The 72,089-nt window shown below is 35.8% G+C and overlaps 1 protein-coding gene and 1 long non-coding RNA gene across 2 annotated transcripts in view; both read right to left on the bottom strand.

Moving 5' to 3' along the window:
• Positions 1-12,201: 12,201 nt before the first annotated feature.
• On the bottom strand, positions 12,202-67,696 carry GABRA2 (gamma-aminobutyric acid type A receptor subunit alpha2). The gene is made up of 9 exons (XM_032444111.1): positions 67,507-67,696; positions 64,867-64,982; positions 43,731-43,798; positions 37,468-37,688; positions 35,142-35,224; positions 31,988-32,131; positions 31,047-31,199; positions 21,698-21,900; positions 12,202-19,340 (listed from the first exon to the last, which is right to left on the bottom strand). The coding sequence occupies exons 1-9, from the start codon at positions 67,575-67,577 to the stop codon at positions 19,032-19,034; spliced, it is 1,368 nt and encodes a 455-aa protein (XP_032300002.1). The 5' UTR covers positions 67,578-67,696; the 3' UTR covers positions 12,202-19,031.
• Positions 67,697-71,735: 4,039 nt separating this feature from the next.
• LOC107313802 overlaps positions 71,736-72,089 on the bottom strand; it is a 4,343-nt gene continuing 3,989 nt past the window's right edge. Inside the window, exon 3 of the long non-coding RNA XR_001555199.2 lies at positions 71,736-71,811. This is a non-coding gene — a long non-coding RNA (uncharacterized LOC107313802). The remainder of the gene's footprint in view (positions 71,812-72,089) is intronic.

Raw genomic sequence — 72,089 nt, 5'->3', positions numbered from 1 at the left:
GAAATCTTTCAGCCCCCTAAATACATAAATCCCCAAAGGTCCTTTCTAGGCAATCAATGTATTTTTACCTCCCTGATGTGTCTGATTCTCTCAGTTCACACAATTTCTTAAATAATCTCTCATCCTAACATAATTCAATAATTTTTGAGCAGAATGTCTTCAGGAAATCTCCCTCTAAGGGAGTAACACAGTAGCTTGTGATTAAATATAACAAATTATTAATGTGTTTCCTTGTTTCTTTTCCTATTATGAATTGCCTAAGTATAATTATTTTATTTTTTGCCCTTTATCTGCATTGTAGGCATTCTTTCCCCTTCAAAATAACTGTGTTAGTCATAAAGCATAAAAGAGTTATAATAGCTGACTTTAAGTGGTGTCCTAAAATCCCTTAGGGACCATCCAACATTCAGCAGATTAAAGTAGCAGTTCTTAAAGACTGAAATGACATCTAAGTGTGGAAACACATTTTAGGGGGAAAAAAGCAAAACTGTCGGATACAATAGTAGACAAACAAGCATTTAAAAGACAGATCTTGCTGAGCAGAGTAGCTATCCAGATATTAATATATGTCTCACATCATTTTTCATACACTCTGAATGGAAGTACCTGGGATAAGAGAAGGTCGGGTGTGCTCCCTCAACATTTAGATGACATAGAGTTGAATATGGCTATTACATAGTCATCTCTCCACTGTACCTGTTGCTGTGTTGGAGCTGTGCTATTGGAAAACAATCAGATCCCACTTAGAATTCACAGCAAATTCACAATATGAGCTTTAAATACAGCATCCTGAAGATACCATGGTACCTGGATATCAATATCAACTCTAACATCTTGATGTACCTGTATTTGTTTACAGGCAACAGAGTTATTAATTCTAGAGAAGAAAATGCCAGGACCATTTCACTTTCTAGCCAAGCAAAAGGAAAGTACAGTTGAGTGTCCTGTGCATGCAAAATGAGGGAGTAGAATTTTTGTGAAGTAGCTTAAAGGACAAGCAAAATATAATTATTTTTCATGTAAATCAGGCTAACTCAACTGGGAATAGAAGAGCTGAAGGAAAGGAAACTGTGAAAGCCCAAGCGGCATTTTACCAAAAGCTACAATGTAATCTGCTTTAAGAGAATTCTTTGGAGATTGGTCCAAAGCACTCAAGTGCACTAATGAATATACTCTCACTCTGCATATCAGAAATAATTTGAGGCACCAGGCAAGTTGGAGGAGATAGAAAATACCTTAAATAAACTTAAGTTAAATATCCCTTGTCAGAATATCGTGAGTTTTGTGAGCCAAGAAGCTCCTTTAGTGCAGTTTAATACTTGTTACAATTGCTAATTTTCTTCAGCATTTTTCCAACACTTAAACCATCCCAGTTGTTCATAAATGGAAAATATTATTAATAACAAGCTGGTTTGCCAAAATACATCAAGTAAAATGATTTCTAACATCTGATACATGGTAGAGGGAATTTTATTCTCAAAGGCACTTCTGGGTGCACCTAGTATCTTTCTATCAGAACAAATGTTCTCAATTATTTTTATTTTAGTGAACTAGTATGGGACTTGCTGGGAATTAATATTGGCTTGAATCATTTCTAGGCAAGCTTTCCCTTCTGGGCAAACTTTGTTTCTATAGAAAACCACTTAATGATATGAATCCTCTACTTGCCTAAGTGTATGTTCTTTTTTTTTCATCTTGGTAGGTTATCCCATGCTCTCCAGGATCTTCACTTCTCTCCTGCAGAAGGATGGGACACTCATGTGCATCCCATCTTGCATAGCCTGATCTCAGTTTGCTCATTTACATGGGTGAAGCAGAAAGGGGATACCTCAAACAAATTTACTATTCACAAACCCTAAGGAAAGGGGGAAAAAAATGTTACCCACTTGCTTGGGGCTGCTGGCACCAATTCTCTTTTTCTTGGCTTACATGGCTGTTGGGAGCTGCCTACCACTTCCATCGGGCTCTGTGCATAAGTGGCAGCAGTTACTCCCTGACCCAGGCGCCATACAGGATCTGGGTATCACCCTGCTTTGTGCACCTGCCTGCAGCTCTAGCTCTGTCTCATCCCCACACCACTGTAGGGCAACAGGGAGAATTTGTCAGGTTACTCAGGAAAGGTTTTCCATACACTAAAATCCCTTAAATCCTCATATTTTCAAATTACAAAGGATGTTATGCAGCTGAGGTTTGCCTGATATTGACTTCTCTGCCATGAATTCAGAAATTTCTGAAAATAAAACAATTTTTTCCTTAGAATTCTGTGCCCAAGAAGAGGTGCATAACATTTGATTTCCTGTGGGTTTTAGGAGAAATGAGGATCTCAGAAATGGCCTTGTATGCTCTCACCATTTTAGAAAAGGAAATGAGATGTTAAGCACTGATGCTAAGGAAAAAAAATCACAACAGCTAATAAAAAATTTACCAGAATGCAACATGTATGGAAAGCAATCAAAATCCAAACTAAAATGAATCCCTAAACAAATAAAATTTAAGCAAGTTAATTTTAGAAAAGCTTGAAGCCGGAAATATTGGAAAAGATCTAGAAAAGATGGATGATAAGGAAGAATTTTTTTCACTAAGATAAGGGAAAATATCATAAGGATGAAATATGCTAAGAATAGAAAAATTATCCCTCACAGAACTGGAATTTAAACAAACCAATTTTGGAGAAAGCTGTTCCCCTTCAATTGCTCTACAAGTTTTCTTTGAGAAAGTCTAAGTTCAATAGTATTCTTTTTTTTTTCTGACCTTCTGCTGTAAAAAAAAAAAAAAAAAAAAAAAAAAAAAAAAAAAAAAANAAAAAAAAAAAGAAAGGAAAAGCAGGAAAAAGAAATGTTTTTTCTTTTGATAAAAATCCTCCTTGCCTTCTGCATATATTACAAAGAGCTGAAACACAATAACAACTGCCTTTATCCTGCACAAGTCACCTTGAGAGGTGCAGTCTAACCCTGAATTTATTTATGGTGACTATCAAATATAACTATGAAAGGGAGATAGTACTGAGGAATGAATATGAAATACATTTTACTTGAAGCAGTACAATATTACATAACCTCCCCTTTGTTATATAGCCTCTTATAACTGGATCGAAGGCCATAAGAACAAAAAGGGAGACACTGTGCAAAGGAAGGTTTACTAGAAGTTGAGTGCAATGTGAGCTTACTGTTAAGTACAATGTCCCTTTCAATCCATCCCTTTCTTCTTAAACACCTATGTCATGGCTTCTAAATTAAAGACACATCTAAGTACTAATATTTTTAGAAGAAAAATATATAGGAGAAGAAAGAATATTTAACAAAATCAGTACTTGTTCATTACTGTGTGAATTAAAAAATAAAAATTAAAAAAAAAGAGTATTTCTTTTTTCTCACGTGTGCCTGTATTGCTAGAGCAAGACTTATGTGGCTGAGGTGTGGTTTAAGAGGTTAATCATTCTTATCAGCTGCATCTATACAAGTTGTCATTGTTCTCCCATCTCTAACAAAGCACATATAGAACCTATTGTGAGCACCACAAGGCATAAGCTTTGTCATAGCTGCCACAAGAGATGGTAAGGAAAGTTAGAAGCTTCACCTTGAACACAATCTGATTCTTTCCTCCATGGCAGCTTAAGGTCTAGGCCATGCACTTTCAGATAGCAGGAAGATCTGTTCAGGATACTACCTACGCCCAGCCTCCAGCTATCCCTTTACTGAATGCAAGCACCATTGCTCTCCTGGGGAAGAGAAGGAATCAAAGATCCAACTACTCAGTAAATGGGATTCAAGTCCATCACAGCAGTTAGCAAGACAACATTCCAAACACTTGGATATCTATCTTAAATTATTTATAATGATGTAGATACTGACATCCACATTCTGCTGTACTGTGTGTGAGATATCTTTGAGACACTCCCTAATTATCAAACTAATGACAATTGCATAGAATGTGTCTGTGATTCAGAATGAGGGAAATATACCATGAAATGAAAAAACGATTTTCATCCAATGTTAAATTTACTGAATTCAGGAGCCTGTTAAATACTTTTATGCTTTAAAGAGTTTTATACAATTGTAGGTGCTGGGAGGATGCAAAACTTAGGGTCTCTCATTTTTGTAAATATCAGTGACTATTACTTTTAAAATAATCCTTAAAGCATCAGTGATCTTTGTTATAGAAGACTTTTCTCACTTAGATGCATCCCACAAATGACAAACATTACTTTTACATTTACAAATAGGATGTGGTAGGATGTGTTTTCTGCAAACCCCATTTTTAACCCTAATTTGTGATGTGCTGAAATAATCATATTTCTGGGTTAGGAAGAAAATGCCTGTTGTGCTTTTTACTGACTTACTTGTTAAAACCACTGCATCAATATACCACGTTACTTCATCTAGTCAGCTTTTGTGTAGTGCAAAAGAACATTAAAAAGACTGAGTTACTTGTAGAAACATCAGCCTGGGAGACAGGGTGAGAAATAACATCTTCTAAAAATTTTAGTTTAAAATCCATTCCAAATAAACATCTGAATAACATATTGCATTTCTAAGCAATTTGTAACTTGATATGAAAGAAGTGAGTCATATTCTGAAGTATTCTTCTTGGATAATTCTCCCCCTTGATTTATTTTCCTCTAGAAGTGATTATTTTCTTAGTTTTTTCACATATTTTTCCTTTTCAGTTCCCTAAAGTGCTGTACAATAAATGTGAATTTAATGGTTTTCCAATTTCATCTAAATTATCTTGGGTTTTTTTGTTTTGTTTTGTTTTCATAGACACTTAACTGAAATACCAAATGGGATTCATCAAGATTATTTTATACCTTCAACACTGCATTTTATTTTAAAAGCATTTATGTAAAATTACTAAATGTGAACAATAATGGCTCCTGAAGGATAAGGCTTTCAGGTTCCACTGTTAGCATCGTTCCTTGATTAGGTAGATAGAACACAAATTTTGGTAAAATTCCTATGAAAAAAAAAAAAAATCATTGTCTTTCCTGCAACAAGGCAGTATGCACCACTGCAGAGGGAGGAGAGGAGCATCAACCTCACTGTACATCATATGCACAGTGAAGTGCTTCTTAATGTTTAGATGGAACTGTTTGCTTTCCAGTTTGGTTCTATTGCTTCTTTTTTCTATCCTTGGGCACCACTGCAAGGAGTCTGGTTCTATCCTCTTTGCACCTTCTCTTCAAGTATTTTCACACAGTTATGAGATCTCTCTGATCCTCCTCTTCAGGCTGAGCAGGCGCAGTTCTCAGTCTTCCTCGCAGGAGAGGTGCTCCAGTCACTTCTTGTCTGTCTTTGGGGCCCTATTTATTTCTTCAACGCTGATAAAAATGAATTCTGATGCAGAAGGCATTAATTCTGAACAGCAGTGTTCATTGTTATGTTGCAACACATACCAAGATGTGAAAAAAATGTATATACTGTTACCGGAAAGTGTAATTGAATGCAAGTTTATAATACACAATTTGTACTCAAGCAGGTGTTAGGGATTCAAGTATAATTACTACCACGAGAAATCAAATGCCAACGTCCATAAAAAATAAATGTCAGAAACAATTCTCACATGTGGAAAGGGAACAGTTTTACACATCTTCAAAAATAAAATAAAATTACTGTTAATAAAAACAGGTGAAAACTGAACAACAGAAAGATCAAGAAAGATCTGCAGTAGGAGACAGGTGAAATCAATAGTTTTGATACTTTCTGTCACAACCTAGATACACTGCTGAAAATAACAGAATACCACAGCTTATTTTCATTAGATTATGATTTTTTTTTCTCTAGCAGTGATGATTGCTATCTCATCCATACTTTAATAATTAAAATAATACTGATTATATATATATATATATATATATATATATATATATGTAACAGTATACTGTTATACTCATTCAACTTGAACATTGAGGTGCTATCATTAGCATAACTTGGCAACAAAGCAAGCACTGTTCAGGCATAAATACTTAAGGCATAGTATCCTCTGTAATGTGTGAGCAGTGAAAAAGGGAATCATTTCAAGCAGTCAGTTATGACATTGTGAAGAGCTCACAATAAATGGAAATTGTCTGATCTGATCATTAATGGTCTGCAACACACACACAAAAATAATTTACAAACTTTTATTGTGAATTTGGAGAATGAAGAACAGGAGATCATGACTTGGGGACAGCTGCAAGACTGTAAGATAAAAAGACTATTCCAAGCTACAAGTGGAGTAAGAGATCTAGTCACGAAAAGAAAAAGAAACTGCTGACAACCTGAACCATGTCGTGAAAAGCTTCCTCACATGCTGGCTTTTCTATGTTGGACAAAAGAATGCTCTATATCACTACAAAAACACAGTGGAGATGCAGTTTTAGTCAGCATCCCACCATGGGAAATGGTCCTTATTAGTGTGTTTTTATTGTTGGTAAGATCTATTGCTTTTGTAGTAACTTTTAAATAAGTTCTTCCTTACCTTATAATATGTGCTTGTTAGTTGTTTAATTTGTTATGCTGATGCAATGCATGATTTCTTTTATTTTTCTTCTTTTATAACTTCCTCCTTTCCATTTCCTAAGCACCACAGAGAGTGAAAAGCATGAATTTGTAGCTTAGCAGAGAAAACAAGCCTCTTCCTTACCCAAATTACTTAAATTATCCTAATTGGAGTATCAATTAAATAATTAACTGATTAGTCCACAGCACACTAAAATGATACTTCTCAGAAGTGATCCATTGAATCAGACTGTCTGCAGATACAGTGGCTGTTGTCAATTTTGATGTGGTACTTGCAGCTCAGAGACTTTCTTTAGAAGTATTAGGAATTCCAACTACTGTTCTAAGGAAAATTTGAACATTAGCATATTAGGTAAGAGAAAATGGGCAATGGCAGTGGGTCACCTAATGCATTGACTGTCAGATGAATGCTAGTCATCCATGTGATGTTTCCTAAATTCCTTTCATGGATGAGAAATGTTCTACAGAATTAGTAAAAGAAAAAAATCCTAGAGACACCAGTAATATTGTTCTGCTGCATACTCCTAATGCTGGAAAAGTTCAGTCCTTGATGCAGCTCCTGAGTGATTAACGACCCACCCATATTGTCCCAGAAACTGGGCAAATTTTGAAGAGAGAATTTCCTAATCTCTGTATGGTTTATAGTCATAGAGAGCAGACTGTTTCTCTGGCTACCTACCCACCCAGGCTCCAGAAGCATAATGGTGAATACAAAAAGAACTTGGGTCAATAAAGAAGCTGCTGACAGACTGGAGAGAAGCCTCTTCTAAAAACTATCATATAACGTATTTGTCAAAAGGCTAAACTACAGACAAAAACACACTATTAATATGGAGGGGGCGAGGAGAAAAGATCTGCAAAGCTGGAAATCATTCATCTCATGGACTTGTACTACTCAGATTTAACACAGAATTTGGAGTTGGCAAATTCCAAGCCAGAAAGCTAGGAAAGAAACTCACAGAAGAGGAAATAAGGTTGAACCTAGAGCTTGTTTAATTTTATGGCATAAGATACAAAGCGTTTTATTTGCTCTTTCAAAAGATAAATTAGTCTTATGAATCCAGCCTTCTTTCCAGCATTATCTTTGACAGCTTTTGCACAGACTGAAGTTGAACAGATCTTCTGGAATTGACCCATATCAACTCCCCTTCTCCATGCAGGGAGAGCCAGCACAGGCAGCCCACAGTCATGCAGTCAATCTCCCAGTGATTCTGAGGAGACAGATATCCATAACCACTCTGGGCAACCTGTGCCAGTCAGTGCTTAGTCACTCATACAGTAAAACAGGGATTTTCTGTTTATAAGCAAGATATTCTTTGTTTAATATTTTTCCACTAGCCCTTTCACTGGATATCACTGAGGACAATCTGTCTTGATCTACTTTACTTCCTCCCATCTGATGCTTATCTACCTTGATAAGGTGCCCCCTGCACTTTTTGCATGCTTATCTGTTCCAGTTCTGTTGACCTCTCAGATCTCAAAATTCCTAGATGTCCAACTGTTGAGATTCCCCTTAAACAGCAACACAGCCCTCAGGTGTATCAGCCACTCTGTCTGGTTCTGTATTGTCTGAGAATTAATTGAAGGCCCTTCAAACAAGCCTTTGGTAAATGGCAACATGACCGGGTGTGTCTGATCTTTGATATTCCCAGCACCACATGGCCACTGGCTCAGTGCTGGGCCCTTGTTTTAGTGTATTAGTTCACTCAGAACTTGTTTTTAAAAAACAGAAACATTGACCTGTAATGCAGTATGAAGCATGATTATACTTTAAACTCTTGTTTAAAATCACTGTCACTACTGCAAACGATAGACTGGTGTGAGGTGGCTGTAGTAGAAAAGGAGAAGAGACAGAGATCTAGAAGGAAAGTGTGCTTCATTGAAAAGGTTGAACAGAAACAAGCAAGGACAAAACTGAGGAGAATTTTCATTGCCAGTTTTGACTGTCTTGAAATATTAACAGTGAATATCGGAGAGCAGCACTTAAACAAGTTTCTCAGCACAAACTCGTTATCTTCAAACTCAGCCATATCTTTACATCTGCCACAGAGGTACCATAACAAACAAACAAATAAATAAATAAATAAAATAAAAATTATGCTAGTCACTGCAAAGTGGAAAAGACATCAAATTCCTTCCTCTTTAATAATTTATACAGTCTCAAAAGACCTGTAAAGAAATTTAAAAGCAGAGTTGCTTTCAGTATTTAAAATGCTACGGATATTCATCTGTCACTTTCACTATTGCTCCTATCCAGTAGAAATGAAAAGGATAACTCTTCAAAATGTTTTAAACACTGTATCTAGTTAAACACTACTCTTATATGATTTTCAAAGTCTGCAAACATTCCTTGGGTCCCCTGTTTATTTTCAATCTGTACGTAAGCCATACTGTTAAAAATAATAATAATAATAATAATAAAATCCTTACTCATTAGAATCTGATTTCTGGTATAAAAATTTTCTGAAAAATCAGTAATTTGTGTAATAGAAAGCTTTCTTCATGGCAAATTATCTCCCAGCATTTAATAAGAACATTAAAATACTCTTATTTCTATAAAATGTTCAGGGAATAAAAAAATCTAACTAAAGAAAACACTTTCCAATGGAACAACAGCTATTTTGGGTAGCTGCTAATAAGAAAGTAATACAAGTATATTTTGCCCTCCAAGCTTATTTTGTCTGCATACATTTTTCCAACCACAAAGAAGGAAATGTATGAATAGACAAGCAGAACCTAACATATCTTCACCAATAACTTCATCCTTATTTTTATCTTGGCATTAGGATGTTGCCTTGCTTTATGTTATGGTATTGTCTCTGCAGGGGAAGAAATGAAAAGGAAGTCAAATTCATCCTGTGGCTCCAGGAGGTGTTATCTGCAGTGTCCTAATAAATCAGTAAATCTCTTAATAAGAAAATGCTATGAATAGATACATAAGAAATGCAATAGTCATGCAACTGAGATTGGTCCCTGTCCGTGCAGACTCAAAGGGCTTTACAGATCTATGAAAAAGCAGGAAGAAGAGCAGAAATGGCAGAGATACCCATCTACCAGCGTGTTTTACCAGCCTTTTGTTGGCTTCACCTTAGTATGAATCTGATGTTTCCTGGGGTCAGCAAAACTCTCAGCACCTCTCCAATTTTGGACAACTGGGAGAAATGCCAGCCTAAGAAGTGATCAAGTATGAGCCTCACACATTGCCCTGTACATTGCCCAATACACACTATGTGTGTCCTGCTTGCAGACTTTTCCTTGACATTTGTTTTTAGCAGTGTTGCACAAGGACTGAAGCTCACTGAGAATGTAAAGGCAATTCTCAGGAAGTTTAGGAAACCAAATAATCCAGACACCAGTACACATGGATGGAAGGAAGCAAGGAATAAGAATAACAAACTCAGTTTATCAGCAAAATTGAATCAGTGTAAGAATACTGTGAACCAACATGCAGTTTAGGAGTGAAAACATAGTCACTAGCTGACCCAGCAGAGAAATACCTGCCCTACCACAAGCAGTTTGTGATTTTGTTGGCCACGGCCCATGACTGAGTGCTGCTCTGCTTGCAGAAGTAACCCCTATTGATGGCTGTTACATGGCTGAGAAAGGATGGAGAACTGCATATTTTCTCACCACAATCTTTTACTTCTGCTTCAGTCACTAAAAACTTCTTTGGAACTCATACAAATTATACTATTAAAGCAAACCAACCAACATGTCAAAAGGAACCCGCTCCAGAAACAAACAAGAAAAAGCCACTTCTGAGCAATCCCAAAGCAGTCTAGCAGAGAGCTAGTCCATTAACAGGAAGGCAGTGACCTCACTCAGCATGCACCTATCAGCAGATGGAGTGTACATCCCAATGCAAAATATAGTTAGAGACATACTTCAAATAATATTTTGATCTGAAAGACCAGTTACATGCACTGACATTTGTTTACTCTTCACATTTTGATTTTCCTTTCAAATCTAGCAGAGAAGACAGAAGCAGACTATATTCTCTGGCAGACACATACAATAGCATGTGTTTGTTGTTGGTAACGTTCCCACTCACCAGCTACAGTGTGGTGGTATCTTTCCATCTTCCACAAGCTGTATTAGGAATGCAGCTTTCCATAGTCAAGTATCTACATACATTTGAAATTTTAAAAAAAAGTAGTTATAACCTTTACCTCTACCTCTTGAATGGAAATCAGCACATAAAAGGGAGATTTTTCCTCACCAGATATAATGAGTATTTCTTAGCACCTCAGTACATGAATAGCGACTGTCATAAAGCAAGTGCAAAATCACCTACTGTGATTATCCAGGGATATGTGGTAGGAAGTCTCTTTCACTAAATTACATTGATTGACCAGCCATCTGACACACACAGAGGGTATTGTACTAAGTCATAATGTAATGTAATGGCTATTACTTGGACTATATACATATAGACACTTAGGAGTCCAAAGTGACAGAGTGAGTGGCACTCATACAAATTGTAACCTGGGAAATTCCAATAAAAACAGAAAGAATAAAAGTGGGTTTCGTTAATATAAGGGTGGTGACAGAGGAATATAGACTCAGAGATGTTGTGGGATCTCCATCCTGAGAGATAATCAGCACATGAATGAATGAGGTCTCATAAAATTTGATACGAAGTAGCTGCGCTTCCAGCAGGAAATTTTAGAGGGTGACCTGCAGAGATTCTTTCCAGTGTAAGGTACTAAAACTCTACTATGTTTACGTATTTTCATTGTAGATTGCTCACACACTTATCTGGCATTCCCAGGTATTCCACAAGAGCACCGTGTAACTCCAGCCCTGATTCAAGGAGTCCCACATCCCTGCTTATCAGCTAAGTCACCTCCATTTTCCACGAAGAGCATTTATGTGCCTGTTGTCTGATACTGCAGCTGTTCAGGAAAAGTATTCAGGCTATTGTGAAATACTTACAACTCATTCTACTTAAAGACTTGGAATGCAGAAGATACATTTAAAAGAACGGCAAAACACCCTACTGCACTTGAGGCTGTCCCACCAGGTCTTACAGTATGCAACCAGATAGCTGCATGAAGCACATATTTTGTTATATTTCTTAATTTTCTACAAACATACTATTTATATTCTTGATCATATGTATATAGTCTATATTGAGCTATCTGTACAATGCATGTTAAAAAAGAATAAAAAGGAAAGTACAGATTTTGAGTGAAACATATGTAGCAATATCACATTAGAGTAGAACAATAGGCTACTAACAGTCTGTGGTAGCTGACAAACTGAGCTGTTTCTAGGTAAGTTTGATTTACCCCCTATCTAGTCTGACTGATGAACTAAGCTCTGTGTAAGGAGATTTCTTCTATTCCTCATCAGCTGATATTTAGTGTACCATGCAGCATTGTTTTATAATCTTTTGAAATCATGAAACATAGTTACAAGTAATGTGAATACATGAGGACATTCTCACTATATAAATAGAAAAGCCTGTTAAACGCTAACAAAGCCAAGGAGCATTTTATTTCCAAACTACTGTTTTCTTCCACTGGGAAATTTTATCTGTAATAAAAAAAGCACATCTGAGGAGGCTGTAATGGGCTGCTTAAAAACAAGCAAACCAAACAAATAAACCAGAAAACCCACACACAAATCCTGAGAGAAAAGCCATGAGAATAATTAGATATTTGTGCCATGAAAGCATTAAAAACAAAAATACAAAGTGTGCTATATTTAAATTAACTTTAATAAGAAGTACAAAAAGATAATGTTAAGCAATATTTTGCATGTGATTAATAAATATTCTTCAATAGCAAGCAAAGTGACACATTCAAACATAAATCAAGTTATTTCTTTTACATTTTAGAAAAGTAACAACTTTTTCCAGTTAAAACAAGGTCACAAATTACAGAATATTATCATCCTCTTTAATTATTTGTAACTATGAAACCTATTAAATAAAGTGAACTTTCACCCAGAAGATTTTATATGACATTGATGTTCAAGGTTAAGAATACTTACATTTATCATGCAGTTTCTTACTGTGTATATTTGATTGGTGTTCAGTTTTCTTTAGAATTATTGGTTCCATTATTCCTTTTTCCACATTTCTTGTTAATACACTGAAAACATATATTTTCACACTCCCATACATTTTCACATCTAATTGACTCACTAAAATAAATTTGTTATTCAATATATAAATGTTTTCTGACTGCAGTCCAGCTGAGAAATTGTTAACGTCTGAATCAGACTCCACATTACTTTTATTATTTTTCTTTTATCAAGACTTATTCTAATCACTTTCATTAAAATTAAAGTGCCTTTAAAGTTTTCCTAGTAAAGTGACTATGCTCAAAGGTAGAGGGTGAAGGAATGCTTAGGAACTGATTTTTTAACAGTTTATAGATATGGTGAATATTGTATGTATTTATTCTAATAGATGTAAAGTACTACACTGCTTTCCATGCTAATGCTAAGCTATAGTAGCCTTAAAACTGATAAATTCAGCAAAAATGAACATTAAAGAATATCAAAAGCAGTTGATCAAAGCATTCTCTTGTTCCATTCTTTCCATCCCCGACAGAATAGATGGATGGATGAAATACTGGAAAAGAAATAAACTTCAACTTGCTGATTCTTACCTTTGTATATCAGATGAATGAAAGCACTCAGTGCAATCATTAAACATCTTGAATGCATAAACATGTGCTCCAGGCAACTTGATCAAGTGAAGAATTGTTATATAAGGATTTTAAGTTTGAAAACAATATAACTTTTAAATAATATAACAACAAGTATATTCATATATATTTATGTAGACACCAACACTAGAGGAAGAGTATTCATAATCTTGCATATTTTCAAATATCCTCCAAATTCCTTTTTGAGAGTGTTAGCACCCACTCCTCACTCACAACACTTTTAAAACACTTTTAAAGGGCACTAAAATGAGCCACAGTTAAAACTGACATCAGGTCTCATACTTCAGTATGGTTGGAGGGCCCAAGTGTACTCCAAGGTGTATTGCCCTTTTAGAAAAAAAAACCAACTCAGTGACTTCCATGATATAAAGGAACATGCTTAGGAACATAATCAGTTTTCCTTTAAATTCAGCCCAAGTTTTGCCCCAATCACAGCCGAAGAGGTCAAGCCCTCAAACCTTAGCCTCCCCCAGTAACACTTGATTAGGTCTTACTGAGCACAAGAATTTACCTAGAGAGATCTAAATCTAGAAGAAAGAAAATTAAATAAAGTAGAGGAAAACAACCTTTTCTATACTTAACGTATGCCATTCATTGAAACAAACTTTTGAGACTTGAACTTAAATTTAATTACTGAAGTTCTAAAGTGATGAAAACACTGATTTTCAGTAGGCTGGAACTAATATTAGAATTTATAATAGCAGAATTAAAAGTTCTGGCTGGTAGGGAGTTTGGGTTACCTACAGAAATGAAGCACGGGAGGGATCCCCAGAACTAGGAAAAAAAAAAAAAAAAAAAAAAAAAGAAAGAAATGTTAAAGATATGCAAGTTGGCAGCATTCTAGCTAAGGATATATTGTCATTTTGAAGGGGTGGAAGTAATATCAAAAATCTACTTTCTAAAAAGCCACCTATTTTAATGGAGGCTGTAGTATGACATGCCTTTTTTTCCCCCTTATTTTAATGTTTAAAGGTCAAATTTTACCACATTCAGAGATTCTATTTAGATTTATTCAGACAATTGCATTTTTATCATATTCTGCTTTTGTTTTGTTTTTATTTTTGTTTCAATGAAGCCATGTAAATTCTGTGGTTCATTTTTGAATGTTATCTTACTCTGTTTCAAAACTCATTATTACCTATTTACTTTACCATTCTGTGTTTGTACATAGTGAACTGACATCTTCACATCCATACTTAAATTCTCTTTCATTCAAATCTGCTAGGAATGGACAGAAGTGTAAACTTTATTTGTTTTATAAAAAGCCAAAGCAAGAACTTGTGCCATACTGACTTTTCAGAACATGAATGAGAAGTATGGAGAATTAATATTGGCTATCTATCTGTGCATAAGTGAAAGTCACACCTCTTAAGAAAATAAATCCTGGTATTAACTAATTTCTACTTTACTCCAGATGCTTTTTTCCTTTTTCTGCCTTAGTTCTCAGAAACTGCAGGAAGCACCCACCATTTTGCATGCTTTCCATAACTTGTCAGTAGGAGCCTTTCCATTTCAAAGGCACAAATCGTTTCCCTCAAGTTCAGCAGAATTATACTTGGAGTATTTCAATTTTATATGCTCTAAAAGTTACTTTTCCTAAACACATGTATAGCAACAAAAGCTGAGAACTGAACCTGAATAAAAATACACATTACCTCCTTCAATAATTTTTCGTCAGTCATCTGACAATCCACAGACACAGTAGCACTGTCATTTTCTTCTCTTTACCACTCCTCAATATATCCATACCTTCCTCCAGCTGCTTTTGGTTGTTTTCACACTGGTACAAGTCAGCCCACTTTACAGTCTCACCACCCCATGTAATCTATAACCACTGGGAAGAGAAGGTGATTCGGTAACGTTCCTGTCTGGAGTCTAGTGAAGCTCTTTTGTTCTCTCTTCCATGACTATAAAGGCAGACCATCTTCTTAATTTACAGAATCACAGAATTATCAAGGTTGGAAAAGACCTAGAAGATCATCTAGTCCAACCACTACCAATACTTCCCAGCTAAATCATATTCCTAAGTATTCATATTTAGCATGATATTCCTATTTAGCATGATGTTCAGCAGTATGAGTAGTCTCCCAAGCCAAAACTCCTGTCTCACAGTACCTACTATAATATATATTTTTAAAGATATTCAGTAATGCAGCAGTTATGAGTTGATTTGCCCAGATATGGAAAGTAAAGTTCATTGGCTACAACATGATCAAAAATTCTGGAACCTCAGTTTTAAAAGCAATCTGTTAAGAAGCCTCCAGCAGACAACCCTGGCTGATAAACCCTGCTGATCTCTATATTCTTCATGCTGATATATAAATTACTGTTAAATTACTGACCGCATGCATCCAGAATTGCATGTTCCAGTACTACACTGGAAACTTACTCTATTAACCTTGTTCAGATTTAAGATAATTCCAATCCATGTTTACTGCAACATTGTATCATTGCATTTATCTATTTGTTTCTTAAGTTACATAGAAAAATGATATGACACCCTGATCCAAGAATAACAGAAAAAATAAATTAAATTAGCATGTCAATCAGAATTTCACAGATAGATTCCATGTGCAGTTCTCAGAGAGTGGTGATGTGCATTTGTTCACTCGTGCTCTCTAAGTATTTAATATACCAGCAAGTCTTAAATGAAATAAAAGAAAATTTCATGTGTTTGGCACATGCATTTCTGAAACGAGCTTTAAACTCACATTCACAGGAGTTATATCATTAAATGGAAAGAAGGTCTGTTTTCAGTGTTCCCTGCATGATGCCTGTGTTCACTTATCCAGCTGTCTAACAAGTATACAATTTCTGTGTAATCAATTTACTTTTTTTCTCCATTTCAGTACTGAAATAATAATGCAGACTCCTTTCGCCCCCTTGACACTGCCTGAATGCAAACCAACTGAACTGAATGTAAAATCGAACATTTATTTAGCACAAACACTTCTAAAACCATGCTGATGCCCACAGGAACTGCATGTGGCTATTTAACATGATTAATGGAGTGAATTTATATAGCAAGCTTATTTTTCTATATTAGCATGTGATAAAAGTATTTTCAGCACATGATAAATGCCTCTTTGACTTGATTGTCTCTAGATATAAGACATAGAGAAAATAATCAGTGAATGAAAAAACCATTGCACCCAATAGAAACAGTAGCAGTAGAGCTGGCTAATGTGAGACAGCACCAAGCTTCTTGTGCAAACTGCAGAAATTTTTTTGCATGCAGTGAAAATTACACAGATGTTATCTACCAGGAAAAAAAAAAAAAAAAAAAAAAAACAAAAAAAAAAAAAAAGGAAAAGAGGAAAAAAGAAACAAACAAACAAAAACTTGTACAGGCAAAAGCATTTGAGGGTATCTGTTCTTGTGTAAAGATGCAAAATCCTTCCTTATAAGGTAATCCAACATGTGTCTGAGTGCAGGCACGTTTACAGCGGGGAGAGTTCTGACTACACAGTACCAACCGTAGAGAAATACACAATATTATTTGAACACCGTGAAGTATTTGGAGTACCTGGGATATGGACAAGGGTGAAATACAAACTTCCCCTTCTCAAAGCCCAGTCAGTGAGGTTCAGAGAGTCCCTACATCTTGCTGGCATGAACTGAAAGTAAGAACTCTCTCTAGGTCACAGAAGGAAGACCTCAACTACAGAAAACATAATCAAGCTACTCAAGTCCAAGAGCAGTTAAGCATGGGCCTCCATTAAACTATACAGTCAGAGCCCTTTGCCAAAAACAGAGTTAAAAGTGAAGGGGATTTTCTACAGTTCTAATATTTACAATTATTTGTACATATGTACATATTTATATATTCATACCTGGACAATGTGACAATAAAGGGATAATTAACAATTACAAAGAAAACATTTTATAAATGTGTAACTATATCATGAAAGAAACCTCTTTTATTGCTTGCCTTCCAGCCTTATGCTCATAATCACACTATTGCACACATCTCCACATTACATGGAAGATCTACATTTGTATATAAATATATATGAAAATAAGGATATTTTTAATATTATGAGTAAAGTGCTTTTTTTTTAACTACTGTTGATGAGAAAGGCTTAATCTGAAAGTTTAATCAGAGGGACTTAAAGGGATACACACCTTGTCCACACTTCTCCCTTTATTTTGCTGTCTTCTTTATTTTGCTGATGTTAACTCTGTCTTAACTATTAATTATATTCATAAAATGCATTTGTGACCTTGGCATCTATACAGTCACACAAAGTACAAAACAGAATCACATTAAAAGCAAAGAAAATGCAAGAAAACAAAACAACAAATAAAAGCAGTTTCTTTTTGTTGTTTTTAGCACATTTCCATGTCTTAAGATAGTCTTTTATTTAATTTTAGAAATATTTTTACAACTTTGTTAAACTCTGAACATACCTATTTTATGCACTATACTCAAATACTGTACAAAACTGCAATAAATGACACTATACGACTACATATGTCTACTAGAAGACATCATCATAAAAGTGTATCTTTTCCTAACGGTCAACTAATAACTGCTAATGTATGTGTGAATCAAAATATTTTTGACTGGTCACATATACTAAATTCTAAATGCAGTACACAATTACTACTTACGTTATGATTTACCAGGCCTTTAGGGGCATAAAGAATCTTTGCAAAGGCTCAGATGAAAAACAATTTTACTGATCAGTATTAAATGTTCATATAAAATTGCAAATGGCAGATCCAATTTTGTTATATTCATATATATGAAATACAGTTGATACCTACTGATGATGCATGACCTTTTATTAAAAAAATAACATTCAAATCTTAGCAAAACCATTTTTAGTATACAAAGTTGTTGGAAATTTATGTCAGCGAAAGGTAAAGTTGCAATTTACAAAAGCAGCAGTAAATTTTATTCATATGGACAATTTCCTGAACTTAAATCATGAATTCTTGTTTCCTTTGAAAACAATTTCTGGGGAAAATGCAGGCAAATCCTTTAACGGCAGGTTTTAGAATAACACTGAGCAAGATAAAGAATGTATTATGTTACTAACATACTTAACCTTGAAAAATTTTTGAGTGATTTTTATGAAGCTGACAATAACCTGATTAAGAACAAAATCAAGAAGCAGAAAAATCAAGAAACAGAAAAATCCAACTTTGTTAAGCCAGAAAACCTGGTTTAGCAACACCAAATTAAGAAAACAGTGAAGAGTAAAAGCTGATTAATATTAGAAATCTGCTCAACACTTTTTCTCTGAAATTAACTGTAGTAGTTTATTAACAAGTTCAAACAGGACAGAAGTAAGAAACTTGTGGCTTTTGCAATATAGTAGCCTTTACTACCTCCTCAGCCTAACTAGTATCCAGAATTAATGTGAATAACAGAACTGTACGACCTCCGTACTCTTATGTACATGGGTACCACTATTGTATGAAACAATTATACTCTTTTAAAAAAATCATTTTTAAATGACAATTCCTTTCATTAAAGTAGAATCAGTTACTTTGTAGAAAAATATTTTAACTTTAAATTAAAAAAATACTGTTCCTAAATAATTATGTAGGATCATATCTTTATTTCTTTGTACGGAGAGAATATAATTCTGTATATTTGAATCCTAGTTTAACAGAGCTCCCCTGGGTATAACTTTTAAAGAGTTGGCTATATTTGCCATGGGTGCTATCTGTTTACAGACCCATGAATTAACACTGTGTCCCTCCTTTGGAGATACACAGATAAGACGTTTATATACACTCTGTACATAATGGTTCACAGATTAGCAGTTATTAGTCGTACTGTACATAGCGAACAACCTATCTGATTAGAATGATGTTTTAAGTCCTCAGTGCAATTCAGGTTTTAGGTTGATGGTGCAAAGCCAAGTAAAACAGGCTCCCTGTTTAAATATGTAGCCCAATACACTAAATTAAATGTACCAAATAAGACTGGAAACACTATTCTAGACATTCTGTCAATTTTACTAACACTGTTGAATGTCTTCTTTGCTTCCTGTGGCTTAGCTTCTGGTTTTGCCTTGTTGGGTTCTGCAGTTGTAGCGCTCTTGGAGATGGTTGGTAGCACTGAGTCCTTGGTAATATTTGGAGCATAGTTGGCAACCGCTACTGCATAGGCATTGTTTTTCTTAATGACAGATGCTTTTTCTTTTTTCTATTAGAGACAGCATGAAGTTAAATATTTAATCTCTATTTGCCATATCAGACTTAACATAGCATTACCAATACAAAACAAACAATAAAGTATATTAAAATAAGAGTCAAGAATGACATCATGGTAAATTCAGGTTTATAGAAAAATATATCCTACCCAAAAACAACATATAGGCAACATACAGAATGTTTTAAAAACATGGACTCCTACACCATCCATTAAAAATCCTACCAAAGTTTTATGAGCAAGAGTCTGTTACTGTGATTGTAAGGATAACTGGAAAAGTCAGCCTTACTCAAAGAGTTTTGTTTCTAGCTCCTCACAACAGAACTCCTAACAACATTTTACAGTGTTCTCAGTTAAGACGACTAGAAGGAGAAAAAGAGAGGAACAGAAAAAAATTACCAAGAACTGTAACAAAATGAAAAGCATCCTTGCCATACAAATTAACATCATATGATATGTCAACCAAAAAAAAACAGAGAAATTTCATTAACAGTCTACATTTTTAATCTGTTATGTATTGTTCTCTGCACATTCAAAATGCTGAGAAACCATCGGTAAACTGAACTTCACATCTACTCCTATCATCTGTGAAGAAAAAATTAGTATATCCTAATTTTAGGAGAACCGCACAATTCAGAGTACTCTTTGTCAAAAGAATTGCAGAGATAGTAGCCACAATTAATAGAGATCACAGTAACATTCTTGCTTTTTCTGTGGAATAAAGTTATGCTCTCAGAATTCATCTACTGAAAAAAAATAAGGGATACAAAATACATATGTTGCTCTGAAAGTAATGTTCCTATTTATTTCTATGGAAACTACAACAGGTACAGAGCACAATAACACTTTTTGATAGAGCAAATTCTCAGCTACAAGACAGTTTTTCAACATAGTAACCACCTTTAAACTACTCATTTTCACCTGCAATGAAGAAAAATCTGTGTGCTGCACTCATACAAATCTGTTCCAGTGGAGATGACTCGCTGTTGGTGTTGCCACTGCTGAAATATGCCACCCACCACCTCACTGTGCTTGCATTCGGTTTGATCTCCATAAACATTTATCAAATGTCGATGAATATCAGTGGGTGCCATTTTTTCCATATGGAGGAATTCAGTGACATGCCTTTGTTTCGTGCATACTTCCATGTCAGATGCCATTCTGTCGGGCTGCACCTCCAGTGTCGTTTTCAACAAAATTTAACAGAATATTGATGGGTAAGTTGAGCCTCTACTGCCAACATCATCTTTTGATGTCATGGACCAAAATAATAAAATAGGAGGCATTACTCTCAGAGCAAGACTTGTATGTTGAACTTAGATTCCTAGCAGACAGAGCTTGGTACAGTGCAGGGAAGTTTGTCTCCAAGTGAAAACACAGCTGAACAAGCTTTAGCCCAGATGCTTCATAACACCATCAGATTTTACAAAATATTTATGAAATTAAATAAATATAAGCAAGGCACATAAAGTTTTTGTTTGTTTGTTTCTTTATTTTTTAATGATTTCTTTACTCTGGCAAGTGTGCATTTAAGATTTGCCCTGAAAGAACCTTGCAGGCAACCCAGACAAGGGTCAGTCACTTAGTGAAATTCATTCTGTATTTGTATTGCGGACAGCTAGATGGCTAGGACCCTGTGACACAGTGCGGTCACAAGCTACAGGATAATAATCCTGTCACCTTACCAGGCTTTCTTGTTAACTGCTGTGAATGTCCTCCACTTTCCTCAGAAACCTTATGAAAAGGTTATTGTCACAAGAATAAACTATTATAAGTAAATAAAGAGGAGGAAAATAATACATTAAACACTGCTAAAAATTGAAGTAGCCTCATTTTGAGAAATAAAAATTCTTACATAGCTTTTTCTCACATATTAAATAATGCAGATTAAAGAAATGGCCATGAAAAATGAAAATGATGCAGATACATCCATGAGTGTGTATATGTTGCATATATTCAGAAAGCCCACATAAAGCTTTTTTTCATATCACCAGTGACACTACTCACCTCAAATGAAACAATTAGTAGATGATTTGACTGTATTGTAGGGCCGGTTATTTTTTGTGAGTAACTTCTCAGAATATGTATATGATTTATGTTTCAAAGTGATTTAAAGTTCAAGCTAGTTAATCTTTAATATGATGGAGAAAATTACTTATAAAGTCCTAAATAGTATTCTCAGAACTACTTTATTCATCCTTTATTTTCCCTCACCAATGAGTGTCTTTTCTTATGATTTGAACGTCGTGCGTTTTCTAGTAATAGCCAACTTAAAAAGAAACAAACAAACAAATGTATTGCAGTTGTATACTACACTTGATTGGAAATAGGGCTATTTCCTAAGGACTTACCTTATCATTCACTACACTTTTTCCATCCCAAGCCCATCCTCGTTTTGTGAAGTAATTCACTGTTGCAAATTCAATGAGTGCAGAAAACACAAAGGCATAGCACACAGCTATAAACCAATCCATAGCAGTAGCATATGATACTTTTGGCAGTGAGTGTCTTGCACTGATGCTCAGTGTCGTCATTGTCAACACAGTAGTAACTCCTGTTAAGGGATAAAAAAAAAAGAACATCAACAATTTTACTTGGATTTTGAATGTTAAAATACAAAACAAAAAACAAAGTGGAAAAATTGCTTGTCTAAGGCGGTGTCGTATTAAAGGCTACATCTGGAGTTTCTTTTGAAGCATTTAAGTCCAAGATCATTATTTAAAAGTCAGTTTAAAAAATTCTTTTAAAGTTTTCTTTACAGATCTCTTTATTTACAGATTCTCCTTTGTACCTTTTTCTTTTTTTTTTTCCCCTCAGGTATTTTAGTAAGAAAAGTTTTATACAGGTGCCCAAAAAACACCTGGTTTTACTGCAGTGGCTACGAGTCTGGCATCCATCTTTCCAAGAGTATCATACAATCTAACATTTTTTTGAGGAGAAATAACTAAATATATATGTCTGTGATTAGTTTTCTTTCCAACCAGCCAGTGACACAGTTGAAGACCTAAACTGGTTAATTTTCATTCAGATTTTCGGAACAAGATTTTATCTTTCCTAGAACAGCATATTGATTTTGACAGGCAAGATTACTACAACTGTATAAGATATGTCAGAAAGTAAGACTTGATTATGCAAGAGTGCTGTTCTTCAGCGCGACAGTTATTAAAAGCACTTTACAATACTTAATGAAAACCCAGTAGGAAGCCAGAAATTCTACAAAAACAAACAAACAAACAAAAACAAAACAACAACAAACAAAAAAACCTAAGAAAAATAAATCAGAAAATGGATACTTGAGAAGGAAATATGAGACCATTATTCTGAATGCTTTAGCAAGAAGAAACTCACAGACAGAAATGAAATCTCCATTCCTTAAGCAAATCAGTTCACAGAATCACAAAATCACAGAATTATCAAGGTTGGAAAAGACCTAGAAAATTATCTAGTCCAACCATTACCAATACTTCCAGGCTAAGTCATATTCCTCAACACCACATCCAAGAGTTTTTTGAACACTCCCATTGTCGGTGACTCCACTACCTCCCTGGGCAGTGCATTCCAATGCCTGACTACTCTTTCCGGAAAGTAATACTTCCTAATGTCCAGCCTGAATCTCCCCTGATGCAGCTTAAAACCATTCCCTTTAGTTCTATCACTGATTACACGAGAGAAGAGGCCAATCCCCAGCTCACTACAACCCCCTTTCAGGAAGTTATAGAGAGCTATGAGGTCTCCCCTAAGCCTCCTCTTCTCCAGGCTGAACAATCCTAACTCCCTCAGCCGCTCCTCATAAGGCCTGTGCTCCAGATCCCTCACCAGCTTTGTAGCCCTCCTCTGAACACGTTCCAGGGCCGCAATGTCTTTCTTGCAGTGGGGGGTCCAAAACTGAACACAGTACTCGAGGTGCGGCTGCACAAATGCCGAGTACAGGGGGACAATTACCTCCCTGTTCCTGCTAGTAACACTGTTTTTGATGCAAGCCAGTATGCCATTGGCCTTCTTGGCCACCCAGGCACACTGTCGGCTCATGTTCAGCCAAGCATCAATCAGTACCCCCAGGTCCGTTTCCTCAACACAGTCCTCTAGCCACTCCGCCCCAAGCCTATAGCGCTGCTATGGGGTTGTTGTGGCCAAAGTGCAGAACCCAGCATTTGGTCTTGTTGAACCTCATCCCGTTGGCTTCAGCCCAGCTCTCCAACCTATCCAGATCCCTCTGCAGGGACTCTCTACCCTCAGGCAGATCGACACTCTCTGCCAATTTGGTGTCATCCACAAACTTACTGAGGATGCACTCAATGCCCTCATCCAAGTCATCAATAAAGATGTTGAAGAGGACAGGTCCCAGCACCAACCCCTGGGGAACACCACTCATGACTGGTCTCCAACTGGATTTAACTCCATTTACCACCACTCTCTGGGCCCAGCCCTCCAGCCAGCTCCTTACCCAGCTGAGAGTGTACTCATCCAAGCCACGGGCTGCCAGCTTTTGAAGGAGAACAGCATGGGAGACAGTGTCAAAGGCTTTGCTGAAATCTAGGTAGACCACATCAACAGCCTTTACCTTGTCCACCAGACAGGTCACTAAATCGTAGAAGGAGATCAGATTGGTCAAGCAGGACCTGCCCTTCATGAACCTATGCTGGCTAGGTCTGATCTCCTGGTCATCCCACACCTGCCTTGTGATCTCCCTCAAGACAATTCATTCCATTACCTTCCCTGGCACCGAGGTCAGGCTAACAGGCCTGTAGTTCCCTGGATCCTCCTTACAATCTTTCTTGTAAATGGGGGTCACGTTGGCAAGCCTCCAGTCTTCCAGGACCTCACCCATTAACAGGGAGCACTGAAAGATTACGGAAAGCGGCTCAGCGATCACCTCCACCAGTTCCTTCAGCACTCTAGGGTGAATCTCATCCAAACCCATGGACTTGTGGCAGTCCAGTTGGAGTAGTAATTCCCTGACCGCTTACACATGAGGGGGAGTTCTTACACATGAGGCTAAATCACACTTGGACAAACTAAACTATTCCCTTTGTGGTACACCATTACATATGTTTCCAGAAGAAAAAGCAATACAAAGTGAAATACTTAGCATAGATCAGTAAACCTGCACTCCATTAACAGGCTAAGGAGCTTCCAAAGCTATGAAACTGGAAACAGCTTCAAAAACTGTGAACTCATAAAATTGTTGTCACAAGAATCCCAAGAGAAAAAAAATCACTCTCCCTAAATCAGATCCTCTGTTTTAAGCAATCTTTCACCTAGGATCTGCAGGACCAACCTAGATCACACATTTATTCTGCTAGAAGAGAAGCATTTTTAATCTCTGGGGAAAATAGAAGTAGCAGCTACACCTACTCAGGCCTTTTCAAGCTTTACAAATTCTATCCTTTCTGTAAAGAATTTTCACCTCTGTGGCTGTTACAAAAGACAACAAAGCAGCCAGTGATGCTCTCCCTTGATGTGCATCCAGAGGTCATGATTCCAAAAGAAAGACAAGACACAAAAATATCTGCTGATTAACTCAGTAACCACAAATCTAAGCAGACATAATTCACTAATTGCTATTTTTTTGCTTCCATATATTAAAGAGGGGAATTTGGTCTGGAGTGAGTTGTGATGTTGTGATCTATAGCCTGTACAGCGACAAGGAAGCAAATTTTGTTGTATGAAAGTGGGTAGACAATGTATTTTGTGAAAAATTTTTTCTCCTCTGACACTTAGACAACATATGGCTTAATTATTTTCCACATCTCAGGGAAAATACAGTCTATCTTACATTAAAAATTATCATATGCAAATTTTAACACAGGTCTTGAGCTAGAGAGAAGTAATTTTAATTACACAGAAGTATCAGTGAAGTGATTGTTTCTCAGAGATACAGTGACCTTATCCATATGCAAATGTATGCTGTTGATAAGGTAGTGTCATGTTTAAGACCTACATTTTAGAATAAACTAAGCTTCTTGAAGATTCATTGTCTTCTTCAGAAATCTTATTTAAGATTAACTGTTGACCTTTTCTAGTCTCAATTAAAACAACACGAATTTACATCTTGCATCTTGCTACCAGTTGATAACTTCTCTGTCAAGTTCAGCAAGCCCTGAAACTTTGTGACTCAAATGCTAATCACATAGTACATTGTCAGACAGTTGCCAATACAGTTTAATTTATTCCTGTATTCTATAAATTGAAGCTATCACATTCATTTAACCTGAATTGAGTGGGATAAATAAATAAATAAATGGAAAGTTAATCTGTGATGATCTCATCTGAGGAAACTCAGTGATTATACACTTTCTATTCTTCAGTCAAACAGATGATTAAGTAACTTGAAAAAGCAGTATCTTCAAGCCACTTTTAAGAAAAAGGAACAAATGAAAATAACCTGCTTCCTTATCACTGCTTAGCCCACATCACTTACGAACTAGAGTTCTCCTTATAATAAGAGGCAATCAAAATAATAGAGGAAACCAAGCTCCTACCTTAGATCATATATTACACCAAACAGTCTAAGTAACTTCACAGACTATGTAGAGATGGCATCTTATCTCACTATGATGATGAAAGACTACACTTTATGAACAGGTCAAGAACTATCTTCTATAGCTCATCATCCACACAGCCATTATATGATGGCACTGTGTCAGAAAACAAGGGCAAGCATTATCTTATAAGAGGCAACAAATACTCATCAGTTTGTCTTTTAAAGTTTCAAGAAATGAAACCTTTAACAGATCATTTTGATCATAGAATGATAGACTCATAGAATCACCAAGGTTAGGAAAGACGTACAAGATCATCCAGTCCAACAATCCACCCATCACCCATAGTTCTCACTAAACCATATCCCTCAGCACAATGTCCAAACATTCCTTGAACACCTCCAGGACTGGTGACTCACCACCTCCCTGGGCAGCCTATTCCACTGCCTGACCACTCTTTCAGAGAAGTAGTATTTCCTAATGTCCAGACTAAATCTCCCTTGGTGCAGCTTGAAGACATTCCCTCTAATCCTAAATTGATAACATTTCCCTTCTCTCAAGACGATCAAGCATTGTATACTTTCAATAAATATACCTTAATATATTACAACTTCCCTTCTCAACAGTATATGCCTATAAATGCTAAAAATCTTTTAGCACTTCAGGTTTATCCAATCAAGCTGAGAATGGAGCGATCTGATAGCTTAGGATTTATGGTGGAGCTTTTGAAACTGCATCTGCTCACTGAAGACAAAATATACATCTACAGGACTGTAAAATTCAACATCTTTCACTGACATTAAATTTGTGTATGTGAAAAATACTGGATTTGTCATATTCTGGATGCCAGAATGCACATATATTATTCAAAAACTTTAAAAGTAGGCAGCTTCCTTTCAGCAAACAATATCTGTTGCTAAATAAAATTCATTTTCTAATTTGAACAGACTTAGTTGTCTAAATCACATTCTATCTGTATTGTGTTGGAATGTAAATATCTCCTTTGAAAATGAATCCAACAAATCACAAAAAGAACATTCTGTAACAAAATAAGTACTTCAGCTTTTCAAATAATCTGTACAAAATCCTTAAATTGTGTTTAAGATCTCAAAATATACTGCTCTTTCCACAACTTCATCTTTTATCACAACACTTGGCAAAATTACACAAAATATATGTTGTGACACAAAAAAAGATTTATTTCATTTGTTTGTTTTAAGGTTAATTAAATCATTTAACCTGGTAAAAAATACTGCATAGATTAATAAAATACAGAAGAAAGTAAAGACTGATCTCTCTTTTATGGAAACAAATACTACTACTACTAATAATAATAAATCTTACTACTTCAGTTTGGAAGGTTGAAGGACTAAACAAATGCAGATAACCTCTGGAAATAGTGTGATTTTAGAGTAAAGGTGTATGACATTTAACTATGCACCATACTGTTTACGTGTATATTCATTAGATGAGAATACAAAACAACCAACAACCTACGAGCTAATTCCCAACAATGAACGGCAAGTACAAGCTACTTCAGCTTCCACACAAGTCTCATATGATTATGCTTCCATCAGCACACAAGCTACAGTTTTGGAATAGCACAGAGCTGGGAAGATATTAGTTTGTTGGCAGCCAGCTCTGTCTCTAATCAAGTGATACTGTTTATCATACGTGCTTGTCCTTTGAATATCACCATAGTGTTATGTCTACTGTTAACAGAACTCCCCTATTAAAAAACTATAGAGTGGAAGTTCTGAGTGGAAGGCTATCTCTAAGGGCACAGAAGATAAACTGTGGCCTCTGAAAGACATATAAGCTGAGAAACAAATAAAGATGTTTTTTTTAACAAAATAGGACGAAGTTACACGTATAGGCAAGGCATACCTCATTCAATTCTCATGTATAAATAACCACATAAAAAAATCTGAACTTGTCTTAGGATCCTAATTCTGTATTTGGAGAATTAAAAAGCCTGCCTATTTAAGGTCTAAATAGCTTTTTGTTTCAAAAGGTATAGTATATTAATTAATATAGATTCAGAAAAGTTAAGCTGAGAACAAACAAAGAACAGGGAAAGGAACATAGCATAAGTATGAGAATAGTGTTTTGAGTTTAAAATTCTGTATATTGGAAATGTACTCACAAAATAACACAGCTGTTATTTCTGTTCTTGCCTTGCTCACTCTGGGGATCAAAGAATCCATATCTTATTACATCTTTTTTAATACTGTCATTCCTACCCTGAAGGAGTTAAAACACTAACTACGGTTTTAAGAAAGCTGATTTCTGATTTTTCAGTTACTTGCCTTGAATCTTGCAATTATATACATGTGATGCTTCTGAATGTTATGACCCATTAGAAATGAAGTGAGAATTCAATAACCTGCACAAGATTAGCTTTGCTAATATTGTTGACATTAAACGCAGAACAATAAAAACATTACTAAATGAAACAGACCGTAATCTTGCACTAAATGAAGGCATTATAAGCCAGGCTTATTCCCTTTCAATAAAAAAACAATCAAATACTTTTCAAATTTGTCTCTTAGAGAAAACACATTCAACATTTATTTACTTAACAATGATAAAATTTTCTTCTTCCAATAATTTAAAGCAAAGTTGAAACAACAGAGAATTAAGCCACAATTCTTTTTGGATAGCTTAGGTCAACAATATTAAATAGATGCTGTAAAAGAAAGGGCTTAAGGAGCTCAGCTATAAAAGAATACTCATTATATCAAGTCCATAATGTCAACCTACAGCTTGAAAGTGCATCACAAGAGAAAAGAGAAAGAATAGTATGTTCTCTCAACCACAGAACACCAAACGCTACGTGCTGCTTTGAATAACTAGAGGTTATGTTTCTTTGAAAGAACAGTACTCAAACAATTAATCCTTGGACTTGGTAACTCTTAAGAAGGCACTTGAAACAAAATCTCATTCATTCTTATAAATGCTTTATCAAAACAAATGCTTTCTTCTTAAACATATTTTTAATATCTTAATAGTCACTATACAATGCAAAGATGACTATCTAGCAAGGAACCACTTCATATAAAAATATTAAATACGATCAGTACAAATGTGCAGTAAGCTCTCTTGCAAGTGTTTACACTTCATGCAGGAAGCACTTGATTTTACTGTCATAGCAGAATTCCTATTTCACTGGGTAGTGTCTACCTGAAAGCCACACCCAAACAAACATCTTGTATGAATCTGTGCGGCTCTGTCAAAATTAATTCAATGAACCAGAAAGCTTTAAAAAGCAATAAAGGAATTTGTTATACAACTGTGGATACCTTCACATTTTTGTAATATATTTAGGCTGGAGTCAAGAGGGTAATAGAAATCCCAGTGACAACTGCTGCCAGTAAGTATGGAGAAAGGCTGGGAGATTCGCCTGGGGCTACATGATTAGAGCAACCATTGGCAGCTTATGCTGACATTCTCATTTATGATGTAGTTATTATGTATATATATATGTATATTATGTATTATGTATATATGTATATATAATATATGTATATTATGATGTAGTTGGATGTAGTGACATCCAACCCTGTGCATAAGGCTAAGCATGTGTTACAATTGCTGCTCCATCAGGCAGAGACCAGACATGTCAGATGCTCAGTGCAAGTGTCCTGGGTTCACAGTGCCAGTCCAAGCTGATCTGGAGGGGATAAGGCCATGACTGCTGCTGAGGTGTATGCATGTTTGATAGAAATAAAATACTGGAATAGAAATTGCTATCTGTTCCCTACATCCATTGTGCTTGGTCAATATATTTTGGATTTTACATCACCAGATGGTATGGTTCTGCTCTTGTGACCACTCTACTCAATTTCTTCAAGACATCCTGATACAGGCAAAATGATCACATCATACTGTTTTTTAGTACATACTGTTCATTATCCAGAATACATTAAAGTCTCATCCAATTAAAGTGGCAGGCTGTTATGCAGATATTACTTCTTTCCCCAAAATACAAATTAAATAATAAAGAAAGAACAAGTAAGATGTATGCAGTAAGGGAAGTAACTCTGCAGGGAAACTAGCCTGGTGACCTCTTGCTGGTGGTACTATAACACGTCATTTTAGGGAAAGGAGATGGAAACTGTTTTTGGACAAACCAGCTATGGTGTCCTAATGGTATAGAAAGTGGTACAGAAAAAAACGAGGATGGAGGTATAGTATTTGACACTGTACTTGCAAGGCTGACAAAGAAAAAGGAAAAAAATCATTTAAAATGTTTTTAGATAAACAAAAATGTACAAATTGACAGAAGAATTTGAAGAAAGAAAATATATTGTATCTGTCTGTTAAATTACTAGGAAAACATGGTAGACTTCTAGTGCCTCTAAAACTGCTGACCCATTTCATCTGACTTCAGTAAGGCTCATATTCAAACCTGCAATTTTCATGATACTTTTTGTGGCATTTCCTCTGCCAGAAGCAACTGTAAGTGCTTCATTGTGCATGACTTAATATGCATTTGAGTTTGGCATGTTTTTGAAAACTGCATGGTGTTTACTAATGACTAACCATAAGATTTTATGCATTATGTTTTATAGCTGATTCCAACACTGTTGTACTTTTATCTTTAAAATCAAACAGATTAGAAGAATTCTAAGTTATATGTATTTAAAAAGACATTTGTTACTTTGTTTTACTAAAGAAGAGAACAAAATCTTAATGTAAGAAAAAAAGTATCATTCTTCACTGCTGAAGTTGTTTGCTATCCTAAAGTACATTCCAGTTTGAATAAGTGAGAAAGATTTTCTAGGCTCCCAGAAAAAGTTTTATTTTAGAGAATTTCAGCTTGCAAGCTTACAAACATGTTTAGAAATGTTCATATCTACTAAGTGCAAAAATGATTGAGTAATATCAGTGGAAGAAAGACGTTTCAGAAAACAATGTAAATTTAATTTTTAAATGGGAATTTTACAACTATCTTCCATTCTGTGAAAAAAATTTTATCTTAAAAGAAACAAGAATATAAGGACAGTTCTCACTTGTACTCATTTCTGAAAGCTTTGGTATTCCCTGGAGTTCTGTAAAGTCGTGCTGAAAGTTATTTCAACTAAAAATAGCATTACATTCTACAAAGTAACTTAAACAACAACAACAAAAAAAAGGGCTTTACCAAGCACACTTCAAAAATTCTTCCTAACATCTTCAGCTGTTGCAAATAAGACATGCCACTCAGTATACTCACCAAAAACGGTCCTGGCTGGTACAGATTCTCTGTTCAGCCAAAACGACACTTGTGACAGGATGACAGTCATGATGCATGGAAGGTACGTCTGAATGACAAAGTAACCAATTTTTCTCTTCAAGTGAAAATGAGCCGTCATTACTGTATATTCACCTAATGTGCCACAAAACAAAAACAAAAAAAACAACAAATACAATGGAACAAAAAGTTATCATCTTCAGAAAGTCAAGTTCTATGGTAAAAGAAACTTTGGTATGTTTACGTGAACCAAATATACTGGAATTAAATTGAACAAAATGTACTATGTAGTGGAAGGTATCCTACAGTACACAAACATTTCAAAGTTAAGGTAAAATTACACCTTATTCCTACTGAGATCCATGGAAGATCAGTACTCAGAAACTTACATGAACTGTTGTATGTGTTGACAAGAATTTTGGTGCTGCAGGCCTCTTAAGCAACCCTCTGCATTCAGACAAAGCACCCTAAGAACTCTGTCTACAGTCATAGAATCACAACACTCCATCACAGCCTGACATGTAGAATCGTAGTTCAGAGCTAGGTAGATAATCCAGTTTTGAATACCAAAAATATGCTGACAGATAGAAATGGTTGGAAACAACATACTTTACCATTTAGTAGACAAAAAGTGCAATTTACCATCTGAAATTAAATGCCCATCCAAGACTTGGATTACAATTGTTAGTATTCAAGACTGAGCTCCATAGAGCATAAAAAAAAAGTCAGCAGGGAGAAGTTCACTTCTACTATTAATTGCTACTTACTGACTTGAAAGAACTGGTAAATTGCTGCTATGATTTATATGTAGCACACATAAATAAGCTATGGCTAATAACTTTTTTCAGTAGCTTACCACTACAATAAGCCTATGTTCATTATAGCAAAGTGAGTGCTATTTCTTAAAACATATTTTTACTAACCTGTACTTGATTTAACTGTCTCTTTTCCAATTGTTTGGCCCAAAAGATCATACTGATTCAATCTTGAACCATCTGGTGCCACCTGTACAGAATCTGAAGCATTATAAGTCCAAATATATGTCACTTCTGATGTTGTGTATGCATCTGTGGAAAGAAGATAAAATATTTTGTCAGTAATTTTAACCAAACAACTTACATCAAAACTCATCTAATTAGAAGGGCTACCTAATTACCTTTCAAAAAGGAAACTCCAAAAAACTAAAATGATTAGCAAAAAATGTTCATATATTTTAAATGACTTTACTGCAGCATAAATACTTATGGCTGCACGGGAACAGAGCATATATTTGTGTTTTTATTAATCACAATTTATTGGTATAAACTGTATAAATAATTTTTCCATACTATTAAAAAAAAACTAATAATCTCACAGATCAGCTATGTATGCATCCTAAAACTCACAATAAACCAGATGAAAAGAACAATAATTTATAAGATTTGGATAAACAATTAAAAAAAAAAAATAATTTCTATACTGTTCTCACCTTCCATTTCCCTACTCTCACCGTGGTAGTGTATCACAGACATTTTGTTATTCATACCTGAGTCTGGGGAGACAGGTTCTGTGACAATGTTCTTAAAAGACTTGCAGAAGCTCAAAGCTTTAGACTCTTATATCTCTGTTCTAAATATTAGGTGTATCTTTGGGGCATACTGACATTAAGCAATGTGCCTTCTCATTGCATTCATCAGAAAACATACAATTATCCTTGTCAGTCAAAATAAACTAAAAAGGAAGCAAATCAACTCAGTATTTTAGATAGCATTAATGTTTCTCCAATGAGTAAAAAAGAAAAAAAAAAAAAAAAACTGTAACCTGCAAGTTTTTCCAATCTAATACCCTCAGAAACAAATGGAGTATGAAAGGAAAAGGGTAAAACTGACGGAAGAAATTGTGCACTCACTTAGATTGACTGAGACAAGTACACTTGAAATCTTATACATATCTGTAGTGAAGTGAAAATTAAAAAAGCAACATTTCTGTTGGACTGCAAACATTTTCACTTGAGAAATCTCTGCAGGACTTGAAAGATGTTTCTTCATTCAACTTGCCATAAACTGTAAGACTAACATAGCAGGCAGGCAGCATGCAGACATTATTAACACTTCCCTTAGAACTACCCATATTCTCACAAGAAGCCCTCTGCTTTAGTGCAAATCAGTAACTTTGCCAATTTCTGATTTGTCCCTACACTCTTCATTGTTTGTTAGACTTTTTGATGAAGATGGAAAATGGCAATTTATTAATCTACAGCTTCTCCAGAACATCCAGCTTGGCTTTTCTCTTGAGCACAACAAAGAAAGTGAGACAGTCTTGCAGGCTGATGATCCTCTTAGCAATGTAAGATTAGCAGAATGTATGAGAAGCTGTGACAAATATATACTATTGGCAGACTTGCCTCAGCTAAACCAAATCCTCAGGATTTTGGCTTATTTTCACCACTATTCATCATTTAAATTCAGTCCCAGAATGAAAGATGAAAAATGAAAGCATAGAAATGAGCTCTAGTTAAAGAAATGAGTGGGAAGCCTTTCAAAATGAACAGAAATAAGCCTCCAGTGTGTGCCAACTGGCTGGAACACAGGTGACTATGAGGAGAAAAGAAAGACAGCTTCCCTAAAATCACTTTTCTCACAGTTACAGTTTTAATTCTGCTTTTTACTGGAAAAGCAGAAACCACAGGAAGAGAACAAAGAACAAATTAGTAATGAAAACAAATAGAAAGGAAAAACAAACAGCAAATGCCACTCTCACAAATAGAAAAGAAAAACAAACAGCAAATCCCACTCTCGAAGTCCAATATACCTACTCAGAACAGTTTCCAAACTTAGCAATGTGGATCAAGTCATACTGTGAAGTAACAGCTTAGCTTGAGTACCAGTTCTGTTATTATAGGCGTTTTTGTATTATATCAATTCTTTTGAGGCTACATTGAGTATTTTTCTCCCTCAAACATGTATCTTACTCTGCACATGTATATGAATATTATTCATGAACAGCTGGTTTTGGCCAATATTTCTAGTGTTATTTAGTTAAGTTGTATTTTGTACTATAAATTTAATAAATTACTTAGTGGAAAAAAGTCTCCATGGCAAAATTATTATTAACGTTAACCATCTTTTATCTCTACAGTTAAGGCTGCCCTTTAGTGTGGCAGTATAATCAGAAAAAGGCTTAATTAAATTTGCTCTTTTCTTTTTTTCCAGCAAACTCCAGGGAAGTGGTACACATCAGTGTTATGGAGAGAACGTTCGCAGTGCTCTGACAGCATTCATCTCATGAATGATCTTCTTAGTGGTGGCCTATCACCTGTTTTGCAACCTGTGGTGGCTACAGTAAAAATTAGAAGGGCCAGCATTTATTAGTATTATATAGTTTCCTTGAAAAAAAGTGGCCATTTCCTGAGCCTGGCACAGAATGTAGACTGCAGGCAAAAAACAAAATAATAATAATTATAATGGAAAAAAAAATAAAATCAGGAAATACATATAATGCAATCCTATTTCACAAAGAAGAAGGACTGCTATACAGGTGAATTAATTCATACTGCTGTTAAAATAATAATATTGAGATCAAAGTCCATCTATTTAACTTGCCAAAATGCTAATGAATTATTTTTTAATTTTTTTTTTCTTATCACAAGAAGCCATATATTTATGCCTTAACTAAAGAATGGAAAAGAAAGCATGATGTAAAATAAAGAGGAAGAAAAATTTTCAGTAAATGAAGACATTCTTCAAAGCCTTTACTTGCTCTTCATGTGTACAATAGGTACATTTTACACAGGCTATGGACACCTAGGTTTGTATTCATAACTATGGTTAGTATTCAGGAGTAAAAGCAGCAGATTAGTGCAGTGCTGAATTAGGTGCACAGTATTTACTGTTAAATTGTGTCAAGAATGTTTAAAAATACACTAAAAGATACAATACCGAATAGATAAAACCAATTGCAACATGTCAGGTTACAATTTATTTATTTATTTATTTTAAAGCACAACCTTGTGTTTTAAACCTCCCTTGTTACAACTTGTTTGAAATAAAGTGATGGCTGAGCACTGTTAGGCTTTCACTAACCAAAGATCACACTTACAGCTTCCAAATTTCAAGGGGCAAGCATGCACATCCATAGGAAAGTCTTCTAAATGCATTGGACATTCGGCTTGGACTGTAAGTCTAGAAGGCAAAAAGACCACTATGCATTTAAGTCAGTTAGCAGGACAAGAAAATCAATTCCACAAAAATGAACAGTTCATATGTATTTAGGAGATGAAACTGAAATGTTATATTAAACTAATTAAAATTTAGATCTGCTCTTACTTCCTCCCTTTTATGCGTTCCTTCAGAAAGCACTGAAATACTACATCAAAAAACTAAAACAGCCAACCTCAGAACTATGAGGAATGGCCATTTAAATGAAAATATAAATTATGTAACTGAAGGTTTTTAAGAACTGTCATTTTCTTCTTATAATATTCTGAGACACATATGTGATTATATGGCTCTGAAAATCTCATTACAAAAGCACATAAAATGAAGTTGACTTAGAAAAAGACTGTGTTCTATGTTTTTTTTTATTCTTTCTAAGACTCTGTGAAATAGCATGGAAAAACATCTCATTCTTTAAAAACACTATTGCTATTCTTCCTCTGTGTTACTTGTGATTAGCATTTTTGTTTGTTTATAGGCATGAAAACACGTTAACTATACTCATCTGGTGTTACAACTGCTCATCTGGTGAAAAATTCCCAGCAATATTGCAGTGTTAAATACGTGGATTAACCCAGTAAAAAAAAAAAATTTGAAACAGTTTGAACAAGTGTTGGCATATTTGTATTTTATGTTATTGTTAAATAATAAATAATAAATAATTAAATAATAATTAAATAATTGTTTAATTAATTAAAGCTCTGCTTCTCCTTCCTATCCTGTACGTCCCCTTTGGGTTTAAATTTTTTCTGAGCTTTATGTTGCTCTTCATCCATCAAATGAAAAGTTTAACATATATATACACTTATATATATATATAAAATGACAAGATTTTATTTAAAGCATAAGATATATATTCTCCATAGTTCTTGTTAGGAAGGATTTAAGGCCATTCTGCTGAGAGTTAGGGAAGAGACAGAGAACACTATCACTTTAGGAACTGACTGGAAATCCTCAGATATTTCCCATAGGAATTTGGTAGGGCTCATACAAGAAAATAATGAGGCCAATAATCCAGCCGAAATAACTCTACACCAGTGTACAAGCGTGGGAAATTAGGAGAAAGAACTGGAAACCATGGTACAGTTCAAAAACAGCGACCTAATTTGTACCACACAGACCTGGAAGGACAAATCTCACAACTGGAATACAATTATTTACTGGAATATAATTATGGGCTGCAACAGTTTAGAAGACCTAGGCAGGGCAGCTGGGTTTGAGGAGTTGCCTTCTGTGTTAAGGAGTAGATATCCCATGAATTGTCTCAGAAAAAGAGCCATGACCAAGTTGAGAGCTTGTGGGTTGAAATTCAGGACAAGACATATTAAGGATGCCTGATGGTCAGGATCTACTACAGACCACCTGATCAGTTTTATGATCTGTTTAGCCTGGCTTATAAAGCCTTCTTGCTTCAGCTTGACCACATTGTGGCCTTCCAGTACCTGAAGAGAGTTAATTAGCAGGAGGAGAATCAGCTTTTTCCATGGTCTGATAGTGACAGGATAAGGGGGAACTTAACAAGAACAAGAAGGAGCTTTAAACTAAAAGTGTGGAGAATTTAGGATGCATGTTAGAAAGAAACTCCATACTCAGAATGATGAGGCACTGGCACAGGCTGCTCAGGCATGCTGAATGTCCCCTCCCTGGAAGATTTCAAGGGTTAGATGGAGGTCCTGGGCAACATCATCTAGTGGCTGGTAACCCAACCCACGACAGGAGTGTTGGAACAAGGTGACCTTTGAAGTTCCTTCCAACCTAAGACATTCTGTCATTCTATGATATGTTTTCTTGTTTCCATTGATCTCAGTAACAAATCTGCCTAATGTTTCATGTGGTCTACTTTTGTGTGCTGCAACAGACAGAATATATTCAAGTTTAACTGTTCTGAGACAGAGCATAAACTTTTGACTATCCTTAGCAATTCTAAAATAATTCCCATCTACAGGCTTCAAAGCATTTTATACAGACTCTCTGTATCTTTCAATCTGTTACATTATGTTCAGGAGAATTGAGGAACACATAGAAAAACTGATCTATTTGAATAGATTTGTAACAGAACTGGAAAATAAATAAGTTCTCTTGATGTGGAAAAAAAAAAAAAAAAAAAAAAAAAAAAAAAAAAAAAGAGTCTTCTTGTAACCTTACATAATTGATAACCAGAAAAACTGTGTCAGGAAATAACATGAGCAGAGAAAAAAAAAAATACATACCTCATTGTGTACAGCAGTGTCCCATCCTCTGTAATTCGTAAAAGTTTGTTAGGCATTGTCATATTATGAGCAACTGACTTCTTTCCATTGTGAAAAAATGTATCTGGTGTCCAGATTTTGCTGGCCATTAAATTGTTTAATCGAAGAATATTCATTGGGCCCTTAAACTTTAACCTCTCATCTTTCCATCTCTGACGGAAGAAGACATCTATTGTGTATTCCTATAATGGAATAAAGATATGCTTATTTTAACTGAAAAATTAATCTGCATTTGAGGAACAAATCAGAGAAACATTGGCTGTAAAATTCCTTTTGCAAAATTTTGTCAGGGCAGAACAAGGATCACATAAAATTGTATTTCTGTGTGTCAAACCCTTTCAATATTTAGATTTCTGTACCTGATACGTATAGCACTCATGACAAAAGTAATTTCATTAAAGTTAGTTTAAACTAAGAAATAAAAGAAAATGCAGAAAAGGACGTGATGTTCATGCAGCAGATGCACCTGTAGGAGGGTGATTGAGCACTTTAAAAGCACAGAAAATGTCCGAAACTGAAAGGAAGAAAAACAAGGTTATTAATATATGGCACAATATATTCAAGCAGATTGATATAAAGAAGAACGTTCCAAAAAGAGAAGCAAGATCTGTAAATGCACACATTTTATTAGCAAACACACTGATGACACTCTTGGATCAAACTCCTGCACTTAGATATTTTAGATATTTCATTGGCTGCTTTTTTGTTGCTCTTCTAAAAAAAAAAAAAAAAAAAAAAAAGAGGGAAAGAGGGAAAAGAAAAAGACACCGCAGAAGTTCACATAATTTAAATTGGAACTGTAAATGTCTTAATGTTTTGGTCGTCAGCACGGCATATAGATAGGAAATAAAAAATCATAGAAGTTTTGTTGAAATTAAACTGTATTCTGGGTACTGGCAAATGTCATTTGTCATTTCAATTTTATTAGGCAAGTGCAAAATGGACACATGATTTCAAAACATGACTATATTCCAACAGCCTGTACCACTGCCATGTCTTACAAGTTCTGACAAATTTCCATCAATATTCATGTTACTTGAACACAGAAGTGTTTTCAAGGATCTTATCAAGTCCATACCACATTTTTCTGTCTCTCTCGTGTGCTGATAAATAAAGCTTGAAATTTTTCCTCAATCAATCATATTGTTTTGCAAACAAGTGCTAAGCAGAGAGCAAGAAGCAATAGTTTTTCTCATCTTCTTTTCCTCTGTGAGCGCAGGAGCTGCAAGGACCTTTTACAAGACAGAGACAGAAGCTAAGAAGGGCATGTGGAATAAAAGAAAGAAAATTCAGTTGTCCAAAAGATTATGGCAAGGTAGGAGAGAAAGTAGTTGCAGTTAAAGACTGTATTAAATGCATGGAAAGATCCTTTTAGAGTGATATAATGGGATGCTTATAAAGTCATCTGACTAAACTCACAAACCCAATTTATATCTATATCAAGAGGCATTGTGTTACTGTAATACAATTTTGCATTTTTCTATTTCAAATAATTTTATGCAGATACTAAACAAAACTAACACTATAATACACTGAAAATTAATTTCTTAGGATTAACATAAATGTCAGTTATTACAGTAGTAATCTAGTAAACATATGAAAACAAGCACTACTTCATGACAAATAATTTCCCTACTTCTCCATTATATACCACATTTAATTGTTCTGTATTCTTTGCTAATTTGTTGTTGTTTTATTTGCTAACTATCCTGTGATTTAAAATCCCATTTACAGATTCCAAGTAATCTAACAGTTCAGTTACAGATCAAGGGAAGTTACTAATCAACTGAAATCTTGGAGGATAGGGAGCAGCAGAAACTGCATACTTGAAGACAAGTATGAAGACAGACAGAATGAAATCTGATATGAAATCTGGCTGGAAACATCAGTTAATTCAAGGAAAAAAAAAAGTCCTAAAATCTTCCTAATCATATCTGTCTGAGAGGCTTTGCCAATAAATCGTTGCTGTGCATGAGAAGATTGATGTTTGAGGTATACAGAAGAGGAAAGAAGAGCCTGAGGAAGCAAGGCTTTGAAATTCCACTAAAATCCAAGAGAATTGAGTGATAAGTCCTAGAAGATCCTGTGAAAAATAGCCCCTGCACATAAATGTTTAGAATATAAATCTTAAATTTTTATAATGTCTCCAATAAAGAATTTCAAAGGTTACACTTCTTCATTGTCTTCCATCATATATAAAAAGAATTACTCAAGATATAAAAGAGAAAAAAGTAAACATGAAATGCCACTAAATCAAAACAGCAACATTTCAAGAAAGCATGTCTGATGCATAGCCACAGCTTAGAAAGCAGAACAAACAGGAGAAAACCTGATCTGTAGCCTTGGAAGATCCCAGTGATAAATCCTAACTCATCTACAGGTAATTCTGCTCTCTCTACTGGCAATTTTCCTTCTTATCCATGCTGGAAAACATTATCTGATAGAACATGTTGCTCTGAAAAGATGGAAAAAGAGAGTTATCCAGTGTTTGGTGTGAAACATCACAAATATCATCTCCTTCCATTCACCACGACAGCTATAAAATCTCATTTTTCTTTCTATAGATCTCAGATCTTTTATTTCTGCTCGTTCTGCCAACTTGGGTCATTTTTGCCTAAGCATTTAATCTAAACAAAGTATTAGAAATTCTGTAAAAAATAAACAACATTTAGCCAGTTTAAATCATGATGTTGAGGGCAGATAATCCCTTCCTATTCAAATTTATTTATGAAAACCTGTTTCTCTGAAAGGCTTCCATAGACCTGATATGGAATTAAATCTGAGTATAAAATACGCACTGTGGAGGGATAAGAGATTAATGGGAAAGATACAAATAGGGTTAACTTAAAGTCTGCAATTTATTATTCACATTACTGAAAATACAAAGATTTCCTATTACTCTTTTTTTTGTTGTTCAGACACAGAGAAAGGGCAACTGTGAAATACAATGGATGCCTGGTGCCTGGGACAGGAATCCAAACTTGAGTTACACTAGGAGCTAATATCACCAGTTGGGCACAGTCTCAGACAAATGAATTTCCAATATTGATCTACTTGACAGAATACTGCACAAGTAAACAGTCTTTCTCAACAGAAAAAAAAAAAAAAAAAAAAAAAGATAGAAATTATGCAAGCCATCATGTGAGGTGTCCTCCTCAAAATTACCAATAGATTTAACTTGCAAAGGCCACAATCTTAGTCTATAATGAAAGGGAATAGTGCAATCCATTTAATGACTTTTCTGAAATATAAGTAATTAATAGACAACATAGAGGCTCTCGATAACATAGAAAACCAAAGGTATTTTTTATTTCTGCTTTTCTTCTTTCTTCTGCTACTGAACTAACATAATACCTACAGTAAACATGATTGCTGTATTTTTTTTAATCTTTGGGGGAAAAAAAATCACTTAGAAACAGCTAAGACTCCAAGTTCTATGGGAAAGAAAAAAAAAAGTCTGAAAAACAGAATAAGGAAATCTGAAAAACAGAAAAATGGAGTTCAGCCACTTCTCTGAAGTACTGTCCTCAATAGTAGCAAGAGATGCTATAATAAACCTGGTCATTCCTGGCTTTGATCTTCAGCCTTCATTAAAATTTGTGTGCTGACTATATTTGGAAAGCAAAAACCATTCACTGAAAGTTTAATTGCAGGCTGACAACACCACATTGTGTATTGAATAAAACCATCTCTGTGAGTGGAGTTAAAACTGAACAAAAATTCTAAAGTGAAAAAATAGAAGTCTGTCAGCAAGACATTTAGGAAAAAATATTGTATAGAAATACACTTAATGATTCTTGTGGGTCCATCCCAAAAAAGGAAATTCTATGACTCTATGAAAAAGGGAAAAATACAGATGTAACTGCAATAAACAAAGCTTTCCCAATACAACAAAAAGCTGAAGTTAAAAATTGGAATGTAGAACTGTAAGAAAACCTGTTAATTTTAATCCTCAGATAAAACTGACTTAGGTCCTGTCATCTGCTAACTGTGTAAGATAGGGAAGTAAGAATGACAGTTTCCAGTGACAATTAGAAAGGATGTCATGAGACAGTACTTTACAAATACTTACACAGCATTCTGCAGATCTCATGTAGAGGCTCTCAGTAGCTGTATGCTATCTTACACACAGTAAGTATATTTTGCGGAGGAAAAATATTTTTCATTTATTATTTATATTCTGTTCTCTGAAAGAGATCAGCACTTGTATGGTGTATGGCTATCTTGGAAATTTTAGAAGCAAAAATTGGAGGTGAGTCTGGAAGGAAAGTTATTCTGACAAAATCATAACCGTCAGCATACCTATTACTGTGCCAATCTACCAGATTGGATCTAAAAGTATTTACTAATTTTTGGGAAAAAAGATTTTAATTTAATTACAGATATTTTAATTAGCCACTTCAGTCATAATTTAACCTTATAATTCTTGTTAGAAAATTCAAAGGAGCTTCATTTTTCATATGTTCTGTTCATTTTTTGGCTTGTGTTTTTAAATAATGCAGCCTTTCTTCTCTCAGGCTAATGTCAAAATAAATTTGTATCACTCGTCTGGTTGGAAGCTTATAAGACATAGCATCATAATACTGAAACATTTCAGAGAAATAAAAACTTAGAAAGACAAAACAGTGAAAATTAAACTTGCTTAATCCTGCTTAATTTCTTTGCCTTCCTTAATTCCCTTTAGTCCTCAAAATGAAGTTGAAAATTCCTGTTGTATATTGATATTTTCTTCAACATTGCATACTGTGATTAATACACAATAGCATTTTTCTAAGACAGTTAGTATGGGTACAAACATATTTTAGTGGTAGCAGCTTATTTTAAGTACAGTCTGCAAAAGAGTCTTTGATTTTTAATCAAATAGCAGAAAGTACTCTTCAAATCATTGACTATCTGCTAATCAGTGAGCAAATACCCTTAAAAATGCACACTTTACTAGTAAAACATCTCATTTCATTGCAGCTTAGCTTGCAGAATCTAAATGTTTCCTGTTTTATATGATGCCTTACATGAAAGCTTTCATAGGAAAAAAAAAAAAAAGACATATTCCTTGGTTTTAAAAATATTCATATTCTTACACATATAAATATATGTAGATAATTTTATTACTCCATATAGAATAATTAATATTTAAAACTATTCATAAGAAATTTCATCATTTTTTTTTTCACCACAATTAGGCAGAATAACCTGCTTTCTGGATCTTGCTTAGCCTCGCATCCATTTCTCCATTGTACCTGTCAGTAATAACTCATATATTCACAGGGCATTCATGTAGTAAGGAGCCAGCAGGGGTAGGAAAGGGCAGAACTTTCTGATTATACTGTCCCTCCCTTCTTTCCTATGAGAGATGTTATATCCATGAAGATCTTCACTAGTACAACACATTCTCCCTAATCTTTGTATGATTTGCAGTGAGTTACAGCAGACCTCTTGCCTCAGTGCTCTTTCTCTATTGCTCTTTTAATGAAAAATTGTGATTAAATAAATATTTTGACAGTTTATTCCTTTATAATGTTATTAATTTCATTTCATTGTCCCTGCTGGCGCTAGTAGACCTAAGTGACTATGAAAACCCTAAATGCGTAACAAAAACAATACACACTGGATTTTAGGCTCTTGAGAATATCAGGCCAGATAAACTTGCTTTCCTGAAACATCTTTTCATGTATTGTCATTCTGCTTAAATTCTGTTCAGAAAGTGAACCACTGATGACTACATTTACATGAATTCCACTGTTTTGGTAGATTTTTTCTCATAATGCTAGGTTACTAAATTGCACTAACATTGCCGATCAGACCTGTAGAACTGGAGTTTATGAGCCAACTTCCAAGCTATATATTGAGAAGGCATAATTACAGGTTAACTTCAATCAGGTCATGCAGTAAGTGTGCAGTTTAGTTTCATCCAAGAGGAATTTATTTCACCTGCATCAAGACTGCTCCAGAACATGAACTAAAGTACAGCCAAGGGGAACAATTGGAAGATTCATTGATCCAAACTAAATAGTTAATAACAGTGTATTATATAAGGTCTATAAACCAAGTTTCAACTTTGGAACTTTCGGAATCTGGCACTTTCTAGCTTCAGAAAAATTACTCCCAATTTGCCCACTATTAGTGAAAGTCAAATATAAGTTTGAAAGCAGTTTTATAGTATATTTCATTTACTTATAGTGCATATAAAATCTTTTACCATGGACACAAAAGATTCAGAAACTCACCATGTCTGTGTCTGAAACAGGTCCAAAACTGGTCACATATATGTTGGTGAAGACTTCTGTAATACTATCTGACATGAAAAGAAAAAATAATTCAATCACTTTTAATCTATAGTAATTCAAATTCTCTATACAAAATTTTCAGACATTTTGAGAAAATTTCTGTCCTTATTTTCTTCTTTTATCCAGTATTTTGTGGCAAACACTGGAGGTCTCTACCTTGTGAAATTATACTGCAATTACAAAGAGGTTATCAGAAAAGAATCCTCCAAAGTCCTCCAAAGTAGTAAATTTCAATTACATTACTGTACAACTATCAGAAACCACACATATGTGTCCCATTTTTCTAATAGCAAAAGTAACTACACGGTCTCGGACTTAACAAGATAGTACAGTTCTAAAGACAAAATTCCTTTGTTGCAGAGGTTTTATCTCTGTTACTGTATAGCATTCATATTAAAGTATTTCTGATTCAAAGTTATTTTCTTCATCCTGAACCTCCTTTTCAAAGCCAAAGTGTAAAACTCAGCAAAGTCCTATATTTTAATTGGGCACATGTTTAACTGGTATGTTTTAACATAATAATTATTTCCCTTGATACATGATGCTCCCGAGACATTGTTATGATACTCTAAATATTGAAAATAAATAAATAAATAAAAGTACTTCCCAGTCATTAGAGCCAGACAGCCATGAAATCAGAATATTAAATACTGTACTGCAGGGACAAATAACTGTTGAGCTTTCTGTCTTCAGTTTTCAATTAGACTCAAAACAGAATGGTATTCACTAAGAGGGACAGCACACATTTGCAGGAAATTTCTCACAGCCATTGCCAGCTGATGCCTGCGTTCAAGAGAGTCAACACAAGCAATTCTGTGCCTTAGAGCCAGTTACCAGTCGGATAAGGAATATCAGAATTCATTGGCACTTTGACTCAAATGAGAATTTCTCATTCCAAAAAACGTTATAGCTGCCTACTATCTCAGTGATCTTGCTATTGTATTATCATTTCTTTATTTAAGCATCATTAAATATGGATAGTTATTAGTTTCTGTATTGTCAAATACTAGCTTTTGACAAATATGTGGCACAGAGAGATTCTATATATAATTGTACTGAGGTCAATAATCAGTGTCCTCTGTTAGAAGAAGGGAAGAAGTCAGAAGTGGTCACCCAAGACTGGAGAGGTTCTACCAGCCACCGGGCAAAGGCAACACTGCACATAGAGCAGTGTATTGTCAAAGAGATGTAGCTGCAGTCAGTGCAGAGATGGGTGTGATGCAGTGCTTTCAGCTAGTTTCTGGAGCATGGAGAAGAAACATTCCTACTTTCTCACTTCTAGGGAAACTTCATCAACACAACACTAGAAGCATGCTTATTAGAGTACAGAACTTAGTACAGAGCTTATTAAATCCTTCCCTTCCCAAAATATCTCACAGGATCACTTCCACTTTTTAAGCATATAAATAAAGGCTGACTCTTACTATATCTAATCCACACACTCTGAAAGTTCAAAATATGCAACTCTCCTGCACACCAGAGAGATGTTAATTTGTGTGACAGAGGCCTCAATAATTCCATATGTAGCATTCATACACAAGTTGAGTTGATTTCTACTCCAAAAAGCTTAGAAACTAATTTTAAGTCAATGGACAACAGAAAGTGCTGGGTCTGTGCTGTTTTTAATATTCAATAAGGATAAGCAAAACACCTGAAATAGAATTCTGAAACAACAGATATAGTTCAGAAAACTATATGGTCAGAAACCATGACATGACCATATGATGCCTGTGGGGCACTCTCCAGAAAAAGGATTATTCTCTCCAAATGGTTACTTGGCGCAGGCTGACACAAAACAGAAAAGTGACAAGACAGACTACTCTTCAGGGGGTAAAACGGTGCTGCAGACACTAGCTGTGAAATTTGGCCTGTACTGTAATGACAACATACAACCTAATTATGGTTCCATGAAAAACACTGATGTTGCAAATATATCGCCAATGATCAAGTATCCCAGCAGTAAATAACCAGGACTAATTTTAATTACACAGATAAAATACAAAGGAACTTTACCAAAGGCTTTAAATGCACTTGGCAAATCTGAATCTACCCCCATTCCATCCTGTAAAAGAGTTATAGCTGGAAGCATGGTCCTCTTTTAATTCTGCTCTAATGCAAAATGTTGTTTGCATCTGGTATAGCACTTGTCTTTACAATTTGTATACAGTAAATTAAAGGACATAGGATCTTCATGTTGGCCTTGCATTTTAAGCTTCAATTAAAACAACTACAATAACAACACAAACACACCAACATTCCATATTCTCACACACTGCTTCTATATACTTCTGGATCAATCCTCAGACCAGAAGTGAGCATAGACAACAGAGCTAAGGACAAACAAATTGACTGCAGTTGTTGAATTGCTATTACAACAGCCTATAGATTCCTCTTCTTGGTATTCATTAACCACTTCGAAACAAGGATCCTAATTTTCCTTGGATTTGAGGACATTTATGACTGGGGGAGTGGAAGAGGAATGGATGGGAGAAAAAATGAGACATTATCTACATTATCTAGAGATTCTTAGCTATAAGAACTTCATTTTTGGTTTTCATAATTGAGATAGCCTCAGGAATGAGAGTTAATGTAAATTAATCATAACCATTTTTTCTGTCCCCAATAACTGCCTTAAGTCAGCATAGCTCCAGGTAGTGGTGACAGCAGTAAGTTCCAGTGCAACTGTTTTCCCCTGAAGTGAGTATTTATCCTAACTGCAGGTACTCCACCAGGCCACTGCCTCCTGTGGGCAAAAGAAGCTGAAAAAATTAGAACAGATGGGAAGACAGGGAAAACAAAGAATATAAGAAAACAGAACTAGGAAAAGCATGAGAGAAAAAATAATATTAAAATTAAATAAATAAAAATTAAAGGACTGAAGAACAGAAAAGAAGAACTGAACAGTTTTTATTTCCTCTTCCATTTTTTGCTTCAGATTCTGCATATTTCATGTTTCTATTCACATCTTTCACATACAAGGAAACAGTATCTTAAAGATGTAATAAGCAGAAGTACAACAATTAATGAATAACTCCCTTTATGTTCTGTTAATATTAGCAGTCTGAGCCTTGTTTCTTCACTGTTTACTTACTATTACAATAAAGATTCTTCTGAGGTATAAAAAGAAACTCAGTGTTTTGTAATCATTATCTATGAAGAAAAGAAAAAAAAAGCAAATCCTTTTTTTGCAACAGATATTCTAGTTTTCACTCTGAAAAAAATAGTCTGTGTTAAAACACACCATTTTGTCCCAGCAGTAACTTACTGAAAACAATTCCCAGAAACAAAGCATGGTTTCAGAAGGACTTCTGGTTCAGAATTCAGCCATCAGACAACACAGCTACAGGCTTTTTATAACTCATGTTCTGTTAAGAACAATTAAAGTCATCACAGTCCCTGGAGATCAAACAGTTCTGGATTAAAATTACTTCTGCAAAAGTCAAAGGAATATACTAAGCTAACAATTGTTCAGTGCAACATACATTTGTGAGCAAGTTTCTTTTTTTGAGAATAAATAAGGATGAGGTCTATTCACAATAAAACTCTTTTCTTTAATCGATACGTCAACACTTCAGTAAAAGCTTGATTTTCAAGAGTGTGTTAATTGATGGAATCTTAGTGCTGTTGAAAAACAGCCCAGTGTTTGAAGACAAGCCATTTTTTGGCTGAAGGGACAGCTAACTCATTTACACTTGTGAGCTCTTAAGTTATTCTGAATTGTTTTCATGGAAGGTTAAGTGAAGAACCAGGAACAGGAATGGGTAAGAATGGAGTTTTTACATCTGATTTTGCCATTAAGGAAAAAAACACCAGGCACAGAATAAGACATATAAATCTTTTTCGTCACTTGGAGTGCTCTGAAATTCAGCAAATATAGCCTGGCTATAATACTGTTGTTTTTGCCTTTAGCAGTTGTAACTGTTGAAAGAGAAATATAGCTTAGTTTAGGCCAGTTTCTCAGAAGACAGAAGCCAAAGGTAAGCAAGCTGTTTCAGATGGTTCTCAAGAACTGTTTTAGGCTGATTCTGTTTACTAACTTGATCTGTCATGCTACCAGTATTGAAAAATGAAAGAATAAGTATTAAATACACCAAACTACAGATTTATAGATCCTTATTTCTGTTAAGCTGGTAGGTTTATTTTGTTTGAACAACATTTAGTATTTTATAAATATTTAATTGTCATAACCTCTCTCTGAAGATGGTAATTCTATTATCTGCATTTTCTACATACTTTGGAAACTGAAGCAGAAAGATTAAGCAATACATAAATAATACAATGTACAGTATTTTGCCAAATCTGAAGTCAGTTATTCTACATTAAAATTCCACACTGGAAAATGCTAACATCATTGACTTATCAAAAATTATAAGAGGAGTTCAGAGCTTAGCTAGAGTTGTTATCAGTACCTTTGTCCACTTCATTTTGCCAGCTTACCATCTATTAAGATACCCTTTCACATGGACTAATTTGTTACTCAGCAGATGAGCTAGCTCAGCTGAAGTAGATCACCTGGCATCAAATTTGCCAAGGTTGAGTAATGGAGATGGTCAGAAAAGTCATATGAAAAGATTCCACATCAGCACTTACTGATTTGTCAAAATTAGAAATTTCCACAGGGGCAATTCAGTTTTGAATGAGTTCCTTTGGAGTACCACTTATCATGCAATTTTCAAAACTTTTCTTTATTCCCAATATTCCCTCCCAGCTTGCTTTTCTCATAGAAGAGATAAACCGTGTTCCAGTGTGTGTGATGTGGGGTAGCTGGATATTTTGGTTTAGATAGATTTCAGAGCATTCCTGTTCCTGAAGAACTCTAAAGACAAAAGTATCTTTTGTGAAACAGATTTTCTAAATTTTTCTCACATTTGAGAATAATCTGTGCTTTTCTCATTCCTGTTCTCCTGGACAAAAAAAATAATCTTCACAGAGAGTAGAATTATAATATGTTTGGCTGGTTCTAGGTATGTTTAAAATAAAGAAAAAAAAAATATGCTCATCTTGAAGCCTTCAGACGGAACTATCAGCAAGGTCCCAGTGTTCCTTTACAAGAAATTGCATTATCTATTAATATATAGAGGTCATCTTCTCAAGAAACGGGCTAGTAAATCAGACTGGAAATTTTTATGCATTCAAACTTTTAGCCAGTAGAACTAAAACCATAAGTCCAGGGTTTGGACAGCTATAATAAAAGCCAAACTGCTTGTGGTAATCAAAAATTATCAGAAGTACTTCTCGGTGGGACTCAGCTTTTATAATACACATATGCAGTTCTAATGCATAGCATGAAAGCATTCATCTTTCTCTTAAAAAGATCATTTTAAATTTAGAATAAGTGGTACCCAGGAGAACACTGCAAGACTGTAATTGAAGGGCTGCTACAGCATGTAAAGGAAGTGAAAATGAAGCACTGTTCTTTAATAGCCTTAAAAAAAAAAAAGAAAGAAAAAGAAAAAGAAAAAAAAGGAGGTCAAGTTGGACTGCTGTGGGAGCCTTAACTGAGGATTTCTCAGTTTTTGTGGAAGTGCTGTCAAAAGGTCAATATTGCTTTAATTACTTTAATTATTTTGCTATTAAAAATATTTAACTAGAATTGACATTGTTCTGACATTGTAATATGGTCTCCAAGGACTTGGTTGGCAGTGTTGCCCAAAGGCTTTGAAATTGTCATTCATAATACAAATCAGGAATTGCACAGGTAAAACATCTAGATTCTTAATTCATCAAACACTGTTTGAACTCAATGAACTGCTGTTATTTGACAAGCTCTTTAGTGTGCCTGTTGACAGCTGAAGTCATTCTCTGGCTGGAAGAGAATAAGGGGGTCAGAGAAGGTCGTGCAACACAGAGCTGTGAGAGCAGCAAATTCCTATGGACTGTAGATATTTTAAAACATTGTTCTGCCAGTTCTTGCTTTTGCGGGTTGTTTGTTTTTTTAGGGTTTGTGTTCTTTTGGTGTTTTCTATGGCAGTTTTTTTCCATCCCACTACTCACCATCTCCATTCATTATCTACTGCTAAATTACAACAGTTTCAAAGCTGCACGGACAAAAATAAATACAGCTGCAATTTGAAAACTGAAGTTAACTTTGTAAAAGAAACAACTTCACTTCTCTCCTTGATATGATTACTTCACTTCCAAGAGCCTTGACGCTATCCTTGATTTACTGGAAAGACAAATTTTTAACCTGAAAGAATCTTCTCTTTTAAATCTCATCTTTAACAGTACTTACCAGCAAGAACAGTATCTCTAAGAGCTACTGTTATAATAGTTATGTGTTAGTTACTCACAAAATGTGCACGGAATGAAAAGAAGGCACATCTGTAATTCATATAATGAGCTATTATCTCCACAGTCAGGTAGTTTTTCAGATTTGTTCTGTGTGTAAGATTCCAGTGTAAATTATATGAGCACTGTTTCCACCTACAAAATAAAAACTTCCCCTATGAATGAAAAACTTAGATCCGAGCAGTATTTGAGGCAAAGTTTTAACTTCTTCTACGGTATTAACTACATCATAGGCTCCCTACTCAAGTTTTAAAAAGTCATTTGTGGATAGGGCTCAAGACGTAACTTGTGTGCCTGTTTATCTCTTTAAGCGTATTGGACAAGCTCTTCAATGTTATTTAAGTTACAAGTTGCCACTGAAATCAATACAAGTTAATCTGAATGTCCCTGTGGTCCAGATAATAATGACAAAATTCTGCACCTATATTTGTTTGAGTCTCCCTCAGTCCCAAACTCCAGTCTAGCACTGTCAGTACCCAAAATTCCCTGGCTGCTTGTATTTCCACCTTACGGCAAAAATATCCTGTTGCTGCCAAGCAGCTTAAAGAACTGGCTTTCAACCAAGTCCCAATGAATTCCTTAAACTATATAAAATTACAGAATTACAAGGCCAAAAAGACACAGAGGGATAAAGCTAGAAAACAAACAAGAGACTGATTCCACAGCCTAGCAGTACTCATGGGATGTGGTAGACAGAAATCGAAGTCTCTGCTCAATATCTAATTATTTATACAAAGCAGAACAATTCCTCCCAAAGGCTGAGGAAACATGCCATCTTAGAAAGTTCACCTTTGTGGTCAAGCCAGACCCAGATACACAGTAACCTGAGTTCATGTATCTAATTTAAATCATGAAATTGACAAGAGGTGCTATCTCTCTCAGGTTTTCATCATCTCAGGCTATCAGCTCATCTTACCACTCACGCTTCAGGAGAGCAGGAATAGCAAAAGGAGGGGACAAACCACTGTGAAAAAACAGCGTGGAGACTGGTAACATTTTCCAACCCAGACCTGGATTTTTCACCTTTGTGGGCAAGAAATAGCTTCTGCTGCATGCATTTGCTCAGCACTATTAAATGCTTAGATGGATAGAACCCCACTTACTTTACTAGCTTTATGAGCTCTTTCTGCAGACAGTTAAGGATATGTCCTAACAATTTCCGAGGTTTATCGACACATCTACATTTTCCCACATTCCACAAAGGAGACCTGAATGTTTGAAGCAATGAATTCCACTGTGTATGATGTCCATAAACCTAGGCACTGACAAATACGTCTCTATGTACAAAACACAGGTCTCAGTCCAAACCCTGATATGTTCATAGATGCTTAATGCAAACTAAAACATCCCCAATGGAAAGGGCAACTCTCCCAGAATGACCAGAAGTCTAGATAAGATAGTATGAAAGCAGAAGAAATGAATTCAGGTACATTTTCCAAATCAAGTAGAGACAAAATAATTTTTAAGCCAGAAGGCAATGCGTTCCTGACAAGAAGGCCATTCTGGCTGGTGTGGCTCATATCACATCAGGACAGTTAAGCTCTAGCTTAAATTCTGCTGGTACTTAAACATAAGAGACAGTTCAAAGTAATTCAGAAATGAATAAATAAATGCCATTATTGCTGAACTTTGCAGACTTTTGGCACCTCAAGCAATATTTTTCCAGTCCTAGAGGTATGAACTGCCATGTGATTAAGAGGGCAGTTAATTGCCTAGACATATTTCTGGATTTTTTTTTTCTGCATCTTTTAAACAGAGCATTCCTGCAATTTACAGGTTCATTGTAAAGACATTATTATAACTTGGATGATTTGTATGTATAAAAATTTGAGACAACTGGGTAATTATATACTGCAGTCTTGACTATGTTACAAAGGGAGAGACAGTATGCTAAAAATAGGAATAAGAACTGAAGGAAGGGCAATCTAAACATATGGGTAATAGGAAATCTGTTCTCATAAAATCAGACTTCCACAAAATTCATTAAATTTCCCATTTGTTCCGTTTTAATTACATCCTCATCCACAAGGAAAAAAAAAAAAAAAAAAAAAAAAAAAAAGGAAGAAGAAAGAAAGAAAGAAATGTGCTCAAAAAGAAAAACAACTATGAGGCATTTTAATTTGGGTAATAATGTTCAGTAGAAATATGAAAGTGAAAATATAGTGAAGTTTGGCTGGAGTGAATGTGGTCTTACTGAGATAGGTTACTTGAAAGGCTGAAGTACAAAAGTGAAAAGAACTTAGCTAACAGACAAGACACTTGGCAAGAAATCAAAACTACACAGCATTCAAATGAAAGATGAAATGTCAGCATTAAGCTGCATCCCTTTAGACAGTACAGCTTCCATCAGGCTGCAAAGAGATTGCATATAATAACCAAGTTGAGTAACAAATGGGACTACTGCATTGTTTAGATCAACTGGACAAACATGACAAAGCTAAAATGAAACCTCAACACTGTCTGAAGAATGAGATAGAGAAAGTAAGACAAAAAGATCAAGTCAGGAAATGGAAGGGAACACACTTTGACAAACTGAAGCAGCAATGATTTGGACCAGTCTGAATCAATGTTGTCACATAAGCAGGGATTGAAGAGTTATTATTTTTATAAAACCATATTTTTTAGAAGTTTCTCTTATTAGAAAGGAAACTGTAACACATAGGTAATGCAGAACAAATTTCAAAATTATTTCAGATTTTAGAAATTAATATTCAGATTTTTTTTCTCTTCTTAAAACGTTTGAATTTGATGACCTTGATACTTAAAAGTCATGAATATCCTGTCAAATCCTTCTAGGATGATTTCAGGTTTAATCTCTGCTATATTTCAAAGTCACAGCATTTCCAAATCACCGTATTTGACATAGTCACACTGCCAGCCCCTTCTGTACTCCAAATCACATCTACTCAGAAAATTAGTATTATTTTAAAACAGCAGCATCTCTCAAATTACTCTTTCTCTTGAAGTGGCTGCGTCTGGGCTGTTTAAGATATGCCTTTATTGTACAGCATGTCCTGACCTGACTCTCTTGATTTTAGCTGCAAGTTTAATTGCAAACCAAAGCTACACAGAATTCAAATGAGACATAAAACATCAGCATTAAACCATATTATACACGGGCCCAGTTGTTTTTCTAAATGAGGTCACCCAATGTAGATTTTCTGCAGGTTAGATTTCAGGAATCATTTTGGTTAATGCTGTTAACTTGTCAACTTCATGGTAAAAGTATGAATTATAGGAGGCAGCTTTACCTTAACTTTTGGCAAAAGTAAATTTTCATAATTCCCTGAAGGAGGTCAAATCCCATCTGCAGCAGAAATTGTAGTGACTCACTGGAAAGTGTGACCAAAGAACTGTGGCAAAGCACACATAAAACATACAAGATTGCACCCTTTGGACCACACCATCTTTTCAAAGCTGAAACAGACACTGATTCAAGTGCTTATCATGCTTTAAATTACCTAATTAACATGCAGGTGGCATTTCACAGCTCACATGCTTTCACAGTCAGTGAAAAAATCTTCCTATGAGGACTGCTGGCTCCATGTGAAGCTACTAGAGAATATTTGTCTCAGTCAGCCACAACAAAAAAAGATGGAACCATGGAGATAAAAGAAATTGGGATAAAGATCTGAAAAGTTACTTGTTCTGGTGCAAGCATTCATTTTCACCAGTAATCAGTATCTGCCCAAGGCTAGCTGCTATTGGAGCAAGGTATGAAATTCACATGCATTGAAAATGAAGATCCTTTCAGATCCATGTATAGTAGTACACGGTTACTAAATTGTACAGTCATTAAAAATAGATCTACAGTTCTTTTTCATTTCCTAGCTTCATGCTTTGCATTCAAGCATAACAAGAATCAAGGGTAGAAAATGTTACTGCCTTTATTTAATGCAGCTGTATACTAGTAAGTACTCTTAATGCGTTTTTATTTATTCATTTATTGCAGCAGCAGATTTGAACATATTTTTTAATAGATAATATTGTTCTTTCTTTTTCATTCATTCTTTGCTGTCTTGACATAACATTCTTTGGACCACTTCTGTCAGGAGATTGGGTGCCATTACTGCCTTCTCTTTCTGCACAAAATCTGAGAGCAAGAGTAGAAAGGAGTCTACATTATAATAGTGTTTCAGAGGACTGTGGTGTGCAGTCAAAAAATAGACACCACTCTAACGCATCTATCAACTAAACAGCAGACCCTATTTTAAGAGATCTTATTTCCCATTTTAAGGTATCTGAAATAAATATGTAATACAGGATATTAATATTTACCTAGTCTAACATTCTCAAAAAATTTATTGTGGACTTTCTCGAGCCAGCTTAGTGTAATTGGTATGTTAACACATCAAAGCACACAGGTTTCATGAGAACATAGTAACATTCTTTACACTTTCTCGATCCCTGCAATTGCTGACATGCTATTTTCTAAACAAGACAAGCAATGAGTTCATGCTTTGATCCAGCAGAGATTCATATTAATAGCTGAATTAAATAATCCACAAGTGAACTGAAATTAATAACACAGTTATGAGGGCAATCTTTTTAAATCCCACTTCAACATGTTACAGAATTGTCAGTTTCTCTTTTGGTACCTAGTTAATAATACAAACATTCTCACTTGAAGATCATGTAATCCATGCCGACAAGAAATGTACTGTAGGCCTCAAAACTACCATGGCTGACTCACTTGAATGTCTCCAAGCTGCTTCACAGATATCAGCATTTCCCAGAATCTCCTCTAAAACATACTCCCAGTATACTCCCAGAGTTTCTACTAAGCAACTTCAAATTTGTCTTTTATGGTTGCTGTGACAAAAGAATTCCCCTCTAGCTATACATGAAACTTTCAGAACCTGTTCAGGCTTATAAATTTGGACATGTTTTTTATTTTTAAAACCGCAGGTTAATTTAAATTTAGTTATGTTATGCAGTAGCAAAAGAGATTACCTATTCATTTTTATTTTTCTTATGACCAACTGAAGAAAAAAAGCCTGGTAAAAAGGACACAGAATTCTATGATAGCTTGTAACACCCCACAGATTGAAAGGTATTATTCAGGATGAATTCATTGACTTATCTGAAAAAACAGGCATTTATATTTCTCCCTCTCTTATTTATTTATTCACTCATTTATTTATTTATTTCTCCTGGAGGAAAACTGTTGTTCAGAAACTGTAGGAGGCAACGCAGAAATAAGTTCACATTTAAAGACCTAGTAGTTCATTGTTTTTTACTCAGTTAACGTTGTGGACACTGATAAGGACCTTCAGTGAAATGCCACAGCATGCCTCCACGATAACTGAGGGGTTTTTACAGACACAGCATAGAATCTAAGGCTGAAACTTCTGTTTTCTCTTAATTATGTATTCCAGACTATGTTTGTTCCCCAGTGTCTTCTCTTCCAAAGGAATTTTATTCCTCATTCAGTGAGCCCATAAACTGTAGACTATTTGAAGTGACTTCAAATAGTAAGAATAAAAAGGCACATACAGTAAACGTTATACTATAGGTCAGAAAGAAGTATCTACACAATTAAGCTGATGTATTCAGGACAGGAATTGTCTATTCAGCCTACCTCTAAATTCTTAAAGACATATACTCTCTTTTTCCTCTCTGATGTTGTGCTGAAAGTGTCAGACTAATGGGTTAATGAAAATGAATCCCAATCTCCTGACAGAAGTGGTTTGAAGAATCTGTTATCTCTGAACAATTGAAAATGGATTCAAGAAAGGAAAAGTGAGGAATGTGCTGGTAGACAATTGTCTCCCTTAGATGAGAGAATTAGCACCAAGCAGTGGAAACCAACAAGGAGATGAAGTAGTCCTAATTACAGTGCAGTCTTTCAGTCACAACACATTGTTTTTCTGTCAGTCAGGTATTTAAGGGATCAAGAAGATATAATTTCAAAATTAAAACAAAAAAAACCCATTATAAATATAAATGGGTAAATCCAGGAAACTACAGTCATAGGAAAGATACCAAATGCAAGCAACTTTGCACACAGCAGGGAAAATCTGTCTGACAAAAAACAGTGCATGTAGAAGTCAACTTTCCTGTTGGAATATATTTTCTATATAAACCTCTTCATTCAGTGTGACCATAGTTGATCATAGATTTGATAAATCAATTGGTCAGTGATTCATTCGAGTCAAATCAGTGTCAGAAATTATGGGACCCACTGAGGTACCCAGCATGGCATATGGGCTTAGAGACATGTATTTGTTCCATCACTAAGTGGTGGATCATACTTCCAAGCTCTTTCACCCTATAAAGGTTACACATTGTGCAAAATAATCTGAGTTTTCCAATGCATTTGCAGTATCATCACTGGGAGAAAAGCCACTATAGATGTATAAGGAACATGTATATTTTATAACATACATCAGTTTTTGATTGATTCTTACTGAACTATATATTTGAGCAAAATAATAGCACTGAATTTGGATTGTAATAAATTATATTATCATAACATTATAATTTTATGAGACAAAGTTTTTACAAAAACAAAAAACAAACAAACAAAAACAACAGAATAATCAGAGAGCATATTTGTACTTTTCCTAAGTAAACTACCGATTAATACTTTTAATGCAGGATCTCTAGTAGTTCAATAAGAAATGCATGCACAGGATAACACATGTATGTACAGACAAATTAATATCAGAATAAAATCAATCCTATCTCTGACTATAGCTACTCATCTTTACTAAAATGTTTCATACCCTTTGATGCGTACAATAATCTCAGGTAAGAGGGAGACTGATTTATGCTACTGTCATTAAGTTAAGTGCTCTAATTATTAAACAGCTCTCAACATATGGCAAGGAATTATCAACTTTAAATCAAGAGTTATGTGCTACAAAGTAATCATACAAATGGTTCTCAAATAGCAAAACCACTTTCAGAAGATTAGCAGAATTGTACTTTCATAACATACAGACAATTTCAGAAAAATAGTGCTAACATATAATGCATTATAAAGCAAACTATTACTAGGATGATAGTAATAAACAAAACTTGCTTCACCTTGTAATTAATTCATGCATTAACCTGAAAGAACAGACATAAAAATGTGTTTAAAGATTAATCTTGACATATTAAAGTGCTTTGATTCTTATCACTAAAGTATATTAGACTTTTGACAACATTAATTCAAAATCTTCTGTTGATGCTTTAATTTAGTAGGCTGCTGAATTGTACAGCAGCCCAAAACTGTATCTGATATACCTTGTACAGTTGTTCTTGAGACAGATGACTCATAACTGAAAAATATTTATACCAGAAATTTAGATACATGAGTACACTCTAATGGTGAAACTGATCATTTTATTCCACTTCCAATTTTCCAATGGGTATTTGAAAAAAATATCATTCAGCAGTCTTAATCTGTCAGTTGCTTAAAAGTGGCCAGGGTATAATGTCACTATTTTCTCTCTCTCCTCCACTCTCCATCTCCTTTATCCCAATCTCCTGCCCTTTCCCTGTTCCTTGCTCACACAGTTTTTTCATCCTTCCATGTACTAAAGTAATGCTAGCTTGTTAAAAAGTAGTGTTATGTTCTGTCTCATATCTGTTTGTTTCTAGAGACTTTGAAGCTACTTCAAAACCTATTAGAACCTAACAGTAGCCACTAACATGAGCTACTAGCACCAACAATCAATGCAGAAATATTGTAAAAAAACAAAGTAACTGCAGTCTTGACACTTAGGCAATCTGAGTATTCTACTGCATGATCCTTTTTGATGAAATACTTCTCTCTCTACATGCTACTAATTCTAGAAATTGGATGAACTAGTTTGTGCATTGGCAAATTTACTGCTATGAGTTGTCATGAAATGGTGGCTCTCTAAGAAAACATAAGTAGTATTATGTAATCAGGAGTACTATCAGAAGCAATAGACCTATAACAAACCACTAGACAATGTCATTGAAATTGTACTGGCATAAAAAGAAGACTACACAATTTGTGGGTAGAGAAAGACATTTTTTTTATTTTAGTTTTTTAATTTAGCCAGATGGCTACCTTTGCACCATTATCAATCTTTTCGCTCAGGTTTTATTAGATATGAAATATCCAATGAAAGGCAGTGTCTCTCCTTTGAGATATGCATTCCCATATTGAAACCTCCTCAGAACTCTGGATTGTGGTTATGGTGGGAAAATAGGTGGGGATGGAGTCATTTTATGTCTGTTAGCCAAATCCCAGTTTCTGCTGAGTTTTCGGAACTCAAAGGGAAACATATATGTAGTCTGCATTTCTCCTGAGCCTTCCTATTTGCTCTAAATCTTCTACTCATCACAGTAGATTGTTAATGAACTATAAACTGTTGTACAACAGTGTTCAGCTGTCCACAGACATTTTCAGTCTCTCATTAATGCTTTTACTTTTATTCAGCTATGTCTTCCAGAACTTGTGTTCTACGATCTGTTTTTTTCACACTTGCCAATTAAGATGGAAAACTTCAGCCATTCTTTCAATGTCTTGATGGCTGTTAGTCACAGAATCTTAGAACTCCTCAGTTCAGAAAGGACATCTGAAGGTACAAGGCAGAGCCGACTCTGGGGATAGGTTGCCCAGGTCATATTTTATCTATTTCTTTTTTTCTGTGTTTCTAAAGATGGGAGATTTCAAGACTTCTCTGTCAAACCACTATTTCTGGTACTGTGATGAATGTCACCATCCTTGGCCTAGTATTTATGAGCTTACTAATTAAAGTTAAGGTGAAAAGAAGTCTCTTTTTTACAAGGTTTTATATTATGACTCCTAAGTATAGTATTTTTACATTATTTTCAACCACAATGAGGTTTTGTATGGAGTAGAAGCTTATTATATAATGCAGAATATAAACAGACAGTAAGAGATATGCCTCATGGTTCCTTTTACTTCTGAGGTATTTGCCATTAGAGGCTGTAAGAACTAGGTTTAAAAACAAAACAAAACATAAAAACCCTAAATTAATTCTATTCCATGTAAAGAAGCTGAAGGTCTTCTGATATGTATTTAATCCCATGCATTTGTTTTGACTGAAAATAAAATGTTAATACTTTTGCCAAAAACTTGTCTGTAAAGAGATAGTTATGGCCAACTACTTGCTTAAAGACTGGTCACTGTTGCATAAGCAAAAATTAACACAACCAAAACAATCATGTTGACTGATATAAAGTAAAATTTAACTACCTTTTTTTCTTAAATTAAACATAGTTCTAAGGTCATTCTTAACAGCTCCCTGAAGGATGGAGTGTTCCAAACCTTGTCAGTGTCTAAAATACATTCTGTGAATTTTTATTTTTAGATCAATGCTGGTTAAACAGTTCCTCACCAAAAAGTTTTAATACCTTCACGTGCTTATTCAGTTGAATAAGAGATCTCAATAGCTTCAGCTATTCTTCTTCTCTTAGCACTCTATTTTGGTGTAAAATATAAGTTTTGACATAATTTCTGTATGTGTCCTATATGAAGAATTAAAAAAACAGAATACTCCAAGATTGCTCATCTCAACAATAAGCATTAAAGGACTTCCTGATATTGTTTATAGGCTCATTTTTAGTGTAAAACATAATACTACTTTTTTATTGTGAAATTTATTATTTGTTGCTTTTTTTTTCTACTGTAAGCAACATACATATCAACTGTTATATTTTAAATTCATTTTACATTTAGATAAAATCCACTACTAAAAATTGCAGAAAATCCATTAATATGCATCAAATATATATATATAATTCATATATATATATATATATATATATGTATGTATATAATTCAGGTGCCTTTACAAACATGGTTTCATTTCAGAAAGGCTATACAAATTTTGGAACTCTAGTACTGCAGTTATTTGCTCCTTGTCTACCAACAGCAGTCAACCTGAGTGAAAAATAAATTCTTATTATGGATAGCAAACTAGCCATAAGATTTCTATAATATGGTAAGTCTTAGTGGCAAGCAGTAAACACCTTGGAGATCTGCAAGGCCACTGGACTGCACCAGTTTCTTAGTAACCTAAAATGAATGTATCATTGAAGAAAGGTAATGTTTGTCTTAGCCTATCAAATCTGGATGAACAACTAAACAATCCTGTCAATCTGATTTATAATGAGTAACAATGATCTCCACAGGAGTTTGCAGATACCATAGGACGAACATTCTTTCAGGTCTTCTTAATACCATTTATACAGTCTTGGTGTCATTGGAATAATTCCTAGTATTAGAAGCAAATACCAATAAATGTGAGTCTCTCGGACTCCTCTGAAATCATTACGGTCATATTCCTTAAAGAAAAGCATACATAGAAGGGCTAAGGTAGCAGCCAGGCTGTGCAAGTGAACACCGCTCTTTTTCCTTTACAAACAGCAGCAAAAGCTTTCCTTTAAAATCAGTAGTGAAAGCTTCCCTGTAGTGTTTTACAGTAAAAATAGTCTAAGAGCCTTCTTCTAAGCTGCTCTGAATGTGTATCAAGCACAATGAGATTGTCAAATACCTCTAAAATTTTAATCCCCAGCTGGAGGACTGCTAAAGCAGCTACAAAAGTTTCTGAAACTGATTCAAAACACGCTGAATCACAGCAACATATAAATATACTGCCCTAAACTTAACATGTTCCAGATTACCAGCATAAGATGATGGCCTTGTTTCCTGGCAACTGAAGACGTACAACTCTTTTATACACACATGTGTATATATATATATACACAGCTCTCCTGCTTTNGGGGGGGGAAATGGAAAAAAGAGAGATTCCCTTTTAGTTAATGTAATGAGCACACTACACAATTTTAATCAATGACTCTTTACACTACTGCAAAACTTCACTGCAATAATAGATATCTAGTAGTGCAAAAATGAATGATCGTACCCTTACATGTTCACAGTTCACAGCTCACACTCTCTCTGATAATAAGCAATAATTCTTTTCAGTTCCCTTTGGTTTTCCTGTTCATCTTATTTATAAAATGCTGTGGAAAAAGACTTCAGTATGTTTACAAGTGAAATGTAATAGAGTTTCTTGATAAAGTGATCCAAACATCTGAAAGTCATCTTTTAGCTTTCACCTACCTACTTTAGTTTTCACCTACGTATTTTCTGATTTTCTTCAGTTTTTTATAATAACCAACATTGATCTTAGTTACTGTGAGAACATCATTCCTGAAGCTGATGAGACTGATTCATCTGTGGAAAGATTCTCAGATGGTACAAATCTGTGTAGCTCCTTTCTGTGTCAACATTATCGTAGGATGGCTTGGGTTGGAAGGGACCTGAAAACTCACTTTGTTACATCTCCCTTGCTGTGGGCGGGTTTGGCATGCATTAGACTAGATAGCTGCTGAGAATCAGGTATCCAAGCCACAAAGCCCAGTTCTCTATTCTTTCAACATCCAAATGCTATTTTATGACTTTAAAACATTTTATTTTTTAATTAATTCATGTATTCAATCATATTTTATAATGTGGAAGAGGAGAACCAACAAAAATTTTATGACTGTTGCAACAGAGAAACTTCAAATGTCAGTAAGGAAATCAGTCTGACTAGATATGGTAAGATTACTTATGTATCCAACATAGTATAAAAATCCCAATGACATTTCTATCCTCTCTCCTTTACTTCTTCTTTTCATACTTACAAGAAGATATCACATAAACAAAAAAGTATGTTATTGCTACTATGCTTAATATACATATCAAAATATTAAAAGAGGGGACTATCTTATTCTATGGCACCATTTAATCATGGCTGTTCAAGTGACAAAGGAAAGAGGAGAGATCATACAGAGGGTCTGAATGCAACTGTATCTCAGAAATTGCAGAAGTCACATGGAATGTTCAGGTAAAATAATTCATATCATAAATACCAGGGTTGTCAGTGCTGCTCCAGATGCAATCCATTGCCTAGCATGAGTACAGAGAAAATCTTCTCTCCCCTTGAATACCCCCACATATATACCCCCATGCAGGACATCTGGGTATTACTTCAGTAATACGAAATGTCTCTGATTTCAGGGGATGGTGCAGTGATTTCTTTTCGTTCCCTACACCCATTTTGAGTGATCATATATCATTCTTGAGTGATCATACATCACTCAAAAATCACAACTGGTAAGAAGTTTCCAATAGACATAATTTACTTTTACAGTAGTGCTGCATCAACAGTGGAAGTTAATGCTGCCCTAATAGTGCATGCCAAATAATTCAGTTCTGAGGTGTATCTTTGTATCAGTAAAGCATCAAGGTCCTACTGTAAACACACAGTCTCCCAGTAAAATCATTTATAAACCTATCTCTAAAATCAAGCAAATTCTCAAACAACTACTGAGTTGAATTTATGTACAGCCTTTCAAAGAGCCTGTACATTTCTATTTTACTGTCAACAATTAGCTAAAAGAAATAGCTAGCCCTTCTCATTATTAAAAATATTTGTGAGCTGAATAATTCCTTATAACAAGCCAAAATTTGCAGTAGGAAATGTCTGAAAATGACTTCCACAACAGGTGAAACTGGACTGGTGAACAACTCTAGCTTTCACAAAAAGACTTTAAAAGAATTCATCTCAGACCCTGAACAGTTTTGTTTTACTACATTGTGATCTCAGTGTTAACAGTGAAGCTGCTATGCCAATGCAAATGTTCTACTGTTTCAACTAAATTATTTCATTCATATGAATGCAACTGGAACAGAATCACTAAGCACATAGTATCTTTAAAAAGAAAAAAAGGATTAATAATTTTCATTTTTCTTTTTGGAGTACAGATTAATAAAGAAAAGGGAATAAAATGCTACAAAATTCCTGAAATAGGTAACTTCATAATTACTAAGCGTTACCCACAGCACTATTTGGCATATTCAGGATCATGGATTATCAGAGCTGAATTTTACAAGTGTTCTTTTTAACTATCAGAATCGACCAATCCACAACTGAAGTATTCCACAGATTAACATTAATGCATCATGAATCATCACGGTTTAATATGCATGACACAGTTTCATTTCACACATGTTCTGCATGGGTTGATTGCTATGTATGCCAGTACCAAACAGATGTTAATTCTTTAATTTTTATGCTCCCAAAGCATATTTTAATTAACTAGGAGGCCTGACAAAGAAAAAGAAGGAGGTATTTTGAAGTTGATGTGATGGAAAATATAAAATAAAAATGTGAGAAAAACTGTTTTTAGATTTCATGCTCTCAACAATCTAATTTTTAATATTCAAAAGAATACATGATATGCAAAGGAATTGCCATCTGCTTTCATTAAATAGCATATCATTTTCTGTAAACAGCAAAAGAATTTTTCAATATTTTCTTAATAAAATTAAAATTTTAAAAGCCCTGCAAATTAAACTCAAACTTTGTGATATTTGATGTTTCTGTAACATCCTGCAAGGCATTTTATGTTCATACCATGTCTAAATTCTTAAAAACAAGTATTCTGCAAAGAAATTGAATCTTCGTGTAAATATCATTATATAGATTCCCATATCTTTAGTATTGTATGTCTCATTTTATGGATTATATAAATTAAAAAGTCCTGAATGTAGACTATTTCACAAGCTTCCACTATACCAGGGGCCAGAAATGAAAATGAGAAGGTACTTCACGCACAGATGTATAATGAGGAAGCTGTTACCAGTCAGTGCTATCTGCCACTTCGTGCTGTTCCAGATGCAAGCCAAGATTCTTCAGAACCAGAGCAGAAGCAGAGCCACAGGTGAGCTTTGACTAACCCCTAATTTGATCAAGTTGAGTTGTTTTTATAATTTCCATGGAAGTCAAAGCAGATCTCTGGCTTTGATCCTGATCTCACTGAAATCAACGGGAGCAGAAATGGCTCCCAGGAATTTTGTACCGGAATTAGTTTCAGCAAGCTGAAACAGCCTCCAGGCTGAAAATTACCGTTATCAAGGCTGTTACAAATAATAACAGTGGTGTTGTTATTGATACATAAGCATTTCTGTTACTGGGTACAAATAACATATAAATAATAATAGTAAACAACATAGTATCAAAATCAGAACATTATGCCCCTCCCCATACCACGTAGATCATTCTGCAGAGTAACACTTCCCAGAGCAAACAAGTTATTTAAATTCCTCGCTTGCATACTTACACAAGCTGATATGCAGCTCAACTGACATTTTGGAAAAGGAAAAAACAACAACACAGACTGACAGCCATGGCACAATGCACTGAACTTTGTCCTCCAGCATTCCTTCCCCCCCCGCACACACACATACCCTTTTTTTCTCCAAATGACCAAATAAATGCAAGGTGTCTGAGAACAAAATGCTAATCATCCATCACACCCTAATTTCAAGGAGGTGAAAAACACATAATTCCCATTGGATTTACTGGAACAATGAGTTAATCTCAAATGTGAATTTTACACACCAGTAAAACAAACAAACAAATCACTCTTGCAGATATCTGAAAACATACACTCATCACACTGCAGGGCATCATGCCTGCATTGCTTCCTCAACCAAAATTTCCTGACTGGAATAACAGATTTAGATGTTATTTCTGCTCTCATTCCATTTCACTATGTTAAATCTCCAGATTTTTTTTCCTCTTTCTTTAACACATATGTGTGAAAGTTCCTCCTTTCCATTCATAGATTTTATCTTCCTCGAACTTCCAATGATTCATTGGTGAATATAGAGTTATAAATAATTTATAGAAATACATATCAGTTGTTAGGGGAAAAAGAAATCCTGAAGGGAAAAAAAATCACTGCATAAAATCCGAACATTAAAACTGACTTTACAAAATCAATCTTTAATTGTTTTTATTACCTCCTAATCCAGGTCTAAGACGATTATCATAACCATCCAGAAGTCTGTCTAGAATTCTTGTAAAGATGGTGATGTTATTCTTAGCTTCATCTTCCAGGGAGTCAGCCAGCACTGATCTAAATGGACATTTCACATTTTAGAAGATGCTGGGTTAAGTTTTAATGTACATTCAACATGCAGTTTTTGCAGGCTGGCCTTAAATATTTACCTTGCTTCCTTCTAACACGAAAGGTGTAATTAAAAATCTATGAATGCACAATTTATGTATAACACATTCAGAAACGTAATAGTCTATGGCATACCATTTAAAATTTCCAGCTAGTCATTTTCCAGTAGTGTCTAATTTCAGCCATTGCTGCATTGCAAGGAGGACCACTACAAGCTCCAATGACACATTTGGCTGGCCAGGTACAAAAGCCTGAGATCCCCAGGTCCCCCTGCCACATCACTCCCACACTATTCACTGATAACCCCAGTTCTCGCACATAAAACTGTCTCCTTCCAGCTCAGTCCTATCTGTCTTCACCTAAGCATACCCTATCTTTGGATAAATCCTGTGGATATGCCTCCACCCAATGGTCGTGTTAAGTACATGACCAGAGAAACTAACGAGGGAAAACTCCAGCAATCATGCTCAGGGAGTCCTCTGATGTCAGTATTTGGTGGGTGGGAACAACGATGCTGACTAGCAAGCTGCAGGATAGCTGCAGATAGCCTTCCTGTTTTGATACAAAAAATCTCTACCTGACAATCCACTGGGTGCAGGCAAATCTTATAAAACTGATAGGGAAAAAAAATAAAATAAATTCAGAAATGAAGCATTAAAAAGAATCACCCATTGGATCAAGCTTTCCCAGCAAATATATATTCTAGCCTTTATGGACCATGTGGAAAACACCAGGTGTTCTATCAGGAACCTGCTGCTCAGCCCAAGGTGGTTCTGAGCAGTCCTCCCAGACCTGGGCACCCAAACAAGAGGGTTTATGTACTAGGGAAATCCTCCATGCAGCAACCCTTACACATGCAAATTTTAAGTACGTGGATGTGAAATGCATGAGCTGAGAACATCTGTCTTACCTACTTAAAACCAGAGTATTAACATCAAGGAAGCAGGGCATCTTGCGCTACATGCATAATGCCACATGTGTATTCTTTGCAGCTATCTACTTGTTTATGCTGAAATTTTGACTATTATCTCTGAATAAGCTACTGACTAGGACATTCTGGATGAATAATTATGTCATAAAGACAAGCATGTTTTCCTACATTAAACAAGAAGTAGGGATAGGCAACACTTTCATTCAAGTAAAGTATAAAATGATTAAAGACGTGGCATTAATCTGGTCCCTGATTCAACAGAATGGAGGAAGTATTTAAATGTAAATCATTGCAGTCTGTCTTTCCATTACACAGACCACACAGGCAACAACAACCATATGACTTAAAAAACAAATACCAAAATATCAGTAAAACATCAGCTCTGTGAGTTTATTCCTAATTACTGGGTAGTTTAGTGTCTAAATCATTTTTCTGTGTCCTACATATCTGCCATTTTAAGCTTGTTTTTGAGATGTAACTGTTTTTTGAAGTCAGGATGCCAGGATAAAATTGGTTTATTCAATGATATCCAATTAGGGTAGGATCCTGCAAACTTTACACTGGCATAAACTCCTTCATTACGCATGCAGCCTCTCTGACGTCAGTTCGATTACTCACTTGAGTAGGGCTTGCAGGATCTGGCCCACTGTGACTCAACTAATATCGCACTGTAGTTAAGGCACAAAGTGAAATGGGAAATACAGTTTCAGGAATTTGCTTTGTTCACTAGAAAGTATCAAAAAATGAACGCAGGCATTTTGAAACAGAAGGAAACTGCATTATTTATGGCACGTACCATTCTAGGGCAAGACCTGCTGCAGTGAGAATCAGAGCAAGTGAACCAAAGTTACAAACTACAATCAGTTGTATGTTTAGGGACTGTGGGAAATACAAAAGCAATTATTTGATTAAAATTATCTTCTGCTGTGTTGTCACTCCCGAAATGGGAGCTTTTAAACAAAATTTAAAAGTTGATTATTAAATGAAGGCATTGTTTTATTGTAAGCGATTGTGAAGTTGTATACTACCTCCACCTAGAGGCTCAAAGCTTAAGTGTCATCTCAAATTCTGTTATGTTGACCAAAAAACAGACACCAAAAAAACAGACGTGCTCGAACTAATACTAATAATAAAAAAAAACGAGGGGGGAGAGAGAGGGGAAACGTGTTATTTTAGAGACTATGAGTTGCTATTTGATTTCAGAATCATCTATTCTCCATCTGAACTGCTCTGCACGGCACAGTGTTGCTGTGATAGGGTAACTCCAATAAAGCTTTAAGCTCTTAATTTACAACGAGGCACTTAAAACTCGGTTCTTCCTTTGGCACAATAAAATCAAACACCGATTCAGTCTGCTTCAGGACAAGATGTTGGAACCCACCTTCTCCCACAGCATTAGCTCTGGAATCTATGCAACACCGCATGCAAACAGCTTAGAGAGGGCTTTTATTACGTTACTCCGCGCTTTACTTTTATGCAAGCCTACCCTTAGGAGTTCACAACGTCTATGTCTGCACCGAAAGACACGCCGAGCATCCTCACCTTGTGGGCAGCCACGCCAGCAGGGCGAGGAGCACCAGGCGCGTCCCGCGGGGTGCCGGCTGCCTCTTCATCGCCGCGCTCCGCACCACCTACAGCCTCGGAGAGAAACACAGAGCCGCGCTCAGCCCCAGCCGCGCTCCAACTTCACCCGGGAGCGGTGTCACTTGTCGGGGAGTGGAACGGAGCGGAGCGGCGGGTCCTGCAGCACTTCGCGCTACGGGCAACTTAGTGCGTCTCCATCTTCCCCGGCGATCCTGCTCTGTGCAAAGAGGCAACGGATGATCAGAAGTGGCATGTGAGCAGACGCATCAGATGCTTTCCTCTTCCGTAAGCTGAAAACCCCAAGACGAGGAGAAAAAAAAAAAAAAAAAAAAAAAAGACAAAAAAAAAGAGAGAAAGAGAGATGCGTGTCTCAGAGTGCGGGGTTCAACCGTCGGCAGCCTCAGCGGGGGGCACGCCAGGGGGACCGCAGGCCGCTGGGGGCCACGGCGAGGCCGCTAGAGAGCCGCTGGGCCCCGCGCACCCCGCGTAGGGCGGCGACCCTCGGGGACCCTACCTGGGAACAGGAGGGGAGGGGAAGGGGCAGGAGGAGGGAGGGAGGCGACGAGCGCCGGGCGGCCGGGACGGAGCGGCGGCTGCGGGAGCGGCGGGAGCGCGCGTGTGCGGGGGGCGGCGGGCGGTGCGCGTGCCGCTGCGCGGGGCGGGAGGGGCGGCGGGCGGGGCGCGTGCCCGTGCGCGCTCGCGCGGTGGCTGCGCGGGCGAGGAGGGAGCGAGTGGAGGCGCGGAGCTGGGGGCGCTTCCCCCGGGGTAGGATAAGATGCAAGTCACCGTGCCGGGGGCTTCACGCAGCAGCCCTCCCCAAAACCGACGGGCAGTGCGCTGGGGGGGAGCCTTGCGGGCAGAGAGCACTCCCGAGGGAGGACGGGGCCGCGCTCCTCTCGGTGTGCGGTAGGCACGGAGCCGCTCCCAGGCCGTAGCATTAATATTCCTTTCCCCGCTTGCCCATTGGCACAGTCATTGAAATGCAGGGAGAAGAAAAGTCTGTCGGTTCCAGCGAGCCGGGGGTGCGGGCAGCCAAGGAAACAAGCCCGGCGGCTTTTTAGCTCAGATCGCAGCACTTCTCTTGGATTCTCGTCCACATGACGCCGACCTCGTCTGAGCCCGATGGGAGCACTGCGAGCATCCATCCCCATTACTGCGGGTTTTCCAGTGCAAGTGGATCAGGGCAGCGCTGACACAGAGGCGGGTTTTATGTAGGCTACCCTTATTTTGCATCGTTAACTTGAAAGAAAGCAGTGCCAGCAGTAGAAACACTGTACATTTTTTGTTTGCTTTAAACCAATCTCTACCTCCCTTCAAACTGTTAATTGTGGAACGCACAGACCTCAGCTCTCCCTTCAGCATCCCAGCCCACCTGTCTGTTGCACTTTGAGGGTATTTTGATTCGGAATCTGACCTGATCAGCTACAACAACTGGGAGACTCCTTTTCTTGCTCTCTGCTATTCTCCTTGGATTTCTTGCTTCCTAATTGTTGCAGACTGCAGCTGGAGATCCCCCTGCTTTCCTTCTCTGGTGCCTTAAGGACTCCACAACAGAGTGTGAGGCAAAAAAAGGAAGGAGAATGCTTGGGCTGTCAGCCTGATCTGCTTCTTCCAGCTGAGCATTTTCAAAACCTCACTGGGACAAGAGAAGGAACAAGCCAGGTTACTTGTTACGAAATAATGAGTAAAGTGACAGCCCAGACTGTGGAGAATGACAACGATAAGGACACAAATGCAGAAGTTGCAGACTGGAGAATGCTTGTTCAGCAGCCATCTCACCCTGGGTATCCCTGAGATACCATGGCCTCAACTCCCCTGATAGTGGAATGCTTCTCTACTAACTAATGTTCATCAACTGGTCTGCTGAACATCAACCCCAAGATTTCCTTGGGTCTGCCTGCAAGTCCCCACATGTTGGGAAAAAGAACAGCAAAACCTGACTGCAATCACTCTGCAGAATTAGAAGTTGATGCTAAAGGCAGTATCAGCCCTTGCCATAAAAAGAAATATCTTTAATTACTTTTCCTCAGATAGAGTGACTTCACAAATGTCAACATGCATTAAAAAAAAAAAAAATTAGAAGTGAAGGGCCTTTCTGATCTGTTGTTATTATACATAACAGCAGATTTATTTTTCCATGGGTATTCATGATATTCCTTCCCAAAAGTCACTTTAATTAACAATAATTCAGAAATTAGATTCTAGTTTCTGTATGTGATATGCATAATTTAAAGAAGCACCTTTATTAAGGAAAGCAGTGTCTTCTTGTTGTTGCAATAGTGTATTATCACTCTTCAAAAGCCACATGGGGTAAGATATGTATTTATAACAAGTCTGTGCTCAAAGCCTTCCTCAGAATCATGCGCTAGTGTTTAGACTCTAATCATAGCTATTTACCAGCAATACTCCTTGAGATTTAAACATAGCTTCATGCATTGAAGTTCCACTCCAGGTAAACTGCATACCTTATAAGCATCAGCAAATTAAAAACAACTGCTTATTCCTGTTCTCAGACATTTTGGACAGACCTATGGGGCATCCCAAATTACAGTGAAGTTAAGTACAGGGGCAGATAGTTCAGGCAGCATATAAAATATCAGAGGCAACACAATCACTACCAGACAGAAGGACCTTTGTGATAATCCCACATGCTTATAACCCACAATGCTTATGAACTGGGAAGTATTTGAGAATAAAAGTAGTGCTGGGTTTTAGCACTCTGTTGGGTTGCAGGCATGCCTGGCTTGGGTTTCACAACCACCAGATGCGTTAGGATTTACAGGTTAGAAATGCTATACTTGGGCCCCCTCGGGTCCACATTCAGCAGGGGAATTCTCTTCGTTTCTGCCTTATTACTTGTTGAGTTGTATTAAACGCTATTACTCACTACTGAATTTCAGTTCCTCTGATTCATATGCAGCAACCAGCACATCCCCTGCATTGGTGAGACGCCTCTGAGCCCTGATGCAAATGCCCAGGGAGGCTGGGAGTAGTACCACTGGCCTGAATGGACCTAAATCAGGCTGCTGGAAGACTGTAGGTACACAAATCTATTATCAGAGTTTCTTTTAACAATATATGAATAATTAAAGATTTAATTATTTTACCTAAAATACTTTTTTTTTTTCTGCTTTCTTTGCTGAAACATAAAACCAGAATTTTATCCCTATCTTGATGTTCAAAAAATATCTTACAATAGGATCTTGCAACCCCATTATTCACTCTCACCAAGGATTTCAATTGTGCACATGCTGATAAATTGTGTTTCACAACACCTCCATGGGGCTGGAAAGACTTTCTTTGTGAGGACAAAATGAATAGAGGGCAGGTATGTAACATTTCATAAGTGCTTCTTCCAGCTCAGAGCTAATAGAAGCAGAGGGGAGGTGAAACCCTGGCTAGCCATTTTCTGGATTGCAAATGCTAACTTAAATGTTTCTTCACACATTTTGCTTGAAAGAATCATTCAGATGACACAATTACTCTATCCTTTGGGCAGAATGAATTTCACAAAAATAGTACCTCACATTTATAGCTGTTAGGAAGGTGGCAGTAAACATCTTCTAGTGTGGACAAAATCAAGTAAAGCCAAGCAGAGCTTAGCATAGAATGCTGTTAGGGAGTATACCAGCTCCAGACAAAACTTCTGGCAGATCGAGGTAATCATCACATATTTTGTGTTGGCTGAACAAGGATAATCTTCACCCTTAGATCTAGGCCAGCAACAGTCTTACCTGTAAGGATAAAACAATAATCCTTGAGATACAATAAAATTGAGACATACATCTGAAAACTGAAGTGAGATGTCAGAAATTTTTCCATGATATAGCAGCTGATTTTTTAGTATGAATTATGGCTTTTATGAAAGTTTTAATCCCCAAGAAGGAATAATACACATCCATGAATTAGATATTCATAACTGGAAAGACTGTTTTCTATATCCTTCTTAATATGTATTTATATAAATTAAGTAGTGAAGCAATCTTGTATAAGTTCAAGTGGTTGACATCTGTAACCAATATACAATATCTTAGCGATTTAAAGGTATATGTTATTTAATTTTATTTATGTGAATAATGACAAAATATAAAATCAAAATGGGGAATTATTTTTTTTAACTCAGTCCCTGTACTTGTTCTTCACACAGCTACATGGATGCCAATCAGAACAAAAAAAAAAAAAAAAAAGACTTCCCTTCTATACCTTCCTTCCAGTAGCAGCTCCACATTATATCTCATTGAATTGGTGTTGGAAATAGGATTTCTGCAGGAAAAGAAGAACCAGGTATCTGAAACCTCTCAAGTCACTGCCTTTCTGCAAGACAGAGCCACAAACCCCTCAAAGATGATGAAATCATTTTGAAATGCATCATTCAGAAATATATGCTGATATAACAATTAAGGAAGAAAGCAAAATCTTACAGCACTGTATGGTACCCACTTTTGTAGGTGCCTAAACTTTTAATGTTTGAGGTATGCTTCTTGCCTGTGACAATACAAGATTGGGAAAAGCAATGAGCTCACTCTAAAGCCTTAACTATC

Source organism: Coturnix japonica, chromosome 4 (assembly GCF_001577835.2).
Source record: "Coturnix japonica isolate 7356 chromosome 4, Coturnix japonica 2.1, whole genome shotgun sequence".
Classification (NCBI taxonomy): Eukaryota; Metazoa; Chordata; class Aves; order Galliformes; family Phasianidae; genus Coturnix; species Coturnix japonica.
This window is presented reverse-complemented; position numbering and strand designations above follow the sequence as displayed.

Bases quoted from the DNA above. Each gene is read 5' to 3' on its own strand.
- GABRA2 (XM_032444111.1), bottom strand. From the start codon at position 67,577: ATGAAGAGGCAGCCGGCACCCCGCGGGACGCGCCTGGTGCTCCTCGCC. The intron at 43,799-64,866 runs GTAATAAAAACA...TTTTCATGTCAG, and splicing joins TCTTAGACCTGGATTAGGAG to ATAGTATTACAGAAGTCTTC. The intron at 21,901-31,046 runs GTGAGTATACTG...ATCCCTTAACAG, and splicing joins ACCAGCCAGGACCGTTTTTG to GAGTTACTACTGTGTTGACA.